Source organism: Loxodonta africana, chromosome 4 (genome assembly GCF_030014295.1).
Source record: "Loxodonta africana isolate mLoxAfr1 chromosome 4, mLoxAfr1.hap2, whole genome shotgun sequence".
Taxonomy (NCBI): Eukaryota; Metazoa; Chordata; class Mammalia; order Proboscidea; family Elephantidae; genus Loxodonta; species Loxodonta africana.
The window spans coordinates 131,158,305-131,219,602 of NC_087345.1; the positions used below are offsets into that span (position 1 = coordinate 131,158,305).

General features: G+C 41.9%; 2 protein-coding genes across 6 annotated transcripts; one reads left to right on the top strand and one right to left on the bottom strand.

The window, feature by feature from the left end:
• Positions 1-1,418: 1,418 nt before the first annotated feature.
• Positions 1,419-11,402, top strand: M6PR (mannose-6-phosphate receptor, cation dependent). Its single transcript, XM_003410679.4, has 7 exons — positions 1,419-1,640; positions 5,666-5,845; positions 6,638-6,804; positions 7,911-8,020; positions 8,293-8,423; positions 8,974-9,100; positions 9,848-11,402. Exons 2-7 carry the CDS (start codon positions 5,667-5,669, stop codon positions 9,968-9,970), a joined length of 837 nt encoding a protein of 278 aa, XP_003410727.1. The 5' UTR covers positions 1,419-1,640; position 5,666; the 3' UTR covers positions 9,971-11,402.
• PHC1 (polyhomeotic homolog 1) lies at positions 10,846-34,933 on the bottom strand. Of its 5 annotated transcripts, none has more exons than XM_064284649.1 (15): positions 34,770-34,933; positions 31,769-31,926; positions 30,624-30,734; positions 29,732-29,812; positions 29,062-29,211; positions 28,314-28,445; positions 19,259-19,754; positions 17,540-18,351; positions 16,848-16,995; positions 16,395-16,606; positions 15,703-15,817; positions 14,722-14,830; positions 14,118-14,268; positions 13,420-13,651; positions 10,846-12,476 (listed from the first exon to the last, which is right to left on the bottom strand). In XM_064284649.1, the coding sequence occupies exons 2-15, from the start codon at positions 31,880-31,882 to the stop codon at positions 12,322-12,324; spliced, it is 3,018 nt and encodes a 1,005-aa protein (XP_064140719.1). In that variant the 5' UTR covers positions 31,883-31,926; positions 34,770-34,933; the 3' UTR covers positions 10,846-12,321. The 5 variants fall into 5 exon arrangements, with proteins under 5 accessions (XP_064140719.1, XP_064140718.1, XP_064140721.1 ...); XM_064284648.1 differs by having other exon boundaries at positions 28,314-28,469; XM_064284651.1 differs by lacking the exon at positions 29,062-29,211.
• Positions 34,934-61,298: the final 26,365 nt, after the last annotated feature.

Below are 61,298 nucleotides of genomic sequence, written 5' to 3' on the forward strand. Positions count from 1 at the left end.
TATTTATATTTACCATAATTTAGGAAAACGAGTTCACCAACCAATGAACATCAATTCTAGAAGTTCACTGTAACAAAGACAGTTGTCTTTGTTCTCTCCTGTATTCCCAACACTTAGAAGAGTGCTTGGAACATAGCAGTTGCTCAGTAAATACTTGTTGAATGAATTGATAAAAGACAGACATCAGAAATAACCTAAATGTCCAACATTAGCGACTCTGGAGACAATATGCCTGAGTTTTGAATACTGGTTCCATAACTTAATAGCTGTGTGACCCAGAGCAAGTTACTTAACCTCTTTCTACTTTAGCTTCCTCACTTATAAAGTTGGTATAAGCTACTTCCTTAAAAAGCTGGTATGAAGATTAAGCGAATTGATGTTTGTTTAAAGCACTTAAAACACCAGTTAGCTGTTATTATTACTGGTGATGACAAGAGCTGTTACTTTATAGCTCGGATGAGAAATGAATTATCAATTTAAATGCAGTCCCTATCCGCAAAAGAAACAACGCACACATAAAAGCCACGTACAAGTCAAAGCAGAATGAAATCAGGCTAACGCCAGGTACAAGCAACAAGCCGGCATTCAGAGGATGAAATATTGTGAAGAGAGTGAACCCAAGAGCAGTAGTATCTGAAGTAAGTTCTAAGAACCAAGAGGTGGGTACTAAGAAAGGCGTGAGGAAAACCGCAAAGGATCTTAGCAAAAGCACAAAGGCTGAAAAATTGTGTTGCTGCTTTCCCAGGACGCCAAAAGTGCCCAACGTGATGGAGTAAACAGGCGATGCAGAAGAGACTTCTGACGAACGGAGGAGGTTGCAGATTGTTAATCAGGCAAAATGACACTAGACGGGAGAGAAATGATAACGGTAACGACAGTAACAATACGCCCCAGGTTTCTACTAAACTGTAGAAAGGAAACAAACAACAAAGGTGTCGTTAAGACAGTCTGTACGACCACGACCCATCCGCTCCACGATCGCCTAAGAGACAAAACTCTGAGACAGCAGACTGCAGAACTGCGGCTCTTGAAAACGATATACAGGCAGCGGGAAGTACCGGAAGGAGGAGACCTGGCGTGAGAACAACCCACACCGGGGCCCCGGGGGGCGGGCCGATTCCCATAACTTCCGCTTCCGCCGCCCGCCCTCTTCTGCCTGCTTCAACCGGCCCTAGAGCGGAACGTACCTAGCGCGTGACCCCACGTGGTGGGAGCGCCTGAACCGAGGCCCTGGGAGGGACCCCATTGGTAGGAAACGATTCGAAAAGGTGGAACTTAACTTGAAAAACTCGATAGTGATTGGAGTTGATGGGACAAGGGCGGAGTTAAACTCCCTTCGGTACTGCCCAATCAACGTTTAGTATTAGCATAGATACCGGGAAGGGGAAAGGGGTGAAATGGCTCTGTGGTCACATGCCGCGGGGTCTAGTGGGAGGAGCAGTTGCCCAGCGGCCGCTTGGAGTTTCCTGTTTCCGGTTCCAGGAGTGGGACACAGCGAGGCGCCTAGGGGAACGCTGGCCTCTGACACAAGTTCTGGGACCGGGGTCCGCGGCTGGCCCCTCGCTGGCCTCGTTTCCCAACCCCAGACAGGAATTCACCGGGACATTCTGAGCGGTGGCTACTCCCTTTGCCCGTGGCACGTGAGTATGAGGGGGCGTGGAGGAGTAGGAGGGTGACGGGGGAGCGCTCACACCTCGGCGTCTGTGACAGGCTCCGGGATCGGCAGTCTGCCTTGGCCATGGTTCTGATCCGGCTAAGAAGCCGTAGGGCAGTATGGAGGCGGAAACGTGAGGGCGGGGAGTCGGAGCCCCGAAGAGACCTCCAAGACCAAGGAGGGTATTTACATATATTCGGAAGTCAGGGAAAGGAAGGTCCCCAGTTATGTAGTGCGTGTGAGGTGTCACTGGATACTTTACGGGGAAGTTTCGCCGGCATCCTGGAAAGAGGTTAAAGTGGCATCGTTCTAAGTAGTTGGAAAGCCAGGAAGTAGAGGGAGATTTTTTAGAACCCCAGGAGGAGGTTTGAGGGGAATGCGTGTATGGTGTGGAGAAGAGCACTAATAGAGGGAGTGTCATGCGTTCCTCTTTCTGGGAAGGTTCTGTTCTTGGGATATAGAACTACTAGTCTGAGGCGCTTTGCCTCTGGAGCTCTTTCAGCATTGGGCCTTTTAGCTAGTTGGCCCTGCTCTCTTTTCTGAAATAAATAGGCTGCTGGAGGCAGGGGAAAGGAGTAAAAGGCAGCTACATCAGAAATGACCGAGCGAGAATAAGGATATGCCATTCAAAATGGAAAATGGCCATGGCTAATCTTGAGTGTTGGCAAAGCAAGTGGTACACATAGCTCAATTGCTAGAGTAATCATCAGCCATCCCAATAAAGGAGAATTTTTTGCATTATCAAATAGATCTGTGATTGTAGAAAAAGAAAATTGAAGATTTTTCAAGATCGTAAAATTCTACCTTTTGTTCCCAAAGCATCTAGACAAACTCTGTGCCTTGAGCATCTAATATAGCACATTTAAAAATGGAGTACTCAGCCTTTACATTGTTGCACCCCTATATTTGTTGTCAGAAGTTTTCCAGCAAATATCTTTATGCCATGAATACTCCAAGCTGCCCCACTTAATGCTTGTGTGGATTAGGGCAGGTCATAGCCTCTGTAAGCCTCAGTTTTCTCATCTGTAAAATGGGGGGAAAAATACCTTTCTGATTGTTTTGAGGATTAGCTAACATAATTTAGGTAAAGCGCTTAGAGCATATGCAACTGAATCAGAGTATTGTGTGTGTGAGTCTGTGTATATATTCATGCATGTATATATGTGTGTGTGTATGTATGTGCAGCCAAACCTTAAGCTGGAAAGAAAGAAAAATAAGTGTAACTGCTTTGCCATTCACATCCTACCTTTTTGAACCAATAAGCAAATGAAAGATATTTCAGCTTAACTAATGCTGACTGCAGGGTATTTAACCCTTCATCACTTCCCAGTTCTATGAGTTTCTTTGTTCTATTTTGGGGGGAAAAAATCATCGACTTAACAGATAAGGAACTAACATTGAGGCCAAAGAACACAGCCTTCTGCATGATCATCCTTCCAGAACACTGCTGGAGTAAAAAAAAAAATCTTGAAAGGCAAGAATATTGAAATTTAAAATTAGATCCTGAGAGAATATAAGGAAATTGGCATTCCCCATATCTCCAAGGAGGGGAGGCTCCTCTTTCCTTTTAGTGAATCAGCTGGTCAAGTTATATGTTCAGCAGCAGGATACCTTAGGAAGGTGGGAGTTGGAAATGTGAGTTCTTTATTCTGACTCCTGGTCAACTGTGTGAGGAATCACTTCCCCTCTACCTCTTGTGTCAAAAAGAAAACATAACAACTGGACTAAACCAAAAACAAAGAAGTTTCCTGAATAAACTGGATGCTTTGAAGACCAGCATAGCAGGGGCAGGGGGTTGGGGACCATGGTTTCAGGGGACATCTGAGTCAATTGGCATAATAAAATCGATTAAGAAAACATTCTGCATTCCACTTTGGAGAGTGGTGTCTGGGGTCTTAAATGCTAGCAAGCGGCCATCTAAGATGCATCATTTGGTCTCAACCCACCTGGAGCAAAGGAAAATGGAGTACACCAAAGACAAGGTAATTATGAGTCCAAGGGACAGAAAGGGCCACATCAACCAGAGACTACATCAGCCTGAGACCAGAAGAACTAGATGGTGCCTGGCTACAACAGATGACTATCCTGACAGGGAACAGAACAGAGAACCCCTGAGGGAGCAGGAGAGCAGTGGGATACAGATCTCAGATTCTTGTAAAAAGACCAGACTTAATGGTCTGACTGAGACTAGAAGGACCCCAGAGGTCTTGGTCCCCAGACCTTCTGTTAGCCCAAGACAGGAACCATTCCCAAAGCCAACTCTTCAGGGATTGGTCTGGACTATGGGATAGAAAATGATTCTGGAGAAGAGATGAGAGGGCAGAGGGGGTCAGAGGCTGGCCAAATAGATTCGAAAATAGTGGAGGGAAGGAGTGTGCTGTCTCATTACAGGGAGAGCAACTCGGAGTATATAGAAAAGTGTATATAAGTTTTTGTATGAGAGACTGACTTGGTTTGTAAACTTTCTCTTAAAGCACTTTAAAGAAAAAAAAAAACATAGCTTTGGCTGCTTACTCTGATTCACAAGAAATTAGTCTGAAAGGGAAAATACATTCGTATATTTTTAAGCTTGTTGGTACTGATGAAGTTCTGCCTATTTCAGGTTTTATATTCAAAAACCACAGTTGTGTCAGTGGGAAAAGAGTTATAGGACTTTAAAGTATATTCAAACCAAAGTTCAGGTGTGGAGTCTGGGAACATTTATTATAAGTGAGAAATCTTTGGAAGAACTTTATCTTTGTGATCAGGAAGATTAATGATACTTTTAAGAAATTTTAGGTCCCTGGGTGGTGCAAGCAGCTTGCAATCAGCTACTAACCTAAAGATTGACAGGTTGAACCCACCCAGCAGTGCTGTGGAAGAAAGGCCTGGTGATCTACTTGTGTAGAGATTACAGCCAGGAAAATGGAGCAGTTCTACCCTGTAGCACATGGGGTTGCCATGAGTTGGAATTGGTTCAGCCACACAGGTTTAGTTTTTTTTAACAGTGGCCTGAAGGATCACTAATGGATACCAGAGTGAAGTCTTGTGTGAGGGTAGATCAATGTCTTGTGGGTATGAAGATGGACTAGAGAAAAGAAAATGAGTTTAAGAAATAGCTTTGTGTTTCCATTCCTAGAATAATAGAAACCAACAAGGGTATTAGATTTGCTGAATGGTAAGATGGCTTGGTGATTCCCAAGAGTTGTGAGCAATTTGGAGCATAGAAAGACAACTAAATGGATGGAAATCTAGGTGTGACTTACAGAGCCTAAGAAGGTGAGTTTTGGCAGACTTCTTCAAACCACTCATTCTGACCTAGTGAGTGGTGGTCTCTCCCTATCAGTCATATGGTGAAATAATTTTTAGAGAAGGTAAGACATTGAAGTAGATAAATGTCAAGTTGCAGGTACTGTGTTTATCTCTATTTAGCAGTCTTAGGATTTTTATACAAAGAGTCTTGGATGCTCCTGAATATCAGTGTACAAAGTTAGGAGCCAAAGTATTCAAGTTCTTTCTGTTTTACATCTTTCTTAATAACTTCCAACTTAAGCTTAAAAAAAATAAAAAACCCAGTCGTAATCTGAGTATTTTCTTAGGAGCAGCGACTGGTTTGAGCTGTATCTATGAACTAGTATTAGATAAACTTTGAATAAGACCCAATATTTTGCCAGACAGTCATGGGGCAAGGATGTCTCCACTCAGGCTATCATAATTAACTCTTTTGTTCTTTCTCTTCCCCCTTTCTTTCTTCTCACTCCCATAGTTTGTTCTGAAGGACTCACCTGTGAATTAGACTGAAAGTTATATGAGTTCCCTGATATAAGTTGTTCTTGGCACAGAAGTATTAAAGTGTACTACCTGTAAGAAAAGAAAAAAATTCAGTGTACTACTTGTTGTGTATGCCAAAGAATCCTATACTTTCTGCAGAATTAAAATACCATTCATTCATTACACATTCCTATGTTTTCTTTCTTTCCTTTCTCCCCTGACCCCTCCTTTTCCCCCCACACACACTCTCTCTCCCAAAAGGATGCTCCCCTTCCACGGCTGCTGGAGGACCGGACTGCTGTTGCTGTTACTCCAGGCTGTGGCAGTGAAAGAGTCCTGGCAGACAGAAGAAAAAACCTGCGACCTGGTAGGAGAAAAGGGCAAAGAGTCAGAGAGGGAGTTGGCTGTACTGAAGAGGCTGAAACCACTTTTTAACAAAAGGTAAAATGAGAAGAACCTTAAAGGGGCTTGAAATAAGGAGTTTTTTCCCTCTTCTTACTGATTTTACTTTAGTATTCCTGTGGAGGGAGTATAGGTATAATAACCTCCTGTGAGAGACAGTTCTAATCTGAACTTCAGCGATATCGGTCTTATTTGGCCATGGTTCTTTGCACTGTTTTATGATAAAGAGCAGACTCTCAGAAGTTTTTAGTAGTTGTGTGCAATTCTTTTACCTTATGCGGAAGAGTAACAGCTTCTAAGACTGGATCCGAGAGGTCAGTCTGCTTGTAGGAATTCAAACGTGTTTGATTATCTAAATAGAAGAGGACTTTAGAAGTATCAGGTAAACTATGTTTGGGCCTACATAAAATTGTAACTGTTGCGAATCTTCAGATACATTAATCTGAAAACCAGTTACCATTAAATTGACCCTGACTCTTGGCGGCCCCACGTGCATCAGAATAGAGCTGTGCTCCATTGGGTTTTCAGTGGCTGATTTTTCAGACACCTCTGGGGAAGGTGATCATTAAGGAATGAGGAAATATTCCATGAATACAGACCCTTATTCATAGGAAAATAGTATCTAATACTTAGCCTAGGTTATCAGGTATCCTAGGAATACATAGACTATCTGTCTTGGTGGTATGTTTTAATCAGTCATCATTAGCAATCGTGATGGTCTGTCGTGGTCATGGATATCTTACGATTCAACAAATATTGTTCATTGTTACATATAGCCATGGTGCCATGTAAATAAATCAATCACTCCTATCTTCTCACTTCTCCTTACAGCTTTGAGAGCACTGTGGGCCAGGGCCCAGACACGTACATCTACATGTTCAGGGTGTGCCGGGAAGCTAGTAACCACACGTCTGGAGCAGGCTTGGTGCAGATCAACAAAAGTAACGGGAAGGAGACAGTGGTAGGGAGACTCAATGAGACTCACATCTTCAATGGAAGTAAGACTCTCCCTATTGATTGATTGATCGATCGAGCCCAAGTCAGTCCCTCTGGCAATCTTGTATGTCTCTACTGTTGCCAGTCCCTTTAACATGTCATGGTATGTGTGGCTCAGCACACCTGAGATGCTCAACCACAGGATGTTTATTTCCATAGCTGTTCTGGCCCAAGGCTCGTGATATTTATGTGTTTGTTTTAAAGTTAGTGAGAAACTTACGCAAAAAGAAAAATCTGGTGAAAGACTTACCAAATACTTAACTTTCATGCTAGGCATAAAAATATCCGACCACTAATGTTTCTCGTTAAATTAATCCAACTTTGCCAGTTAAATTTTGAGTCCAACCTTTTTGGTAAGCTGGTCAGTCTACAAAAATTTCCCCACCACTGGCTTGATTTGTAAACTTCCACTTAAAGCAGAATAAAAATTTTAAAAATGTCCCCACCAACTTGTGCTATAGTGGTGATAGTTCTCAAAAGTCATAAAGTCATACTGCTCACAAGGACTATGTTGAGTACCTATATTGTAATTCCCTACCTTAAGCAGACAAATAACTAAATTGTCTGGTACAGATGATTTGTTATTTAGTATATAATGTAGAGAGTTTAGGGCGAAGGGTCAGAAGACCGAGCTGATCATATTTATTAGATCTGTGACCTTGAAAAATTATATCACAGTTTTGATCTTATTTTCTCATATTCAAAATTGGAAGGTGAATTCTTACCTTATTCACCTCACATGATTGTTGAGAGCATCAAATGAGATGTTTTGCAAAAGAACTTTGAACACAGAAAATAGTGAAGAGGAAATGTAGTTCAGTCTTAAGAATTACCCACTTTGAATTTATCTGTCAGTTGCCTATCTTTAATCTTAAAATTAATTAAGATTATTTTTGTAGGAGTACCTGATTCTTAGTTGTCTTAAACAAGGGAACCTAAAGCCGTTCTAAGGAAGCAAGTTTTAACGTGGCATTTCTGATATACAGAGGTTGCTCAGGAAGTTTGTTCTAATCAACACCAGTCTCACTGAACTCCTCAGTTCCAGTCTGCTGTATAACCAGATCTGAGTCTGCTTTCCCCATAGCTCCATTTTTCTTGTCCCTCTCAGGTAATTGGATCATGCTGATCTATAAAGGAGGTGATGAGTATGACAACCACTGTGGCAAGGAGCAGCGTCGTGCGGTGGTGATGATCTCTTGCAATCGACACACCCTAGCGGTGAGGCATCATGGGGCATATAAGCCTAGGGAGGTGATAGGACCGACCTGAGGTGGGAGAGAGTCTCCAGAGTGGGCAGGATGCATCGGATGCACATTAGAAAACTGGGAGTGCAGTTTTTCCCTATGATGTAAACGTCCCATTTCCCGTCATACATGGAAGATGTTACCAAACCAGGAGGAGCAAATGTTTTTGGGTTTTGTGTGTTTACATAGGAATCAAAAGAAAACACTTCACCTCATAATTGTTGGATTTTGTCCTGTCATCATTAGGACAACTTTAACCCTGTATCTGAGGAGCGAGGCAAAGTCCAAGATTGTTTCTACCTCTTTGAGATGGATAGCAGCCTGGCCTGTTCCCCAGAAGTCTCCCACCTCAGTGTGGGTTCTATCTTACTTGTCACGTGAGTACCCTGTTTCTCTCATCACTCCTAGCCTTTTTTTTTTTTAAGTCAAGAATAGCTATTTGGTAGTACATGGGTATGAATTGTGTGCGTTCTTTATACTGTAATTGAGGGGGAAGAACTGTAAAAATCTTCTTAAAACTCTTGACTATGCAAGTTAATAAAATGAGTAGGTTTAATGTTTTGTCCCAGTAAATGTTTGTGTCTTGGGGTGCTTTTTCTTTTTCCTGTAGAGTGCTGGACAGTTTTTAATACTGTCCTATTAGATTGTTAGAACTACTAGAGAAATGGAATCTTGTATGTAACAGTGAGTCAGAAACACACACACTGTGTCTCATTTTTTCTGAGCATTTTACTTTTCTTAGACTGACAACTTTAATTGGTTACCTAAGAAAGCTACTAGCCGCCTTTTTCATTCAGCGTTATTACCCTTTTTTACAGAACACAGCTTAGGGAACAGTTAGTAAGGAATATAGAGGTTATTCCTTAGTATCTGAGTTTTACCATTTCTCAGTTTTTAAGTATAGCTGTCTGTCTGCTTCCTCTACAGGTTTGCATCACTGGTGGCTGTTTATATCATTGGGGGATTTTTATACCAGCGACTGGTGGTGGGAGCCAAGGGAATGGAGCAATTTCCGCACTTAGCCTTCTGGCAGGATCTTGGCAACCTAGTAGCTGTAAGTAACAGGGCAGCTGGCTGAGTCTATAGCCTGCTTACAAGGTTGGTGACCAACTTACCTGTGTTGCCCAGGACTGGGAACTTCCTGGGACACAGCTTTTGGTGCTGAAACTGGAAAAGTCCCAGGCAGACCAAGAAAATCAGTTGTCCTTAAGTACAGAGTAGTAAGTGGTATATAACATCTTAGTTTCTGGCTTCACTCATACTTTGCTAGACGATTGACACTGTCAGAAGGTGGTATCTTCTCCCAAGTCCTGTTTAGCTATGAAGGGGGTCTAAATTTTAAATGGAGGAATGGAGCCCTGGTGGCACAATGGTTAAGTACTCAGCTGCTAACCAAAAGGTTGGTAGTTCAATTCTGACTCATGGCGGTCCTGTGGGACAGTAGAACTGCCCCAGAGGGTTTCCTAGGCTGCAGAGGGTTTCCTAGGCTGCAGTCATTATGGGAGCAGATTGCCAGATCTTTTCTCCCGAGGAGCTGCCTGTGAGTTCGAATCACCAGCCTTTCCGTTAGCATCTGAGAGCTTAATCGTTGCACCACCTGCACTCCTTCCTGTAAAGGTTATAGCCTAGGAAACTCTATACGGTCTTACAGGGTTCCATGAGTTGGGATCAACTTGACAGCACCTAATAAGTTGGAGAGGAGAGGCTCACCCCCTAGCTTCTTTTTCCCCAAATCAAATTAGGCTGATTCCCCCTAAGTTGGATGTTCTGAACTATTTCCGTCCTTGTTTTTTCCCTACAGGATGGTTGCGACTTCGTGTGCCGTTCCAAACCCAGAAACGTGCCTGCTGCATACCGTGGTGTTGGGGACGATCAGCTCGGGGAGGAGTCAGAAGAAAGGGATGATCATTTATTACCAATGTGATTGTACTTTAAATGTCCGTCCTCTTCAGTCCCCCAAACCAAAGCGTACCCAGCCAGATTTCTCAAGTGTCTCTACTCGTCTCATCAAACCCTCGATAATCGCTCTTGCTTTTCACTTTGCTTTTTGTCTTCTCACTGGAACTCCCTTCTTTTGCTGCCTGTTTTGTTTTTTAAGAGGTACAGTTGTTGCAGAGATAATGGGGCCAGTGACAACAGAGGCTGCGGGACTATCGCTTTCAGAAGGTACAAATAGCATAGTGATAGTGGGCAAAAGGGGTGTGGCAGGCCCCCTGGCCCTTTTTTTTTTTTTTTTCACAAGTTTTTGAGACACTGGATTTCTTTTTTTAAAAAAAAAAAAAAATACAAGTTTTAGTTGTTTTCAAGCTGTTACTCTACCATAGGCTCCGTGAGGATCTGGGTGGAATTTCTTGCTGCTTGGAACTAGTCTGCAGTGATTACTTGGTTGCGATCCAAGCTGTAAAGCACTGCTATTACGTCTGAACCTGGAGAGGTCCTAGCCTCACTTCTCCCACCTGTGATTAGGACGGGAGAGGGGAGAGAGGGGGGAAAGGAGAAATGTTATCAATGACAGGATTATGAGGTATCATTCCTTGGCATTGGGGTGACTTTTTATAGCTTCAACTGGTTCCCAGATTGTGGTCTCGTCAGTTTATGTATAGCCAAAATGCCTACTACAGAAACCCAGTCAGTTGGAAAGGGAAATGAAACTGATCTCCTATGCTACAGGTGTTCCAGAAAAGGGAAGTCAGTTTGCCTTGTAGTGGGATCTCCTTGGTTTTCTCTGCCCGTTTGTAGTAAAAACTGGCAAAGCTTTTATTCCTAAGGGGTTTCCCTCTACCAGTATTTCTGAACATGTTGCACTTTCTTTCCAGGCATGTCCTTTTTTTTTTTTTCCAATTCTCTGGAAAGGGAATGAAGTAGAAGTGAGACATCTAGGACTCTGCTGTCCTCTGCTCTGGGTGTGGGCCGCTGCCACACCTGTCCTTTCCGCCGGCTCAGGGAGGTGTCTTCTTGCCCGCAACATTTCTGTGGTACAGGGTTTTTTCATCTTCTAATGCTTCCACTTTTGTTTTGGCCATGTGCTTGGAAATGTGGGCTGATCTTTCTGTAACAGTGAACGCCTGGGCCACTGAAGAGTACGGTGACTCCAGTGGACAAAAAACGAGGGCTGAGTAGGTGAGGGGCCTTTTGTATAGGCTTGAGAAGAAAAATGAAGTTAGTCATCTTTAGATTTTCCATACTATAGGAATGATTTTTTTTTTTCCTTTTTAAACAGGGAAAATAATGTTATAAAAGCAACATCTTTTTTATTTTTTGTTTGCACCCCTTCCCCACACCCTGGTGTTTTAAAATGCAAAAAAAATACACTTTTTGTACGAAAACACTTAAAGATTAAAACAAAACAAAAAGACCATGTTGGTTTAATCATTTGTCTGAAAAAGGGGGGTAGAAATACTGCAATTGAGTAAGACAACTGAGACCAATTTTCATCCTTTTACTGAGGAAGAAAAAAATATTTAATATTTTTGTTGTACAAGGAATAGCGCCTAAGGCAGGTACTTATACTCCTGACCTTAGCCCCACTTACTCCTGTTTTATAAAGCTATAGGACAGAGCAGAGTTGGAACTGAAAAGAAAGACAACAGATAGATTGGAGGGGAGCGAGGGATGCAGAAAGAAGGACAATAGCCGTACACGTGCCAGTCAAACACTTTTAGTCCCTGCAGCAAATCAGAAAGATGCCAACCAAGTCACTGGCTGGTGACCCTGCCACAGATGCAGGTGAAAAGGTTCAATACTAAGGGAGTGACGACAAAGAGAAAACTCCAGGCCACAGCTACAGTGAGACAATCCAGAAGGAATAGGGGGAGTACCAGATTTTTCTACTTGTGCCACACAAGCTAGAAAATCCTACCTCTCCCCTTGGGGGCGCAAACCTACACCCCACCCATTTCCTTGCCTTACCATATTGTATATTCCTCTTGGAGCAGAGAGACCCTGGCTAGATGCTCCACTCCAGGATAAGGCTGAGCAGTCCTAGTTCTCTAGACTGCCACTTTATTATAAAGACAGGATTGGGGTCAGTGGGAATGGTGAGCACTGTAAAGATTTTTAAAAATAAAGTAGAACCCAGAGAAAATGTCAAGAGCTGCTGCCATGTAGCACCAGCAGCCAGTTCTTGCACTCTTCTTCCCTGTCTCAGTAATCCCCTCTACAGAAGATTGACATAATTGGAACAGCTCTTTCTTCCCTACAGTCTGCTGGTACCAGGTTATATAACCTGGACAGTAGGGAGTGTCTGTCTTAGGCTGGTTTGTGCAAAAGGACACGTTAGGTCTCCTTGAGGACATTTATCTTGGCGCAGATCTTGAGAGCAGGACCCAGCTTTATGTTCATGGCACTCATAAGATGTTCTTCTTTAAGTAATAAAAGGGCCTGTCCATCAATCTCCTGGGAACGAAACTCCTCTGCAATCTCTTGGCAGCCTAAGAGAAAACGGTGGAAACACGTCTGAGAAACTGCATGATAACATCAGAGGATAAGGGGGAAAACTAAAGATGAATAAACGGGCTTAGCAATGGTTAATCCCAAAGTAAAGCTCACTTTTCCTAAAGTCACTAACAGGCCTGAGATGGCAAGCAAAATGAAATTAGGGCAACTGGCTATCAAAAAGGAAAAAAAAGCCAAGGTCAAGAAAGAACTAAGTGCATAGATGTAACTTTCTCCAAGTGGTTTGGGGGGGAAAGGGGCAAAAATATATGCATGTTTCCTAAAATTTTATCTTGGCAAAATATCAAAGTTAAGAGCCTCTTTGACATTTTTAAGGGCCCAAAATTTAGACAATAGCAAGACATGATTGCGCTTTTCAAGAGAAAACTATCCTTTTGTCAAGAATAGAAAGTCCTGTCTTGAAGGGAGTAGGGCAGCATGGTCCCTTAGTTTTTAATCACCCTCTTCACCGAAAAAAGTTAAAAGTCTTTTATCTGTGTTGGGTATCACACATAAAAATATTCTTTTGCCAAAAGCTTTTGGTAAGAAACATAGCTGAATAATAGATGAGAAACTGCAAAACTGCTGGCATGGTAGAAGACAATGTCAAGCCAGAAAGAAGAATAAATTATAAAGAGTAACGAATAAATATTAAGATGGCGTAGTGGTTAAGAGCTACAGCTGCTAACCAAAAGGTTTGAATCCACCAGGCGCTCCCTGGAAACCCTGTGGGGCAGTTCTACTCCGTCCTTTAGGGTCGCTATGAAAGTCAAAATTGACTCAATGGCAACGGGTTTTTGTTTTTTTTAAATCAAGCCTTACTGCTTAAAAATTAGCTATGTTTCCTGACAATGGCCCACGTAGGATGGCATAAGAAAGCCATGTAGAAAAACTAAGCGTATACATATGCTGGATTCTGTTGGCGAGGCCCCTCAGTACCTTGTAGAGAAGCAATAAACTCATACACCTCCTCTACACTCCAACGGCTAGGGTTACTGGACAGGAACACAGGGTTGATGCCATGTAATTCTGGTGTTGGAGGAGCTGTGTTGGGGTTCCCCAGGTCACGTTCTCCATGCCCAGCTCTCACTGATAAAGGCCCAGGAGATGTTGGTGAGAGTGCTTCATCATAACTGGAATTATCTGAACCCCGACTAGAGTCCTCTTGACCCTATAGAGGAAACAGCAAAACAGTGAGGTCATGAATAACTTAGTGCCATAAGTCCCACCTTCCCCAATCACCCTGGGCTGGAAGGTAATACTGGGCACAGAGGTAAAACTAAGCTTACCATGCAAGAGAATTTGCACTTCATCTGCAAATGCCCAAAGACACTAGTATACTCTTAAGTGCCTTTCAAGTATAAACTATATCACTTTCTTGATACATATATTACTAACAATTGATCTAGATTATCTCTACTCAAGTACAGTATAAGGATTAATGCACACATGAACCAGCAGTCAGGTGTGAGGAGATAAAGGAGGTCAGGATATCTTGAAATTTGGAGTAACGCAATCCACGCGACACCAGAGTTCTGGTCTCACACCCCTTACCTGGGCAAAGGTATTGCCCTCTAGGGGAGGAGGAAGACAAAAGGTCCATTATAAAGGTAGCTGGCTCTGCAACAGAAGCTCACCCGGTGGCGCTTGCCCTGGATCTTGGCACGGGCAATGTCAGAGGAGCTGCGGCGGGGCCCACGCCGGCGAACGCGGGCATAGTTCGCTTCTTGAAACTCTTTCATTTTTTTCCTCTTCAGTCGGAACTGGTGGCTACAGCTCACATTGTACCTGTAGATCAGAGCATATATAAGGTGCTATAAAAAGTGCCAATGGTACTATAAACTACCTCTGCTCAAACCAAAAAACCAAACCCACTGCCATGGAGTCTATTCTGACTCACTGCTACCCGGTAGGACAAAGTAGAACTGCCCCATCAGATTTCCAAGGCTGTAAATCTTTACAGAAGCAGACTACCACATCTTTCTCCTGAGGAGCGGCTGGTGGGTTCCAAACCACTGACCTTTCTGTTAGCAGCCAAGCACTTAACCACTGCACCACCAGGGCTCCCAATTACCCTGCTTTCTAGACCTAATAGATATGAATTGATATTTTAAGAGCTGATCTAGGGGAGGGAATGAAAACAACTGAGACATAAAATATCAGCTGTGAAATGACCCCAGGGAAGGGGTGTGACATTAGATGTAGGAACCATGCTGAGGTGAAGTGTGGTGCCTGTAGTACCTCTTAGCGCAAGTCATGGAACAGAACCTCTTGGAGCCACGAAACTGCTCCGCAGGGGCGTACTTCCCACAGTACTCACACTTCAGGAGATTTGCCTTCTTATCTAGTTCTGAAAAAAAAAAAAAACAGGCATACCTGGAGACTCACCTTCAGCTTCTGCTGCCCCTCGGGCCCTCATTAGGCCTAGGGCTGGATTGTAATCACTCAAGGATATACGCAGACAATTATTTTCCCCAAAGATCTATACAACCTGATGAGGAATACCTAAAACACCAAATTCAAAATCCATAATCTAGGAAGGGAGGAGAAGGTGGGGATTACAGAGGAAACGAGACTGACCAAGAGTTGATCACTTGCTAAAAGCAGGGTGATTGGAACATGGAAGTTCACGATACTATTCCCTTTTTTGTATCCAAAAGTTTCATAATAAGTTAAAAGTTCAAAATCCAAAAACACAACGTCCTTCGAGATCATAAAATCTTAACTTTAAGCCAGACTGATTTCCCTTCTAAATGTCTCTTACTAATTTTATCTGAATTCATACTCTTAAGATTCCAGACATACTCCATTTTTTAATGGGCAACAGGAACCAATTTACTGAAGACTAGAAAGATAAAAGATCCCTCTCCCACAAAGACTCCCAAAAGCAGGGAAGGAGATGTAAATAAGAGTCCTTAACATGGATTATAGAATCTAGAATAAGGAAAACTGGAAATTAAGGATATAAATATCCTATTTTAGACCATCTTTTGAAAAATAAAGCCTTATAGTAAAGACAAATTTAACAGGTTACCTTAGAGCTTGATAAAATTCCCCTAGTAACTTTTGTATAATTCTGTATACTCTGATATATAAATATGGTTTCTGTGTGTAGATAAACTTCATACATTTCCCATTTAAATGAAATGCTGCTATTTTACACCAAGTCCTCAAATACATCTCTGTGAGCCTTATACCCCAGATGGGTTTCTCAATACTCACCAGCAGATGGGCTGTTCCCTCCCAAGGGGCCACCTGGCTGATTCTCATTCAGCCCTGTCGGGAGACCAGTCTGTAGTGCCTTCTCAGACTCTTTCAGTAACTGAGAACAACCCACCTGTCCCAGAAAAAGTTTACAGTGAAGTTAGTCTGCTTCCTTTCGGTCTCTCTCCAACATTCCTCCTCATCATGCCTTTCTTTGCCTGTATCTGAGTTAATGATCAAGTCTGGTTCAGAGAGAATCACTCTTCAACAGGGCAATCAAGAGTCTAATTGCCTTTTATCAGATAAGCCATTGGAGAACAGGTTCCTGTCCTTTTCCTTGCTAATGTGCACAGAATATGCCTTAGGAGTCAAGATACGGGGTTCTTGCCTTGGTTCTAAAGTCTCAGGAAGTTCCTTAACTTCTCTACTGCAATCTTCTCCACTATAAAACAACCTCTTTTATCTAACCAACTACTGTAGCTTTAAAGATCACTTTCTTTTCTTCTCCTCTCTTTCCTACATTTTCATTTTCTGATCCACATACTCTCCTTTTCCCTTCCTTTCCTTCTGTATAACTAACCAAATAACAGCACAATAGAGCGAATCTCTAATAATTAAATAGCTCTGTGCCTTTTGCTCTTAGTGGCGTTCAAAAAGACAATCAGACCAAGTCCCCACTTTAAAGTCCCACCTTATGGCCCCACCCTCACCGGGAAAGGCTCTGCTCCTTCCTGGATAACAAAGCCTTCAATGATGTGAGTGAGAATCTGGGGCTTCACGATGGCCTGTGGGGGTTTTGAGTCACTCATTTGTCTGGACACCATGGCTAGCGTAGGAGGTGGTGCTGATGGGGCAGGGGTCAAGGTTACTAGTTCACTGCTTGGGGTATTAGCATTCACAGCGGCCACTGGTTCAGCTTTCTCTGGAAAACAAACACAGATTAAGGAGCAGACGGGGAATGACATAATTGTTCCAGGCAGATATTCCACAATACATCTTCACCCTTGATCATTCACTCTGAATTCCCTATTTTTAGGAATTACGCATTAGTCCACCAAATTCAGGCCCATTTTCTACTGAACGAGATTCATCTTTTGACTCATTCAGAATTTTCTTTCTCTGTGCCCTCCCACAGCATTTTATTTAAGAAGTTAGTTGCTCACCTCCAAGACTGCTCTTCTCCTCCATGGCCTTTGGGCTCTCTGCTACTGGAGATGCCTTGGCAGGAAGCATTGAACCTAGTGCAGAGACATCTTCTCTCTCTTCTTCAGACTCAGCCTTGCGTTTGACAGCCAACGTCTGGGGTTTGCCCTATATAATGAACACACAAGGTGGAAGACGAAAGAAACCAAGATTTCTGAGTGCGGGACAATGAGGAACCACAATGACTCCCATACTTTCAGAGAACATTTCTCCTTAGTTCTAGATTCCCCAGTTTGTATACTTCCCATGGTACACCAAAATTCCCAGCCATTCCCAGAAGATGTAAATTTTGCATTACAACAAAAGAAAATACAACATTATTTGGTCCTAACTTAGACCTCAAGAACCTGTTTTCATTACAGACCAATCAAGATCTGTCTTTTCTTTGGATTGACTTGGTCAAGGCTATCTTGATCTAACTCAGTATAGGTTCAAAAACCTAAAATGATTTCAGTAGCAAATTTACCTACGAGTATGAAGTTCAAATATATACATTAATATGTGTGTCTCTCTTCTCTCAAAAAAGGAGCACATAAATACCAGTATCTTAACCTCCTCAACACTTTCATCCCCCATCAAATTTAACTTTATTTCCACTAAGTCCCAAGTCTGCTCTCAAGGTGATACTTTAAAACCATTAGACATCACTCACCGGCAGGTGCACAGACTGCATGTAGAAGGCAGCAGGGACCTGAGCTACAACAGGTGAGGAGGTGGTTGCCCCACCCTTTACTACATGTGCTGTCCCCTGCACAGGGGCAAGGGTCATCCCAGGGGCCAACGTGGGAGAGCACTCCTGAAGTGTACCAGGAGCCTGGGATGAAGGTGGTGAGGCGGCCAAATGGGCCTGACCCGCTGGCTGTGCTGTACCCGGCAACCCCCGAGAAGTAGGTGCAGCAGCTGCCAGCTGTGCCAACCCCAGAGCCTGTGCCTGGGCTGTACCTGGCTGTCTGGTGCCTACCACTTGCACAGGGATGTGAGGTGGTGGTTGCTGGGTAGCTGACATCTTAGCAGCCCCTAACTGAGGAGGCTTAAGAGGCGCTACAGGTGGTTTGGATTGGATGGGGATGGGTGGCTTGGGGGTTGGGTCAGGCGGGAGGGACAGGGGAGAAGACTGAAGCATGGGTTGAACAACCAGGGTTTGGGCTTGCTGCTGGGACTGGGAAGGTGGGACCTGCTGAGTAGGTGGGACCTGTGGTGGCTGAGGGGCAGTGAGGGTCGTGGTTTGCTGCTGCTGCTGCTGCTGCTGTTGCTGTTGCTGCTGCTGCTGCTGCTGCTGCTGCTGCTGTTGCTGCTGGGCCAACTGGAGGTGGGTGGCTGTGTGGAGGAGCTGAGATTGGCGGTGCTGGAACTGCTGCTGGTGGTGGATGGCGATCTGCTGCTGGATCACCACCTGTTTCTGCTGTAGGTGGATCTGTTGTTGCTGCTGAATCAGTGAATGGGGTTGAATCTGTGTATAGGTGGCTACAGACACATGCCCACAATGGAACAAAGAGAGAGAGGAGCAGAAAATAATAATCACTGAAAAACAGAAGTAATATCATTTTTCCACGTCGTGACTACTTTTAGATTCACATAGTTAACAGAAATCTAGGCTGAAAGGTACTCAGAAATCACCACATCCATACTCTCCTCTCTGAATTAGACATGACCATCTCTGGTCTTCAAGACCTTAAGGAAAAGAACTTTTCTTTTAAAGAGCAGTTTAAAAGGGGAGAAGTTTTAGTGCTCTTGTAGCCAGCCCACCTTAAACCTGTACTACAAGCTTTTTACAACATACAAAATACAGCAGTAACTACGCGGATCACACTCCCTTTCTTCATTAGTAAATACACATGATAATAAATCTGTTATTAACAGCGGGACCAAACAGTGTATAAAGCAAAAACATTTAAATAGGTTGCTCCACCATTTAACGATCCTTAAAAATCTCTTGTGTTTACCTAACTTTATTTTCTGTTATACTTAAAACATAAAATCCTTTTCCTCTGCATTCAGCAAAAGAGAACAGCTCCATGAGGACAGGCAGTTTGTTTCTCAAAGCTTTACGTGCACCACCTGCTAGAACACAGCAGGCAGTTCAGTAAGAACTGGGTGAATGAATGGGTAGGGTGAGTAAACTAAAGAACTCAGATGTAAGGAAGAGAGGACAAAGCAACTTGTAAGGTGACTGCTGCCTGGTGCAAACAGACAAGATCCATCTCTACTACCTGTCTTCCTATCTCCCTAAACTACTATGTCCAAGGCTGATATGATTTTCCTTCTAAAACTCCAGGGCCAAGAGAAGCAGGAAAGAAAGGCAAAGAATGTACTCTTCAGATTTCAAAGAAGTTCTGAGAGAATAATGACATTCTGAGAGGGGACAACTCACCTGAGCTAATAAGGGTCTGACTGGGAGCAGGTGTTGCTGTCCGCGTCAGGTTCATGCCCACATTCTGCTGACCACTCCCCTCGGCTTCTGCTTTCTTGGCCGCTGCACTTTCTGCCTCTGTCTGGCTGCCCTGGCTCACAGTCACTGCTTGGGCTGCAGGCAAGGGCTGCACCACTCCTGTGCCTTTCCTGGGACAGCTCCCACCACCACCCATTCCTGAGGAAGGCAACTGACCCAAGCCCCCAGGTGCCTGGCCACCTCCACCTGGACCCATGGACCCTGGGATGCTATTCCCACTGCCTCCACCAGCTTGGCTAAGGTTGAGGGACTGGCCTGTAGCCCCAGAAGAAGCCTGAGCCACAGCAAGGGCCTGGCTAGAGGCCTGAGAAAGGCTAGAGGTAGGGGTGGCTCCAGGAGGAATGGCCTTCTGAGTTGAGCCTTGCATTTGGGGTCCTTGGGCTGAGGCCTGTTGGTTCCTCACTGCCAAGTTCTGCACCTGAAAGACAAGAAAAACAGACAGATTGGAAAAAAGGGAACAGGAGGCACTAAGGTCAAAGATTTCTGTGACTGATTCACAGGCAGTGAAGACAGCTATACAGTGTCATATTCCACAGTCCACCTCAACTCATACCCCGACCTTTACAGTAATATACATTAAAGGCCTTCTAGTCGCCCAGGAAAGAACTCTGGAATCACCTCTAACTTTTTAGTCTCCTTCACTTACTATCAAGTCTGTCATTAAATTTGGTCATTTGTTCCTTCAAAATAATCCCTTAGATTTTCCCTTTCGTCTCCATTCATTCATTCAACATTTACCAAATGCTTTCTATGCTTCAGGTACTATGCTGAATACCAGGAATGCAGGAATGAAAGACACAGTCCCTGCTCTTAATGAGTACATTCTATTAGAGAAGAAAGGCAAAAAAAAAAAAAAAAAAAATCACTAATCACAATATAATACTATGCACAGGTATGTACAAGGTGCTACGGGAATACAGGAGGAAGACCAATTCAGCATAGGGAGATCAGCGAAGACTTCCTAGAACAGGTGATGTTTGATCTGAGATGCAGCAGGTAATAAATAGTGAAGGTGGGGGTTTGAAGACCTAGGTAACAGCATTTGCAAGGCCATAGTGCCAAGAAAGGACACAGCACTTTTGGAAATTGTAAATAGCTCACTATATTTGGGGCAAATTTCAAGGAGTGGCACGAAATAAAGCTAGAAAGGTAGGTTGAGGCTAGGGAGACAGAAAGGTACCACATCATTAAGGGTCTGGTGTGTTAAAGTAAGGGGAGGCTGAACTGTAATTTGGAAACAGGAAGTTTATCTGTCTGATTCACTGCTATATTCCCACCACCTAGCACACTGCCTGGCACATAAAAACTGCTCCCAAATATGGACACAGAGAAGAAATGATGATCACTTAATTGATTAAAGGAAGCCACTACAGAATATTAATCAGAATAAACATGATCAAATCTACAGTTGAAATATCTCCTATGCACCGCTGATGAAGTGTAAATCAGCACAGCCACTTTGGAAAACGACTGACATTATCCTAAATTTCCTGGACATTCACACACCCTATAACCCAGGAGGGAAACCCTGGTGGCGTAGTGGTTAAGTGCTACGGCTGCTGGCTGCTAACCAAAGGGTCGGCAGTTCAAATCCACCAGGCGCTCCTTGGAAACTCTATGGGGGCAGTTATAACCCAGGAATCTACAAGAGAAATTCTTGCCCCTGTACAACTGGAGGCACATGTAAGAACATTCACAGGAGCACTATCTACAGTAATAAAAGCCTAGGAACACCCAAATGCCCATCAACACAAGACACGATGAATCAACAGTAGAATACACACACAACGGACTATTACATAGACGTCAACATGGATAAACTATAATATGCAACATACAGATGGATCTTGACAATGTTAAGAAAGCATTCCCAAAAAGATTACATACAGCATAAGAAGCTTATAAATTTAAATGCATATATATATATACACACATATATATGGAAACCCTGGTGGCATAGTGGTTAAGTGCTACGGCTACTCACCAAGAGGTCAGCAGTTCGAGTCCACTAGGCACTCCTTGGAAACTCTATCGTGCAGTTCTACTCTGTCCTATAGGGTCGCTATGAGTTGGAATTGGCTCAATGGCAATGGGGTTTTTTTTTTTTTTTTGGTGTATATATATATATATATATATATATATATATATATATACATGAAATATGTCGTCTAGCATTTGCTTCAAAATCAGCCACTGGCAGAGAGGAGCATGGATAGATGGGCCATGTGCTGAAGCAGGATGGTAGGTACATAGGGATTCTTTACATTTTCCTATTTTTGTATGTCTGAAATTTCTCATATTAAAAAGTGCTTTTTACCAACGATGTAAATGCAGTAAGACTACATTAAAAGGAACACAAGAAAAGCATGAACCTAAGAATCAGAACGATCATTACCATGGATAGGGGCAGGCAGGGGACAGAATCGGGGACTGCTTATTACGTTATAAAAAATTACTGAATAAAAGTGGGCCATAATTAGACCAATTATGGCAGTGTGTCATAAACCAACGATTATGATTTAGCAAATTCTGTGTACTAGAGGCACAACTTAAAACAATATTAGTGACAACATATATTTAAAAAACAAACAACTAATTTATCCTGGTAATAATGCAGAAAAAAATTAGAAGCAGAAAGAACTGAACTCAAGGAGACTAGTCCAGAGACCAGATGCCACAATCAATTCTGACTCATGGTGACCCCATGTGTGTCAGAGAAGAACTGTACTCCACAGGGTTTTCAATGGCTCATATTTCAGAAGTAGACCGCCAGGCCTTTCTTCCAAGGTGTCTCTGGGTGAACCTGAACCTCTAACCTTTTGGTTAGCAACCAAGCACATTGTTTTCACCACCCAGGGACTTCAAAGTCAAGCAGACTTGTTAGAAAACTAGTACAGTAATCCAGGTGAAAAAATAAGAAGAACCTGAATTCAGGCAGTACCAGTAAAGAGGAGGAGGTGACAGTTTTTGAGAGACGTTTACAAGAATCATCAGGTTTGGGCGCACACAATATTATCTGGCAATTGCATAGTTTTTCAAACCATCTTCCTTACTATATGGCTATTTCAAACTTTCCTACTCTCCGTATACCTCAAGAACTACCTCTCTCTTTGCTTCTCACTCTCAGCTGTTAACCTGACTCCTGCAGAGAAAATAAAAACCATTGTGTGAGCATTACTTCATTGGTTCCATCACCAAATGTATACATTTACCTGCATAAGCACTCATCATTTCGTCCTTCTCTCCTTCCTACCAAAGACCAATCCTTCTTTTTGCTCTGGATCCCACCCCTTGCCACCTTCAAGAAGCTTAGAATATTAATTCTCTCCTGTCTCTTCAACCTCTCCTCTACTGACTCCCCTTCATAACCATGTTAACATCCCCCAGCTTCACCCTCCTTCCTCATTTCTGCTAATTCTTAGTAACTGTTTACGGTCACTGTATCCATTTACTCAACTACTACTCTCTACTCATACTACTTCAACCCCCACCACTCCACTGAAACAGTTCTACCTCCATGTTATTAAATCCATCTTTCTTGCCCTCTCTACTGCATTCAACAGAAATGAGGGGTTCCCACCCTGTGCTACATACGCACATACCTTGTAACATTCTGTTCCCTGGTCTTCATCATACCACACAATTCAGATTTTCCTGACTGCTCCTTCCCACTCTCCTTTGCCTGCCCATCTCCCTTGAACTGCTCAATTTTCTAAGGGTTCATCCTAAACCCTCAGGGCTCCATTTTAAAAGACTCGTCTTTTCTCAGCCCACACCATCTAAGTAATTTTAAAAATTCCCTTGGCTTCAATTATTATCTATATGCCTCGTACTCTCAAATGTTTTATCTCCAACCAGATCTCTTCACTTAGCTTAAGAACCATATACATATACAGAATGGCTGACTCAACATATCCTTGTGGACAGCTCACGGGCACTTCTAAATTGACATGTCCTACAGCGAATTCACCCTAAATCCATTTCTTCTCTCACTGTTCATCTCATAAATTGCACCACTAGTCACTCCACTGCTCAGGTCAGTTCTCATCTCTGCCATCTCCCTTGGCACAATGGTTAAGAGCTGGGCTGCTAACCAAAAGGTCAGCAGTTCGAATCTACCAGCTATTCCTTGGAAATATGGGGGCAGTACTACTTGAATCAGAACTGACTCAACGGCACCTAACACTGCTCATGTAAGCTCTGTGGCATCTGCCCCAACATCCCCATCCACTTAATCAGTGTTCACCTTCTTCAATGATTTGTCTTTCTAAATTTTCTCAAATCTAGTCATTTCTCTCCAACTCCATTGCTACCTGCCTAATCCAAATCACCATCTTTACCCTAAACTGTTCCAACACTCTTATTCCCCCTATACTCACTCACAACCTTTCCATTTATTCTCCATAGAGAAGCCAACATGGTCTCTAAAAACACAGACCCTAGGGGCCTTCAAAATGAGATTCCTCCTAACTCTCCAATACCATCCCCAGCCCCCTCTGCCAAACTCTAGGAACACAGGCCTTCTTTCAATCCCTCCAACATATCAAGCTCTCCCTGGGGCCTTTGGACAAACCATTCCTCTGCCTTTAACAACTTCAGAGTCCTGGGTGGTCCTCACCTTACTAACTTCTAGAGGCCCCAACTTAAATGTCACCTCCTTGGGGAGGTCCTTCTTGACTTCTGTGTCCCTCCCCGGGCTAAATTAGGTCCCTTTCTATGTTCTTAAAGCACTCTGTACTTTCCAATGAAGCAATTATTACACCATTCAGGTGACTGTTTAATGCCAGTGCTTCAATGGTCCAGAATTTCCGTCAGTGTAGTGATCACGACTTTCCTGGGCATCCAAGGCTAAGGAATGTCTGATACATAATAATAGCTGACATTATGTACAGGGACTGTTCGAAGCACTTACACATACTAACTCATTTAGTCCTCACAACACACCCTGAGGTAGGTATATTATAATACCCACTTTATAGATGAAGAAACTATGGAAGAAAGATGTTAGATCGTTTGTCCCAGGTCACACAGTAAGTCCTAGAGCTCGAATCTAACTTCAATATCAAGACTTACATTTTTAACCAGTACCCTCTGTCCCTCCACATACTGACACTCAAATATGTAGAATGACTAGATGGATAAATGAATGAACCGGATGTGGAAGCAATCCCAACCTTCTTCTCCGTTTCCACTATTACCATAATCTAAAATAAAGGTCGTACCTTATAACTACATGAACCCAGGAGTCTTTTAGCAGGTTTCCTGATTTCTATCACGATCTTATCGAGCATATGTTCTGTATTAATCATCTAGTACTGCTATAACAGAAATACCACAAGTGGATGGCTTTAACAAAGAGAAACTTATTCTCTCACAGTCTAGTAGGTTACAAGTCCAAATTCAGGGTGTCAGCTCCAGGGGAAGGCTTTCTCTCTTTGCCGGCTCTGGAGGAACGTCCTTGTCCTCAATCTTCCCCTGGTCAAGGAGCTTCTCAGGTGCAGGGACCCCAGGTCTAAAGGAAGCGCTCTGCACCTGGTGCTGCTTTCTTGGTGGTATGAGCTCCCCAACTGTCTGCTTGCTTCCCTTTCATCTCTTGAGAGATAAAAGGTGGTGCAGGCCACACCCCAGGGAAACTCCCTTTACCTTGGATCAGAGAGGTGACCTGAGTAAGGGTGGTGTTACAACCCCACCCTAATCCTCCCAACATAAAATTACAATCACAAAATGGAGGATAACCACGGACACTGGGAATCATGGCCTACCCAAGATGATACATATTTTTGGAGGGACACAATACAATCCATGACATTCCACCCTTTGGCCCCCCAAAAATCACATCCTTGTAACATGTGAAACGTATTCACCCCAGCATATCATAGCAAGAGTCTTAACTCCAAGGCCAAAATCGAAAAATTCCTTTTCATCTGTGAAATCTAGAATACAAGTTATCTGTTTCTAATGGTATAATGGCAGAACAGGCACAAGCTGGACATTTCCATTAAAAATGGGAAAAGCTGGGAGGAAAAGGCATAACAGGCACTAAGCAAGTCAACAGAACACACTACATTAGCCCTCAAAGCTTTGAAAATAATTCTGTTCTCTGAGTCTCTCCAGACTCTAAGTATTGGCCACACTCTCCGGTTTCTGAGTGAAGGCCCCTTAGCCCTGGGCTTCACCTCCGCCTTCCAGGCCCACTGAGACAGCAACTCTGCTCCCTGGGCTTTAAGGCGTACCATTCTCCCTAGTCCATCTGAGTGGCAACTCCACCCTTAGAAACACCAGAGGCCATGGCTCCACCCTTTGAAACTCCTGAGGTTAAGGAAATACCTTTTGAGACTGAGGCAGCTCAGCTTCTTATGTTTTTTGTCTCTTCAGCTCCTGCTTCCTGGTTTCTTGGCCTCCTGACTCCTAGGGCCTCACGCCAGCATCTGCCCTGCTGGGGCAAGTGTTCCAAAGCTCTGTAGCTCTAAGGATAAGTGCCTGGAGGCACCCCACTCCTCACTCTGCCAGGAAGCCTCTTGCACACAGGCACTCAGCTCTTTCACTCCAGTGGGTCAGCTCCAGCACCTCTCATGCTTGTCTCCTGGTTCTGCTGCAGCTGGTTCTCTGCTGTTGCCACTTCTCTGCGGCTGCAGGTACTCTGCCGCACTGGTCCTCTGCTGTTGTCGCAACTCTATTCATTCACAGCTTCAAAACTGCTTCAACATTTTGAGTATCTGTTATAGCAGCACCCCAATCCTTGTACCAAATTCTGTCTTGTCATCTAGTACTGCTATAACAGAAATACCTCAAGTGGATGGCTTTAACATAGAGAAATTTATTCTCTCACAGTCTAGTAGGTTACAAGTCTAAAATCAGGGTGTCAGCTCCAGGGGAAGGCTTTCTTTCTGTGTCGGCTCTGGAGGAAGGTCCTTGTCCTCAATCTTCCCATGGTCGAGGAGCTTCTCAGGTGCAGAGACCCCAGGTCCAAAGGACTGTGCTCTACTCCTGGCACTGCTTTCTTGGTGGTATGAGCTCCCCAACTATCTGCTTGCTTCCCTTTCCTTTTATCTCTTGAGAGATAAAAGGTGGTGCAGGCCACACCCCAGGGAAACTCCCTTTACCTTGGATCAGGGAGGTGACCTGAGTAAGGGTGGTCTCACAACCCTACCCTAACCCTCTCAACACAAAATTACAATCATAAAATAGAGGACAACCACACAATACTGGGAATCACGGCCTAACCAGGCTGACACGTATTTTGGGGGGGACACAATACAATCCATGACATGTTCCTAGACGATTCATTCTAAAGTACTTTCCTTATCCTGTGAATCTGCTGCTCAATAACCAGCAACAGCCCCTGCTACCTATACCTCCTTTATTTAGTTTCAGGTTCCTCCCTAACAACAGCCTCTTATACCATCATGCCTGTCATCTCCACCTTGTCTACCTCACCCCCAACTCCCACTACACACACTCATGTTTACATATACGATTTATCCCTTTACACTTGGGGATTCATCTTCTCACTCCAAATCAAATCCTATGCATCATTCAAGACTCTGCTCAAGTGTCCCACAAAGTCATTGCAAAGTGATGCACCCAAATCTTCTACAAAGTCATATGCTACTCAGTAACATAGTTTAGCATTCACTGTCCTCCACGCTCTTTGAAAATAAGACTCCTATTTCTTTTTAATCCTCCAAAGTTTCTAGCACGTATCTGAGCACTTCAAGAGAAAGAGTCCAATATTTACTTCTTAAATGATAAACTACAATGATAAAAATTAGCTCCCAGTTTGTAACCTATCCATAAGAAACTAAAGATTCAGGCCCAAATGTATATACATACATATTTTCGGAGCAAGCATGGTAAGTAATTCATAGTGAGGAAGACCTTTACTGAGAACAAAGGTGAGCAGGAACAGGAAACTGCTGCCAGCTGAGAACTTTAGTAACTCCTAAGTAGAAAGAATCAAACATTTGTCCAGCAACTCAGCCAGGTCTATTTCACATCTATCTAACAGTAGAACTCCTTCAACCATCCCTTATCTTCAGGAGACAGTACTGTAAGGAGAGAGAATAAGACTTCCTGAATATAAGTTATAGGGAGCTAGAAGGATGGTCCAGAAATCTGCCCTATACTGAGAGTCAGTTTCCAGATGTACAGGGCTGTTTTCAGTTCAGTCTACTTCCCTGAGTCAGGAAAAGGAGCAGGAAATAGAATATGTGCCTAATTGCTTCCATGAACAGATGCCTCCTTTGTCATAAGACCAGAAGAACTTCACGGTGCCTGGCTACCATCGCTGAACATTTTGATCAAAAATTCTAAAGAAAAATCCTGACCAAAAGGGAAAAAAGTACAGAACAGAATGTACAAACTCTCATGGAATACAGATATTCTGGAGCCACTGAGGCCGGATGAATCCCCGAAACTGTTACCCTGAGATATCTTTAAACCTTAAACCAAAAATATCCCCTGTAGTCTTTAAACCAAATACACTTATTTAGTAAAGAATGTTTGCCTTGAACATCGTGCTTTTTTGAAGAACTATGTATATGGAATCAAACTGACAACAGTACCTTGAAAGGTCAGATAGGAAGCTTAGGGGGCAGTGAGTTAATGTTAATAGGGGAGGAATAATTTGGAAAAGGAGGGCAAGAATGGTTGTACAACTTGAAGAATGTAATCAATGTCACTGAATTGTACATGTAGAAATTTTTGAACCGGTGTATGCTTTGTTGTGTATACTTTCAACAACAATATAAAAATATATATATATATAGTAAATGACGTAATAAAGGATAAAAAATCTGCTTCCCTTCCTAACTCAAAAAGTTGTAAGGGATTCAAATTCTATCGTAATTCACTAAAGAAAGGAAAAAAAACTAGAATTCTGAAAAATGGCAATGGACTAGAAGGGTGGGCCCTGGTCCATGGACGTTCCCTTCGTCTTCCCCAGCGCCTATCAGCAGGTAAAGTGGTTGCCACTGACCTGATCTGCATCTGCATGAACTCCAGGAGACTGAGCAGATGGCACCTCCTGCTGGACTGCAGCCACAGCCCCGTTGGGCATTAGGATGAGTTGGGAGGCTAGAGGCACATTCCTGCCCAGGGTCCGGTTTACCTGCAACAGGTTTCCCAGCTGTGGCTGGCAAGGACAGCAGGAAGAGGAAGAGCAGAGGAAAAGAGGACAAGAGGAAAAGAAGACAGAAGAAATGGAAGGAAAGGACCACAAGACAATATAAACAGAAAATATTAAACAGCTAAGTCCTGCCCCTCTCCACACCAACCCAGGAGCCTCTCATTCTCCATATGCGATGGCTCATCCAGAAGAAAACCTAGAATGTATAGAAAACTATAGATTGACAGCATAGAGTCAAACATCAAAGAAGTTGAGACAAGGAGGATTTTAGAACACATACTTATACATAGTAAGTAGATAAGCTAAGAGATAACACATAGGATTTGTGTACTTGAGCCACAGGTTTAAAGTTGGACTATACTTGACCTAATTTAGCCAAATATTAAGGCTAACATCTTCTAGCTTAGGAACTTGATGTAATCTACAGGCTACCTGCGAATACTGAGCATCATGTCTAGGGGTACATATGCACGGAAAGTGTATCACCTTATCTCAAAACATCTGGGTAACCAGGGCCAAATAAAATGGCCTTCGCTCAAGTCCTTGTCAGGGACAAAACTATGCCCTGGGGACATTGGTGGCTGTGTCTGTGGCTTACCCGTAGATACATCTGGGCCTGGGACTGGTTGAGGGGTGGGGAGGTGGTGTTCCCCAGAAGCACAGATTGGGTCAAGGTGGTGGCACTAGGAGAGCTCACACTCTGGGATCGGCTGATGAGCTGGGCGGCCGACGTGGTGGCCAGATTAATCTGTGTGGTACAGAAAGGAACCATGACTGACTTGGGAGAAAAAGGAAATGTACTCATTCCCTTCCTGACAAATTCGGAGTGGCACAGTCGAAAGTCAAGAACAGGATACCTCACTTTCATGGAGTCACGGGTAAATGATTACTAACTTCCTATTCATATCTGTCATCCTAGCTGCTTTGAAGAATTACCAAAGTAGAAAAATCAGTCCGTAACCACTAGCACAACAGTTGAAAGGCAAAGGAATGAAATGGCTCGAAGAGACTTTGCTTTTTAATGAAGAGTCCAGAGATTAGTCCCTTACCTTTGTTATCTCCCTTATTCCTCAGGATCTCCTTCCTCCATTCTTAGACCCTCTTATTAAGACTAAAGTTGGCTACTTTCTCTCTTCTATTCTCCGCATAAGAGCACTAAATATTCATTGATGGCCCAATAAACACTCTCAGATCAGTTGCATGAAGTAGTTTAACCCAGGGACGAAGACGCAGAAAGAAGCCTCTCAGTGGGTAGAGGCAGTACTCACTGAGGCCTGGGTGGTGGTAGACTGCTGCTGTGTAGTGCTGGTGTTTGGGGAGCTGGCCTGCCGACTAGCAGCAATGGTAGCCTGTTTGGGGCGGCGGGGGGACAACAATAAAGAGCAGAGATTTACTACTTCCAGTAATAAATCACAGGCAAAAAGCAAAGATTTCAGGGAACAACAGAGACTCTACTCAGGAATAATGAAAAGTCTACTCACTATCTGAAAGACCCTCACATTATCACATATACTAACCTAACAGCCCCTACATAGCCCTCCGGGGGCAGGCTGGCAACCTGTCCTCCTGCTCCCACTTTGTTTTAAGTGGGAGAAGAACCTTTGGTTGCGTCACATCATGAGTCACTGTAAGTCTAGCCCAGAGCTAGCCAACGGAAATATAATGCAAGCCACATAATTTGCTAATATGCACTCTAAAAAAGTAAAAGAAACAGGTGACATTAACTGTAATAGTTTATTTTATTAAACCCAATATATCTAAAATAATATTTCAACATGTAATCAACAGAAATTACTAATGAGAAATTTTACTTTTTTTTTTCGTATTAAGTCTTTGAAATCTAAAATCTTACAGCACATCTCAACTTGGACAAACCACAACTCAAGCACTCAATAGCTGCCATGTGGCTAGTGGCTACCTTACTGGACAAGTGCAGGTCCAGAACACAGCATTCTATTTCTAAAAGGTAGTTTTCCCATGGTTCTTACCACAACCCCCGAAGCTAAGTTTCATCCATCCTCCTACAGGAGGACAGGAGGCAGAGGAGACTCTGACCCCAGCTTGGCTTAGTGCAGGATGCAGTATCCCCCAAAAGTCTCCCCTACCCACCTGTAGTGCCTGTCCCCTCCCTCTCAGTCCAGCCGGCTGCTGACCTCTCACCTGCTGGACGGCAGCCAGACTATGCAGCTGGGCATTGCTGAGCTGCTGCTGGAGCATGAACTGGTGAAAATACTGAGCCGCGTTGGGCTGCCGCTGCAGCGCCTGCAGAGCCTAGGAGGAAAAAGACAGGTTGAGGCCACTTAGGATAGATCGCTCCTGATTCCCCTTCTAGGTGAATCACTGTGATGTCCTGTAAAAAGGGAGCCGTGGGAAGGAGAGAAACCAAGGGATATGGGAGACTGGGCTACATCACCAACACCTGATTTGTCTGTTTTTGAATTAGAACCAGTTAGTTCATAGACTGTTCTAAAAACTGGGGAAGCAATCAGCTCTGCTAGTCTATTCTGGTATGCAGAGAAAACTAAAGCAGTGCAACTCACAGAAACCCTTACTTTCCAAAATGGGACCTAGAAGTACATGATATAGTAAGGAAAAGAATTCGGACTAGACAGATTGAAAATAAGTAGGATGTTGATTAGTGTAAAGAGAAGAAGAAAATGAAACCATTCTAGGGCTACAGTAATGAGCTGGAAGTAATGAAAAACAGAATAGAAAATCATTCTTCTATCAAGTAAAATTCTCAAGTATCTACAGCATCAAGTTAATCGATGTTTAAAAAGATGATACTGGTAGTTCAGTTTTAGTGTTAACCGATTTTATTGTATTCTTCTTCTTTAATAATTAGAACCGTTCTTATGATTGGCATGGTTATCCTAGTTACTAAAATATTTTGTTAAATAAAAAGCCCCGTTCCCAAATAGGAAAAAAAACCTAGAATTTACTATTTGTCTAAAAATATGGAAAGAGGTGCATGATACTTCGTTACTCAGGGTGATTTATAAGAAAGGACAGAGATTAAAAGCCTGACACAATCCATGAAGAGCAATAGTTAAGAGTTTCAACCTAGTTAGTTGGTCTCAATGGTATAGGAAACCCTACCTGAAAGGTAGAACCTCATTCTATTTGTTTGCCCAAACCTCTGTAAACTCAGATTCTTAGAGCTGGAAGGAACCTTAGTGATCACCTAATCCAACTTCCCACCCACCCTATTTTGCTGAAAAGGAAACTATGGACAATTATCTTTCAGCATCCCTGTTTATCCCAAGCCAATACTTAGATCATAGCCCCTCAGAGTTCAGCCTCACCTGCACTGCTTGTCGTTCGTACAGTGACATTTGAGCTATCTGGGGCCTTGAGCTGCCCCCTGAGCTGGAACTCCCATTGGTGGAGCTGGAGTTCTGCTCACTCTCAGTCTCCATGATAGTGGTCCAGGATCCCCAAGGTTGGTGTTCTGACTCAAGACCTGACGTAAAGAAGCAGTAAAGGGTTAAAATTTATACCTTGATCCCAAACTGATATATCACATCGTTATTCAAGACCACAACAAGTCTATAATTTATCTAAGAATCCTCCTCTTAAGTCTCATGATTTTCCTGGTTTTAGAACTCCCAAACCTGCAGAACATTCTTAGAACCATACTTCACTCACACCATCTTTTGAAGGTATGCAATGTCTAAAGGCAACAGCCTTTACCTATCCCCTCATGGTTATCATTAAATAAAATCGCCATAAAGTAAGATAGTACTTCACAGTACTTAAGGCCACCTTACATTCCCACAGAACTTTTTAACAAGTTAAAACCTTCCTCCTTAATATTTGTTACTATCACATTTTTTTCTCCATCTGTATCATTATCAGATCATCTTAACAATGGTCACCACTTACTGAGAAGCTGTTAGGTGCCTGTCACTGGGCTAGGCTGTTCACCTGCATTCTCTCTCACAATGCTGTGAGGTAAATTATTACCCCCAGTTTACCACTGTGGCAACTGAGGTTTTCTGAGGTTAAAGAAATTGTCCATGGCCATACATCTAATAAATATCACAGCCTTTACACTAGCATATGCTTCTTCCATAAACCAAAAAAAAAAAAAAAAAATCTGTGATTAAGGCAGTGTCAATCAGTGTGACTACTTACTATTGTCATTTTATGAAAGGCGACCTTAAGATACAGATGTATTAAATCGGTCATGGAAGGTCATAAAACTAGGAGGTAAAAGAGCTAGCCTACAACTCATATAGCCTAAATAGCCACCTGGTTCCAGGTCAGTGTACTAGTTAACGCCTCAGGCATGTCACTTCCCCTCCTTATACCTCAGTTTCCCCATTCACAAGAACTTCACAGTTGATATAATCATATCAGTTAAATGTTATATCACTTTAATAAATAACTCCCAGGCATAAAATAAACATTAAATACACAGCAAAAAGTATCTTAAAAAAAGTAGGTCAACTTTTTAGTTTACTGAAGTGGTCAGAATTTGCCTTTCGGAGACTATGCTAAAATTTGCAAAAAGACATATGAAAACTTTGCTAAGAACCAGGCAGAGATAGGAGAAAGAAGAAATACACCTCCAAAGCAGCACTAGATGACAGTATTTTTGCTCTTTTTTTCCTCTTTTGTTAAACCTAGAAACTATATTCTTCACTGGGCACTGGGCCACTAAAAACATCAGGTCAGCAAAGCATTATTTGGTTTAGAAATGTAAACATCAAACGAGAATTTCTGCTAAAGGCTGTCAACAGTTTTATTAGTGTGAATGGATGTCTCACAGGATTGCATCTAAAACAAAGTAAATAAAATCAAACCACTTAGCCTCAGCAATAAAGCTGAGATCTCTTATTTCATTCCCAGTATCATCTGATCACATCACTATCCCCCAAGAATTCTACCCATCTCTTCAGTTTCATTTAGGAATAATAAATGTCGCTGTAAACATGGCTATAACCTAAGATGTACTTAGGAGGTATTGTATCAGCTTCAATTCTAGCCTTAATCTTCTCCCACATCTTTTTGCCAAAATATCAAAGCACTAAACAGATACAGACCCATGAATCCTCATTATCAGCATGTGAAGAAAAAAAGTGGGTAAGGATTAGAGGCAGCATGGCATAGTTGTAAAGATCACTGGACTTTGGTAGTTTGCTGGACTCAGAGATGCAGGACTCCTTTACTTGTATCCATTTACTAGCTATAGTGGGACAATAATTCCTACATTCATATATGAAATACCCAAAAACTATATGACTCCTTATCTCCCCAAAAAAGGAAGTTTTGTTTTAATAATTATTTTTCAGATTGTGACATGAGAATAAACTGGAAAGGAACCAGCTTAAAGTCTCTCAGTAAAGTCAGGGGAATTGTCATCAAAACCAGGATTCCTGGATCTTAGGCACATAAAATCTATTCATTTGTGACCAATGCTTAGACTGTAAAATTAAATACAGAAAATGAAGACAACAAAAAGTTTGGGAGACAGTGAATTTAAATTTTCGGAATTAAACTGGAAGAGAGTGAGAAGCTGATGCACAGAGCCCCCTGGGGTGGCTAAGCCATCGGTGTGTATAGATTGGATTGGGTAGGAACACAGACCTACTGAAGGGAGCGAGAAAAGGTTATTGAAGAGGGCCTGGTACCGGGCCTATTGAGGTGTTATCAAACTGAGCTTTTATCAAACTGTCTTTTTAGAAGGGATGAGGAATTGGGTGTTGGGGGGAGGAGTCCGCAGGAGAGACTGTGCCAAAGAAATGGAAGTAATCTGAAAAACGGGGGCACTAAACACCTAGGGGTCCTTGTTCTATACTGAAACCTCGATGAATGAGCTCCTAAAGAGAAATCAAATATACTGGGGGAAAGGGCAGATACAGTGGTGTGCCGGGAGTGAAGTGACCCAAGTGAGCAGAGAAATGTGCATACTGATGGCAGGGAGACAAGCGGGAGGGAGACAGACAGAAGTCAAGGAATAAGAGATTGAGAACCCGGCGGACCATGAAAAGCAGGGAGATAACTAGACAGCATGCTCGTACGGGAGAACCAAAGTCTGAGAAGGAAAAATGAATGAGGAAATGGGCAGTCAGAGGCAACTAGGGTGACAGACAGACAGCAATAAGCACAGCGAAACGAACAGCAAAAGGACTTGGACAGGCAGAGCCGAAGGACCGCAGAGCTCAGCGCTAGAGGTAGGCAGGGAAACAAACTGGGGGAGGTACCTGGGCGTTACACAGACGGAGGTGGCTGAAGAAACATCCCCGCGCAGCCAAACCCCCAGAGGTCCTGCCTCTCCCCAGCCCGCGGTCGCCCGGTTACCTTCGCGCTCGGCTCTGCACCCAAGTCCTCCCGGGGGGCGTCTACTTCATGTGCCGGGGGTCCCCAGTCGCTAGGCTGGGCGGGGGGCTCGCTCGGCCTCCGCGGCGGGCTCCCCTCACCTCCTCCCCTTCCTGGAGGGGCGGGGGCGCCGAGGGCGGGGTAGGAGGTGCCCGGCGCGGCCGCGGCTCCCCGCCCCTCCCGCCGCTCCGGGTGCGGGCCCGGCCGCGGCTCTGCCAGGTCTCCGGGGCTCGCTTCGGGCCTGTCACTTCCTGTAGGGCCGGGAGGGTGGGGGCTGCAGGCCGGGGGCTGCGGGCCGGGCTGGAGGAGGGGGCTGGCGGGGAGGTGCTTCCGGGGCAGCCGGACCCCTCCCCCGTCCTTCTCCCTCCCCTCGGCGCTCTCCTCCTCCTCCCTCCCGCGCGTCCCTCGTTTCCTGCCGGCGCCCGTTGCCATGGCGACGCCGCTCCCGGGCCTCTGCGCTCTAGGCCCCGGGGTTTTTTTTTTCCTTCTCTCGCTCTCTCTTTCTCCTCTTTTTTTCCCTTCTTTCTCTCCAGGTTCGGCTTGTCGGTAGCAGGGACGAAGCTGAGATAGTGCTGGCCTCTAGTGGGGAACTCACCTCCTCCAGAGAAGGAGAGGGAGATGGGAGAAGGGAGGGAAGTGACGTGAAAAGGGGAAAAAGATATTTTCTGGAGCTTCTGGGAATAAGAGATAGAAAGAAAGGATCAAAAGGACCTACGGGCAGAGAGGGAGAAAGAGCAAAGCAATGACCCTGCGGAAACGACAGACTGGGAAAGAAAAAAAAGTAGAGGAAAGGCGAGAAAACGAAAAAGCTCGGGAGAGAACAACAACGATTGAGGAAAAGGAGGGAGAGTATTGTTTGATATATATCTTTTCTTCTTTCACATCCACTCCAAGAAGGCGGGAAAGAATGTTGCACAGAAACAGAATCCATCAAGACATGACAGTCGTTTAAAAGCAGCAACGTAATCTAACTTGCTTTGAATAACACTATATAAGTCTGTGATATCAGGGCTGTTTGCACGTTCTTAAATATGTATGTAAAAGAGGACGACAAAAACAAGGGAAGAGGCAGGGGTTTAAAGAGATGTAGGACAACGAGGCTGTGTTTGAGAACATTGAACAATTGATGAGGGAGTAGCTCTTGTTATATATAAATCTTATCAGTTTTTAATCATTCTTTTAGTCATTCAACATTCAGCACATCTTTATAGAGTGCCTATTATGTGCCAGGAGCCCTGGTGGTGCAGTGTTTAAGAGCTCAGGCAGCTAACTGAAAAGGTCGGCTGTTCGAATCTACCAGCCGCTCATTGGAAACCCTATGGGGCAGTTCTACCCCGTCCTATAGTTGTCTCTACGAGTAAGGATCCGCTCTATGACAATGGTATTTTTTTGTTTGTTTTGCTTTTTGTTTACTCTGTGCCAGACACTGAGGAGCTTGGGTTGCATCAGTACACAAAACAAAGATAACTGCTCTCATTAACTTTTGCAGAACGGGGTGGGGATGCTTCCTGGATTAATCACTAGGGTTGGTGGTTTTTCTGCATAGCAACCCTACAGGACACAGTAGAACTGCCCCTGGCTTGTGGATTCCAACTACTGACCTTTTGGTTAACAGCCAAATGCAGAACCACTGAGCCACCAGGGCCCCTTATCATAGTGCAGTAACTATTTTTACTTCATGTCTTTCCCCAACTTCTATTCTTGCTAGGTATGTTCTCTTTGAAACCACTCTCCAGTCTCTCCTTTAAAAGCCAATGCATGATTTGTTTTTAGAGAAAAATAGAAGTATTCTCTCTCTTTATAATTTAGATCTGTCCAGATTTACATTGAGCCCAGGCTCTTAATCTGTGGTAGCCAGATTTACCTCAGATAAAAATCTTTGCCAGGCTTCTAGGAACCAGTCTGACAAGTATGTGAGGGAAGAAACAGGAGGGCAGCCAAAGAACTTGAAAGAGCCAAAACAGGAGTGCAGGGAGGTGAAAGGTTATGTTGCTAGGCCATGGATGACAGATTTTGGCTGAGGATGAATTGAAAAGATTCTGGCAGGGAGAACTGATGGTAAAAACTAGGTAAAGCATTAGAGCGACTGTGTGTGTGTGTGTTGTGTGTGTCGTGTGCCATTGAGTCGATTCCAACTCATAGCAACCCTGTATGACAGGGCAGAACTGTCGGGTAGGGTTTCCTAGGCAGAATTATCTTTATGGGAGCAAATCGCCAGGTGTTTTCTCCCACAAAGCCACTGGTGAGTTCAAACTGCAAACCTTTTGGTTAGCAGCCAAGCGCTTAACCGTTGTGCCACCAGGGCTCCTTAAAACAGTAGTTCAGTGCAAATCTATATTTTTGTTATGTCAAAGAAGTTTAAAGCTTTCTTGGGTAGGCTTAGAAAAGGATCTATTACACCTAAGCTGAATAGCCTAGTACCAGTAAAAAGTATGTACAGATAATTTTCAGATTATATGACACTCAGGCCAAGAAGCATTACTTGTGTGCTTCCATAGGAGAATTATCTAAATGTCTAAAGAAGGCCTGTATCCCAAGGACAAAGAATCCAGATTATCAGAGGGTATGCACTCATTTTCCAATAGCTATGAAACCTGAGTACCTGCAGGGTACATGGCCATATCAGCCCCATTAGAGGTGGAACAGATTCCCTACAGTTATATGTAGTCTTACACATTCCTCTTTTAAAGATTTCTTGCACTTCTGGGCCACTGGCCCCAACACTAAAACTTACACATCTAGATGATGTTAGGGAATAAAATAGCGGTGTTGTATGATTTTGTTGAATAACTGATACAAATTAGCCTGGGAATAACCTATCGCTGGAAAAACAGTTCATAGAGCATGCCATATTGCTTATGAAACAGTGGTTTAATTTTCATATGTAAGGGAATTCTTTTCAAGTTGCATTTCTCTCCAAAAGAGACGTGTCCTTCAGGATCATAGGTCTAAGCAGTTTCCCAAAGAAAAATTCAGCATAAAAAGGAAAAGTACCCCAAGAAAAAAGAAAAGGACATGTATCAACAGATAAGTGAAGTATTAGGAAAACGTCCACCCATAAAAAATTAATTTTCATAGACTAAATCCACTTATAAACAGGCATTGAAGCGTTTATCTCAGTCTAAATAGAACAAAACAATGTGTAATCCCTAGAGAATCCTCAACTGACTTTTCTTTTACTGAATTTTTTGCTAACCTTTCTCATTTCCATTTAATGATTCAGCTGGAATTAGTCTTTTCTTTTACAAACCAAACAGTTCTTCTGAATGGAAGCTAGATAACTTCTTTGTTCTGCATAACACTAAAGGCCATTAGCCTAAATATGTGAAAAGGAAATGCATTCAGCGTAGTACAGACAAATCAAGCCTTCCCAGCTCCAAGCTTATCTAAATAAGGAAAGATCAGGATTTGAAAGAAAGTCAACTGGATGGCAGTAATTAAAGCAAATACAATGTAAAAAAAAAAAAAAAATACAGGGTTTTTAAAAAAATTTTGCAAATCAATTGAACATTGAATAAGCATTCTTCAAGCTTCTCTAAGCCCAGCATTGTGGGAATGAATTGTGAAGCAAAAGATGGCCCTTATCCTGGAGGTGTTAATAACACTGGAATGGATCTATCTATAAGTAATCAAATAAGTTAGCACGTGTGATCATGTTTTTATGCAAACGTGGACAAAATGAATTAGGGGAAAGAGGAAAGCATAACCTTGCCACTTTCAGGTCTAGTTGGGAGAAAATGAAATGGAGATTCAGAGGATTTATACAGTCTTTGATTTTTAAAATGAGAAGAGAACTTTAAAATTATTCAAGCTCCTCAATATGCAGTAGAGAAAATGGAAGCCTAAAGGATAAATGGCAAAGAGGGACATTTCATAATCCCTGCTAAATAGAAAATATTCAACAAATATTAGTTAACTGAATTAATTTCCTAGATGCTTGCTCTTCTCTCAAGTGAAATATATATGTATATATGGAATTAGAAGGTGTAAGGATACTTCTCATTCATCATCACTAATGCCCACTCATCGTCCCTTTCTTCAAAAATGGAAGGCTAAAATTAATCATATGGATTGTTTCAGCTCAGCATTTTATCCATCATCACCCTCAAAAGATATACAGACATACCCCACAGCCTTGAGTTGCATACGGTTGATGACAACAGGCTTCACCAGTTTTGACAGTTACCGTGCGATTGAAGGCAAATCATGCACTTTCTCTCAGCTTTGATTTTCTTTCTGTAAAATAGGGATACCATCTATCACAGAGTAGTGTTGGAAATAAAAGGAGGATAGCATCTGTCACAGAGTAGTAGTTCTAAATAAACGAGCTGTTTGTAAAGTACTTCATACAGTAACTGACACGTAGCATGAGATATTATTAGTTTCCTTTAATAACCTGATGCAGTTTTGCCATCACCAAATGTATCTAAACCACTATTTTTTTATTTAGAGTATTTTTCTCTTTGTTTACCAAATTTACCTCTTTCAGGCTTCAAGTGTCTACTAGTCTAAAAACCTCTTGCCTTTGAGTCGATTCCAACTCATAGCAGCCCTATAGAACAGAGTAGAACTGTCCCATAGGGTTTCTAAGGAGTGGCTAGTGGATTCTAACTGCAGACCTTTTGCTTAGCAGTCGAGCTCTTAACCACTGTGCCACCAGGGCTCCGTCTGCTAGTCTGCTATTCCAGAATTTGGGGTACAATTCCGGGCTGGGACTAAGCAGAAAGGAAGACTAAATTTATACCTTCTGGGCTTATGCGCCCAAGGCCAAGAGAGCCAAGCCCGAGGAAAGGCCTAAAGGGGAGAAGGATTCAGCATGTACTGAGAGTCTCTACCGGCTTCACACATATTACTGTGTTCAACACTTTCAGTAACCTTTTCTGCTAGTTATTATTAAGGCCCCTAGGTGGCGCAAACGGTTTGCACTCAATTACTGACCTAAAGGTTGGTGGTTTGAACCCACCCAGCAACACTGAAGAAGAAAAGTCTGGCTATCGGTTCTGTAAAAAAAAAAAAAAAAGACCCTATGGAGCAGTTCTACTCTGTAACACACAGGGTCACCATGAGTCGGAATTCACTCAACCACAACAGGGGGAAGAAAAAGAGAGTTACTATTAATCCTTAAAGATTAAGTAAACTGCTTAAGGATCACGGGGGTAGTAAGTAATAGAGTCAGAATTTGAATCCAGGTCTCTCTAACTCCAAAGCTCATGATTATATTGTATCTTTCACAGTGTGAAAATAGAGCAGTGTAGAAGATCCATCAAAATTCTTAAATATATGTACAAAGAAGCATGGTATTTGGTATTATAAATAAATACCTGCCATGGAAGTCCATTCTGCCTTTGTTAGCCAGGGAAATAGCTCTGGCTATCAGTCCAGAAAGATACTGTAGAAATACATCAGCAAAAAATAAAGAAGATACATGTATAAATGATTTCCCTAAATTCTGTTTTCTCCCTTCCAGCTTGTGTATGTAGCAGGCAGAATAATGGCCCACACAGATGTTTTCATCCTAACCCCCAGAACCTATGAATATATCTTTTATGGCAAAGGGAGGAAACCTGCTGGCGTAGTGGCTAAGCACTATGTCTGCTAACCAAAGGCCTGGCAGTTTGAATCTGCCAGATGCTCCTTGGAAACTCAATGGGGCAGTTCTACTCTGTTCTATAGGGTCGCCATGAGTCAGAATCGACTCGACGGCACTGGGTTTGGTTTTTTGTTTTTTGGTTTCATGGCAAAGGGAAATTAAGAAGGTAGACAGAATTAAAGTTGCTAATCAGTTGACCTTAATTAGGGAGATTATCCTGGATTATCCAGGTGAGCTCCATGTAATCACAAGGTCCTTAAAAACGGAAGCTGGAGGCAGAAGAGACAGGTTGAGTGACACCATGTGAGAGGGACTCAACCTGCCATTGCTGGCTTTGAAAATGGAAATGGACCAGGAGACAAGGAATGCAGGCAGCCTGTAGAAACTAGAAAAAAACAAGGAAATGAATTCTCACCTACAGCCTCCAGAAGGAACCCTGCCCCTTTTAGCCCAGTGAGATGCATGTCAGACTTCTCACTAGAAAACTGTAAAAAAATAAATGTGTTGTTTTAAGCCACTAACTTTGTAGTAAATTGTTACAGCAGCAATAGAAAAGTAATAGATAAACTAACCACTATTACAAAAAGCAGCAGCTAACTTAGGCCTTCTCTGCTGCCTAAAGTCCAACCAATTGCTAACTTCATTCTTTGTTTGCCAGCAACAGGGGATCTTGTAGCAATGCTTGTACTGACCGAATAAGTAGGTGTTCAGGGACCATTTAAGTGGTAGCTTTTCCATTCTGCGAAAATACTTAAAAAAAAAAAAGAACGATTTTCAAAAAGGTAGAGTAACTCTTATCACAATGATCAAAAATTCTCTCTCAATATCCTTGATCCAAAGGAGGAAATGGGAAAGGGGATTTTAAAAAATTGAGGTACCTGATAAGATCTGAAGTAACTATTTTGAAGGTTGGGTGTGGTTCCTTGGTTGATAGTTCCATTTTCACCCTAGCGGAAGCCATTTTCCATGCTGTTTCTAAGAGAGGAATGTCCAGTAATGACAACTATACTACGATGACGATGATGCTCCCCTAGTCACCCGTTAGAAAAAAAAAAACCTATTGCCATTGAGTTGATTCCGACTCACAGCTACCCTATAGGACAGAGTAGAACTGCCCCATAGGGTTTCCAAGGAACAGCTGGTGGATTTGAACTGCTGATGTTTTGGTTAGCAGCCAAGTTCTTAACCACTGGGACACCAGGGCTCTCCTCTCCCTGTCACATACCCTTGTAATTACCACACTGTAACCAATCTAACAAAGATACATATATCCTTTTAAGCCAATCCCCTTGTGAGCTTCCTTATAATGATCTACTGCCAATCAACTAATGTCTTTCGATGATCTAAACCTGTAATTACCAATCAAGTAATGTGTTTTGATGATCTACATTTGTAAATACCAATCAAGTAATGTGCTTCATATCCTTTGTTCCCTCCTTATAAAACATCCATGATGAGTCACCCTGTTGGATCCCACAGCATGGAATTGTCTATCCCCAGCTTGAGCTGATTCTATATTTTCAATTAATCTTTCAATATGGCATTCATCAGAGTACAGATGGTTACTCTACTACAACAGACATAAAATGAACACTTGGCAAAAATTTTGTACAACTCATTAATTAATGAAGGAACCAGTATCGGTTCAAAATGCATTTAAGAGGCTAAGTGTTTATAGATATTTTAGTAAAGAAATATTAGGGTGAGATTGTTACATTAGATACAAAATTGATTAATGTCCTATAGAACTAGGAACCATAACCTTCAGGATTCTTTTTTTTTTTTTTTACCATCAATGGAACAAAAACTATTTGCATCTGTGAATTAATCTCTACCCCTACAGAGTTGTAAAACAACCTAGTCAATAAGAAGTCAAAGGTACAAGCCCAGTATGGAACAGAAAGGATACCTACTGACCTCTTTTGTCTGTTTCCAACTTTCAGATCATTTTTCTGGCAACTGTAAATCTGACCAAGGAAATGGTTAGTATTGCCAACTCAGGGAGAAAAAAATCTCCTAATCAGAACACTCTGCATGAATTCTCTTTTTTGAATGCTCCCTGGAGATGTGGATGACAGATCATCAAAAACTGCAGTAAAACTCCTCCTCCCTCAGTTTTCCACCTCTTAGAAAATGGCAATTCCAGTTGCTTTGACCAAAAACCTTTGAGTTGTCATTGACTCCTCTCTTTAGATCATACCCTATCAGTTTACCGTTTGCTATTGAATTGACATCGACTGAAGGTGATCCCATCTGTGTCAGAGTAGAACTATGCTCCACAGGGTTTTCAATGGATGATTTTCAGAAGTAGATCACCAGGCCTTTCTTCTGAGGCAGCTCTGGGTGGACTCGAAACTCCAACCTTTCGGTTAATAGCCAAGAATGTTAACTGTTTGCACCACCCAGGGATGCCAGATTATTCCATATTGTTGTTGTGTGCCGTCAACTTGATTTCTACTCATAGCAACCCTATAGGACAGAGTAGAACTACCCCGTAACTTTTCCTAGGCTCTAATCTTTACAAGAGCAGATTGTTAGGTCTCTTCTCCCATGGAGCCACTGGTAGGTTTGAACTGCTGGCCTTTCGGTTAACAGCCAAGCACTTAACCATTGAGCCACCAGAGTTACTTTGATCATACCCTACATCTATCTAATTCATCCATTTATTCAATATTTTGGAGTCCCTATGTGGTGCAAATGGTTAAGCACTCAACATCAGCCGGAAGTTTGGCGGTTTGAACCCACCCAGAGGTACCTTAGAAGACAGGCCCGGTGATTTACTTCTGAAAGATCACAGCCTTGAAAACCCTATGGAGCAGATCTACTTTGCACACATGAGGTCACCATGAGTTGGAATCTACTAAGGCAACTAACAACAACAACTCAATGTTCAACAAAAATACGTTGCGACCTACTATAACACAGGCACTATTTGGTATCATGGGTAGAGCTGTGGACAAAAACAGCAAAAATTCTACCCTCACGCACACAAAAAAATTCTTACCTTCACAGAGCTTGCATCCTAATAGGGGAAAAGAACAATTAAAAAAAAAAGAGAGAGAGAGAAAATATGTAGAATGTGAGATGGTGACAGGTTGATGGAGAAAGATTATAAAATGGAATGGGGTTGGGAGAGTTGAGGAACAGATGTTCAGGGAAGGCCCCGCAGAGAGGTTAGCATTTAAGAGACCTGAAGGGAGTGAGAGAGGGAGCCCTATGTGGATCTGAGGAAGGACAGTTCCAGCAGAGGGATCATGTACCCAGTGTTAAAGGAACAGCAAGCATAGCGTGGCCAGAGCAGAGTGAGTCAAGAGAGCTGGAGATGAGGTCAGAGTTTAAGCAAGCCCGGAGAGGTAGGGGAGGGTGAGTGCAAATGGCAGTTGTAAAAACCAACTTTGGCTTTTACTCTAAGAACTATTGGAAGGATTTGAGCAGAGAGTAATGTCATTTGACTTATATCTTACAGGATCAATCTGACTGCTATGTTAAGAATAGGCATGTGGCACAACAGAAGCAGGTAGACTAGTTAGGAGCCTATTGCAATCGATCCAGAGTGGTTAACAGTGGAAGTAGTAAGAAGTGGTCAGATACTGGATACATTCTGAAGTAGATTCAAACAAGATTTGCTGACATAATGGATGCGGGATGTGAGAAAAAGAGAGAAAACACAAGTGCCTCCAAGGCCTTTGGCCTAACAATAGACCTTACAGATTATTCCATAAAAGGATATCTAGAGCTGCCTTATTTTTTAACAACTGCAAAGATATAATCAACAACTGTTTAGATATAATTAACTCTTCTCCATTGATGGACATTTCTGTTGTTTGCAATATTTTACAATCATAAACAATATCCTTAAACTTGTATCGGTACCTGTAGGTGCAAGCATAACTGTAGAATAAGTTCCATGAAGTATAATTGTCAGGACACAGAGTATGTATGTTTTATATTTTATATAACTATTGCAAAATTGCTATCCATAGAGCTTGTACCCCTATGTGGTGGGAGAATTAATGTTGACGCTCAGAATTTAAACATCATCCTGAACTCCCTCTATGGAGATGAGTCAGAGTAGGAATGCATGTGAAAATATCATTTCTCAAACGTGCTGTGGCAGCAAAATGGTTAAGAACCTCTGTATCTGATGACTTCTTGTCTAAGCCTTGCAATTTCATAGTTGTTCTTTTTCTATCTTTTGATTTTTTTTCTTCTGCCCAGCCTTTCTAATTCTCTATGAACACACTCACCAATACACTCACCTCCACACATACGTGCAGAAAACATGTCTCCTATGGAAACTTGTGAACTAAAGATATGCTGTACTTCCCATAGAATGATGATATATTATCAATAGAATACACATTTCTGGTTTTGTTTGTAATGATGGTAAATGTGTGCTGAGTTTTGTCCTGTTTTGTTTTTCTTGGACCAACATCATGTGTTGACAAGGTGTTGGTTAGAGTTCCAAAAAACCAAAACCAAACCCAGTGCCATCGAGTTGATTCCAACTCATAGTGACCCTATAGGACAGTGTAGAACTGCCCCATAGAGTTTCCAAGGAGCCCCTGGTGGATTTGAACTGGTTAGGGTTAGGGTTAGAAGTACATTATTTGATCATGAATGAGTTTTCTGTGCATAAACCTAGATTGCTAAATGAAAAAGCAAGCCCCAAAGAATGCTGACATCAAGAGGACTAGTGGGAAATTTGGGAGTGTTGTCAGTATTGTCCCAGAATCTATCTACGCTTATAGTAGATTTCACCATTTTCCCAATAAATTCCCACTTGACAATAGATGAAGAGCAGTTCAGATTTTTGAAGCCATAAACTGTAACGTCACATAAACGGCTAGTGCGTCTCTTTTTTTGTACTGAGAACAAGTTATGGTGATAGACTCAAGGAAAGAAAGCAACAACATAGATCTTTTGTAGGGCATGGTTTCTGTATCCTAACGGCTTGGTAGTCCTGCTCTGAGTGACTATTTTTCTGTCCAAATGTCTCAAATGTAGTCTGATAACCTTGAACGTGTCACTCATAAAACCTGAATTCTTATGCCTAAATCTGGAATTGTTTACACAAACATGACACCCTACAGAGAATTAATAAATACTTCCCATGATTTGGAAACCCTGGTGGTATAGTGGTTAAGTGCTATGCTGCTAACCAAAAGGTCAGCAGTTCAAATTCACCAGGTGCTTCTTGGAAACCCTATGGGGCAGTTCTACTCTGTCATTTAGGGTCACTATGAGTCGGAATCGACTCGATGGCAACAGGTTTGGTTTTTTTGTTTAATCATAGTAGGACTGCCCCATAGCGTTTCCTAGGAGCAGCTGATGGATTTGAACTGCTGACCTTTTGGTTAACCGCTGAGCTCTTAACCACTGCACTACTAGGGCTCCATAAGAAATACTAAGATGAACAAAAATGTTCATTTTCCTCAAAGAACTTAAAATATAAATAGGAAACAAAGACATGCATATGTATTGTTTAAATCTGGTGCTGTGGTTTAGAGTGGTTCAGAGTATGAAATTTAAGATCTGGATTTGGATCCTGGCTCTGCTGCTTATGAACTCCGCCACTTATGTGGTCTTAGACATGTAACAACCTCTGTGAGTCTCATTGTCCTTATCTGCGAAATGAGGGCAATGACACCTACCTTTCAGGGTTGCTATGAGAATTAAAGGAATAATATATAGAATTCACTTAACCCATTGATGGTCTTTGGTAAGCATTCAATAAATATTGACTGGTATTGTTGTTATTAGTAAGCAATTAGAATATAAGGCAGATTGTAATAAGGACTCTATAAAAAGATTATACATACTTAAGGATGTCAGTGTTCCCCATCTAGACTCCAAAAGAATTGCCCTTCCTACAAAAAAGAGCAAAAAGAATGTTTTGAGTAAAGTATGGTCAGAATATGAAGAAAAAGAGGGAGTAACTTTAAGAATATTGTCTCTTGATCAAACTGGCCAAATGACAACCTCAGCTGTGCTAGATATTTTTTAATCATCTGTGCTAGATATTATATTCATTAACTGTGCTAGATATTTTTTAAGGAGCACTGATGGTGCAGTGGTTAAGCACTAGGCTGCTAACCAAAAGACGCTCTGCAGGAGAAAGACGCGGCAGCCTGCTTCTGCTGTTACCTAACCCAGGAAGGCGGATCCTTGTCAGGAGTGCTCAAACTTGCCGATTATCTGGACACCAGTCTTTGAGAAAGAGGAAGGAACTTTATTGCAATGCACAGAGCAAGGAGCCGGGAGGAAGTTCTTCAAATCCGACTCACCAAGCTACGGAGCAGCAAGATGGTGGCCACACAGGTGTACTGGGGAGGGAAAAGTCTAGAAGGCGACCAGGAAACAGAAGGGGATGTGGTTCTTGTTAGACCTCTCGCTTCGGAATGGATCCGGATGATGATTTTCCTTCTGATTCCTTCCTCCTATTGCTGTGTCCTCTGTCGAGGTCAATCAGTGGTCACAGCTAGCCCTTCTTTGCATGCAAGACTGGCCAAATGTGGGTTGGGCTAGTTTAAGAACTAATGGCAATTTGCTGGCATTTGTAGGGTCAGGTTACACTCTAAAGATTTACAGCTTTGGAAACCCTACAGGGCAATTCTACTCTGTCCTATAGGGTCACTATGGGTCAGAATTGACTTAATGGAATAGGGAAAAAAAAAGGTTTTTACTCGTTATCCATTTAATTGGAGCCCTGGTGGTGCAGTGGTTAAGAGCTTGGCTGCTAACCAAAAAAAGGTCAGCAGTTCGAATCCACCAGCCGTTCCCTGGAAACCCTATGGAGCAGTTCTATGGCCCCCTGGGAAACCCTATGGGGCCCTCCTTCACCCTTGGCATCCATGGCGGAAATCATGTCAGTGGTTTCTTGGGTTATAAGCTCTAAGGTTGCTTGTGCCAAAAACTTGAACAGCACCTGCCATGTGAACTACTGAGTGAACTAATGAAACCTCTGATTTCTGTTAACTGTAATATCTGCTTTATGTTGTCATGATATTAGAAGTATAAAATAAAATAATCAACTGGAAAAGGATTTAAAATAAATGTTACAAGTTCTAGGAGAGGAAATTGAAATTTGTTGAAAGCTTCAGATGAGGGTTGACTCAGTCCCTTAGAAGATACTTTTCAGAAGATAATATTTTTGAGCACACATTATGTTTTCAACATGGTGATTGGCAATGTAAAGGATATAGAAGAACTATAAAATATTGCTTCTGTTAGCAAAAGCTTGTAGTATAGAGAAGAAAGTTACCAATGTACATTGCATCGGCCAACTAACACATACAAATTATTCTTTCTGAAAACACTAAAAGCACCCGATGTATTATCTCTGAGCAGTGAATGGAAGAAAACACTGGCTCAGTGCTTTCATATGTGATATCTTATTTAATCTCCTCAAGCATTCTTTGAGTGAAGGATTATTTTCTCCATTTTTATAGACGAGGCTGTGCTGAATGAATTGTCCATGGTAACATAGATATTAGAACCAGGACTGTTGTTGTGCCGTGCCATCGAGTCGATTCTGACTCATAGTGACCCTAAATGACAGAGTAGAACTGCCTCATAGGATTTCCAAGGCGTGGATGGTGAATTTAAACTGCTGACCTCCTGGTTAGCAGCCCAGCTCTTAACCACTTTGCCACCATGGCTCCAATATTCTGTAGGCAATAAAAAAAAAACCTGTTGCTGTTAATTCCATCTCATAGCAATTCTCCATAGGACAGAGCAGAACCACCACATAGGATTTCCAAGGCTGCAATCTTTATGGGAGCAGGCTGCTACATCTTTCTCCCATGGAGTGGCTGGTGGATTCAAACCACCGACAGCCTAGCACTTAACCACTGTACCACCAGGGCGTCTGGCAACAAGCAAGCTACAAAACCTGCTCAGCTATCCAATGACCTCTTCGGAAGTGGCCAAGGAGGACAAGGGCAAAGGAAGGCCTCTCAGAGTGGGGAGCCATGGCCACAAAGAACATGGACTGGAAAAAAATTGGAGCCTAATTAAGGAAATTTCTCACTCTCAGGGCAGGAGAACCTCTGAATATTTGTCCAGAATTTCAGAATTTGCTACGGTTCCATGATACTTCATGTTTCCTTTCCTAGTGGGAGGTTCTCCTGTCCCCATTTCACCGTTTTGTGTTGGGTGTGATGGGGGGAGGAGTGTGCAGATAGCTCGTCTTTTTGATCTCCAGATCCAGAGCAGCCACATCTGGGCCTGAGGGAAATGCTACTGAGCATCACTTCCTAATGTAGGGGCTGTCACACACTACCCAGAGATTCCGGACCTTGAGCTTGCTTCTACCAATGAATAGGATTGGAGATTGTCTTTCTTGTGGGGAAGGCTGTATTTTACCTATAGGAAGGTGAGGGAACCTAATATTTAGTGATCGAAAGGGTGGATTTTTGTTCTTATTAGGGCTGTTCACAAACATTCTACCATCTCTCCTGGGTACTAGTAAATTGTACTTCCCCACCTATTTGAAGTTAAGTGTAGCCATTTGACTCATTTTAACCAATGGAAAGTGTTGTTTCTGAGTAGAAGGTTTGAGAACTAGTATGTCATTCACCGCATTCACTCTTTTCCTCTATCATGACCAACAATGTTTCAGATAGTGGCTGTTTCTTCTATCTGAGTCAGGGATGGAAGACCACATGGAACAGAGCCTCCAGCCAACTCTTGATAGGAAAGTAACATGAGTGAGAAACAAAACTCTTTTAGAGCCATACAGCAAGAAACAAATCTTTTTGTTTTTTTCATCTTTAAACCAAGGTACACTTGAAGAAAGAGAACAAAGTGAGAGGCCTTGCTCTAACAGGTATTAAGACAATATAAAGCTACAATAATTATGAGTATGGTATTTGCACAAGGATACACAAAAATACCACATGAACAGAAAGAGAGTTCAAAAACAGACATATAAACACCCACACACTTGACTTATGACAAATACATCACTATGAAACAGTAAAGTATGGTATTTATAAAATGTGCTAGGGTAATGCAATATTCATATGGAAAATAAATTAATTTCTAGTGGATTGCAGATCTATCTTCATGACCTTGGTGTAAGGAAAGAATTCCTAAACAGGTTATCAAATGCACTAACAACAAAGGAAAAGACTGGTATAGTATGGACATGAAGAAACTACTAAAAGACACCTTTAAAAGGTAAGCAACAAACACAAATCAAAACCACAATAAGATACGACTTCACAGCCACTAGGATGGCTATTATCAAGAAGACAGACAATAACAAGCGTTAATGAGCAAGTGGATAAATCAGAAACTTCATACATTATTGATAAGAACGTGAAATGGTACCTTTTTTGGAAAACAATATGGTGTTTCCTTAGAAAGCTAGAAATAGAAATACCATATGATCCAGCTAATCCCCCTCCTAGGAATATACCCTAAAGAAATAAAAGTCATCACACAAATAGACATATGCACACCCATGTTCGTTGCAGCATTGTTCACAATAGCAAAAAGATGGAAACAACCTAGATGCCCATCAACAGATGAATGGATTAACAAACTGTGATCATACACACAATCAAGTATTAAACATTGAGAAAGAACAACGAAGAATCTGTGAGGCATCTCATAACATGGATGAATCTGGAGGGCATTATGCTGAGTAAAAAGTCAATCACAAAAGGACAAATATTGTATGAAACCGCTACTGTAAAAACTCATGAAAAGGTTTACATACAAAAAAAAAACAATCTTTGATGGTTAAGAGGGAGGGGAGGGGTGGGGATGGAAAAACAATTGACAATAGATAAGCAGTAACTTTGGTGAAAGGTAAGAGGGTACACGATACTGGGGAAGCCAGGACAACCTGTAAAAGGCAAGGTCATAATAGCTCCATAGACACACCCAAACTCCCTGAGGGACCAAATTGCAGTGGTGAGGGCTATGGGGACCATGGTCCCAGGGAACATCTAGCTCAATTGGCATAACAGAGTTTATAAAGAATATGTTCTACATTCTACTTTGGTGAGTAGCGTCTGGGGTCTTAAAAGCCCACGAGTGGCCATCTAGGATACTCCACTGGTCTCACCCCTCTGGGAGCAAGGAATAATGAAGACAACTAAAGACATGAGGGAAAGATTAGTCCAAAGGACCAATGGACCACATCTACCACGGCCTCCACCAGACTGAGTCCAGGACAACTAGATGGTGCCTGGCTACCACCTCTGACTGGTCTGACAGGGATCACAATAGAGGGTCTCGGAAAGAGCTGGAGAAAAATGTAGAACAAAATTCTAACTCAAAAAGAAAGAACAGACTTGCTGACCCAACAAAGACTAGAGAAACCCTGAGAATATAGGCCTCAGACACCCTTTCAGCTCAGTAATGAGGCCACTCCTGAGGTTCAGCCTTCAGCCAAAGATTGAACAGGCCCATGGAACAAAGCAAGACTAAAGGGGTGCACCAGTCCTGGGGCAGGGACTGGAAGGTAGGAGGGAACAGGAAAGCTGGTAATAGGGAACCCAGGATTGAAAAGGGAGAATGTTGACATGTCATGAGGTTGTTAACTAATGTCATACAACAATGTGTACAATAACTGTTTGATGAGAAACTAGGTTGTTCTGTAAACCTTCATCTAAAGTTCAATTAAAAAAAAAAAAGAATATGAAATGGTGCAGCTGCTGAGGAAAACAATTTCAGTTCCTCAAAAAATTATACGCATGATTCAGCAATTCCACTCCTAGGTATAAAAAACCCAAAACCAAACCCATTGCCGTCGAGTCGATTCCAACTCACAGCGACCCTATAGGACAGAGTAGAACTGCCCCATAGAGTTTCCAAGGAGTACCTGGTGGATTCAAACTGCTGACTTTTTGGTTAGCAGTCGTAGCACTTAACCACTATGCCACCAGGGTTTCCCTCCTAGGTATATACCCAAGATAATTCAAAACATGTGCCCACACAAAAACTTGTACAGAAAAGTTTATAGAAATATTGTTTATAATAGCCAAAATGTAGAAACAACCCAAATGCCCATCCACTAATGAATGGATAAACAAAATGTGGTGTAACCATAAAATGGAATATTTATTGTTCAACAATAAAAAGGAATGAAGTCCGATACATGCTACATCATGGATGAGCTTTGAAAACATTATGCTAAGTGAAAGAAGCCAGATATAAAGGACCACATATATGATTGCATTGATATGAAATTCAGAATAGGCAAATCCATAGAGGCAGAAAGTAGACAAGTGGCTGCCCGGAGCTGCAGGGGAGGAGGAAATAAGGAGTGACCGTTAACATGTACAGGCCTTATTTTAGGGGTAATGAAAATGCTTTGGAATTAGATAGAGGTAACGGTTACAGACTCTTGGTAACTCCATGTGCTTCAGAGTAGAACTGCTCCATAGAATTTTCTTGGCTGTAATCTTTACAGAAGCAGATCTCCAGACCATTCTTCTGTGGTGCTGCTGGGGGTGTTTGATCTGCCAACCTTTCGGTTAGTACAAACTCAAATCGTTTTCAATACATGGGCACTGGGATCACCATGAGTTGGAATCAACTTGATGACAACAGGTTAATGATTTTAGAAGTGTGTGAATATACTAAAGTCAACTTAACTGTACACTTAGAATTTTTTAAAATAAACTTAAAAATCAAGTCACAAAATGGGAGAAGATATTTGTATATGTACATATAGCCCAAAGGACCTCATATCCAGAATATATAAAGAACTAGAAATCAAAAAGAAAAAATAGATCAGAAATCAAAAAGAAAAATGGGCAAAGGACTTGAAAAGGCACATCACAAAACAAGATATAATCAAAAATATACAAAAGGTTGCTCAACCTCATTAGTAATGACACTAAAAATTTAAGTAAAAACTTTGATGAGATACTGTCTTAGTTATCTACTGCTGCTGTAACAAAAATACCAAAAGTAGATGGCTTTAACAAAGAGAAATTTATTCTCTCACAGTCTAGGAGGCTAGAAGTCCGAATTCAGGGTGTCAGCTCCAGGGGAAGGCTTTTTCTTTGTCAGTTCTGGGGAAAGGTGCTTGTCATCAATCTTCCCCTGGTCTAGGACCTTCCAAAGGATGGGCTTTGCTCCCAGCACTTCTTTCTTGGTGGCACTCCTCTGCTCTCTGCTCACTTCTGTCCTCTATATCTCAAAAGAGATTGACTCAAAATACAACCTAATCCTGTAGATTGGGTCCTGCCTCATTAATATCATAGAGGTTAGGATTTACAACACATTGGATAATCACAGCAGATCACAAAATGGTGGACAACCACACAATACTGGGAATCATGGCCTAGGGGGCTTGATACGCATTTTTGGGGGACACAATACAATCCTTCCATAACAGGTACCATTGCACATCCACCAAATTAGCTAAAATTTTAAAATCTGATAATACGAAGTCTTGGCAGGGAGTGGAACATGACTCTCTTACTCTGATCTGATGGTGGAAGTATAAAGTGTTAAACGTTTGGGAGAAACAGTTTGGCATTACTTAGAAAAATTAATGATTCAAATATTTGTGACCCCGCCATCCCACTCTTACAAATGTGTACATATGTGCATCCAGAGTCACGTACAAGGATGTTCACAACAGCAAATATTCATCAGCAATATTGTTGTTACGTGCCATCAAGTTGGTTCCGACTCATAGCGACCGTATGTACAACAGAGCAAACACAGCCAGGTCCTGCACCATCCTCACAATTGTTCCCATGCCGGAGCCCACCCTTGCAGCCACTGTATCAATTCATCTTGCCGAGGATCCTCCTCCTCCTCACTGACCCTCCTCTTTACCAAGCATGATGTCCTTCTTCAGGGACTGGTTCCCTCCTGATAACATGTCCAAAGTACATTAGACAAAGTCTCACCATCCTCACTTCTAAGAAGCACTCTGGCTGTGCCTCTTCCAAGACAGATTTGTTCATTCTTCTTTCTGACAGTCCAAAGCATAGTCAATATTCTTCGCCAACACCACACTTCAAAGGAATCAATTCTTCTTTGATCTTCCCCACTCAGTGTCCAGCCTTTGCGTGCATATGAGGGGATTGAAAATACCATGGCTTGGGTCAGGTGCACCTTAGTTCTCAAAGTGACATCTTTGCTTTTTAACACTTTGAGGAGATCTTTTGCAGCAGATTTGCCCAAGGCAACATATCATTTGATTTCTTAACTGCTGCTTCTGTGGGCATAGATTGTGGATCCAAGTAAAACAAAATCCTTGACAGCTTCAATACTTTCTCCATTGATCATGATGTTGCTTATTGGTCTAGCTGTGAGGATTTTTGTTTTCTTTATGTTGAGGTATAATCCATACATAAGGTTGTATTCTCTGATCCTCATCAGCAAATGCTCCAAGTCCTCCTCGCCTTCAGCAAGCAAGGTTATACCACCTGCATATTGCAGGCTGTCAATGAGGCTTCTTCCTGTCTGCATGCCACTCATCCTCATACAGCCCTGGCTCCCGGACCATTCACTCAGCTTACAGACTGAACAAGTTATGGCGAAAACATACAACCCTGATGCACGCCCCTCCTGACTGTAAATCATGCAGTATCCCCTTGTTCCATTTGAACAACTGCCCTTTGGTCATTAGTAACAGAATGGATAAATAAATTGTAGTCTTTTCATACAGTGGAATAAAATACCACAATGACAATCAATGAGTTATAGTTATATGCAGCAACATGGATGAATCTTAAAAATCTAATCTTAAGTAAAAGAAGCCTAACCCCAAAAGAATATGTATTGTCTGATTCCATTTATATCATGTTCAAACTCAGGCAGAACGAAACTGCAATGTTTAGAAATGCGTGTTGGGGTGTACCTATAAAGCAAAGCAAGAAAGTGATTGCTGGTACCATCAAGACAGTGGTTACCTCCAGGGGCTTGGACGGGGCTGTGACGGGGAAGAGGCACACAGGGACTTCTGAGTTGCTGGCAGTGATCTATTTCTAGATCAAGAGAATAGTTTTGTGGATATTCCCTTTATGTTAACCTACATTAATGTTTAGGCACCCTTCGTTTTATAAAAGTTTTTTTTTTTAAACCACGGTTGTGAATGAGTGATGAGTCTGCTGCTCAACACAACATTTGTGGTATAGGTTTCTTGTCTGTTCTTGACATTTTTTGTGGTCACAGTGAGAGAAGAAAAGTCAGAACTGAGTAAATAGTCGTCCACTTCAATGGCACCTGTATGTTTTAAGATGAAGTTTTGTGGTTTGTAATGTATTTCCCCTAAAGGAAATAAAAATTTTAAGAATTAAACACGAGAATTCAGAGAATTGCCATATGCAAAATTATCTTTTTTAATCTTACAGTAACATATGCATCAAAATAAAAAATTGTGTGTTTCTGTGTATATTTTTAAGTTGACGTCTAAAATTTGTCATCATAAATTTAAATAATTGCAGGGCATGTAAATTCATGGCAAATTGTAAATATTGACATTTTAAATTAAACTTCTACATCCTTTTTAAAATATATCCAGTAGAATATATTTAAAAGGCACGGGACATCACCTAATGAAAAAAAGACACAAAAAGATCTTTTTTTTAATGGAAATGTCTTTAACATTGGAATTTTATATCACTTTTCCTCCTTGATCTTACATTTTTTTCTTGGTCTTATATTTATACTCCATTTCTTCCACAGAATTTCATCTTAATGTATTTCATGCTTATATTGATCACCTTATCATACCCCTCTAAACCAAAAATATGTACATAAAATCTAATTTTTTTTTAAAAACCACTATCCCCATAAGGGTCTCGGTGGTTTGAAAGCACATTCTAGACTGAGTTATTAGTAGTATATAATAAAGCAAAACAACAACATTGCAAATTTTGATAAATCATTATTAAACAAAAAAGGAAATGCATTTCTTAAATAAGTGGTGGGACTCTCTTTTTTTTCTTTAATTTTGTTTTTCCTTTTCTTTTTTTTAATTAGCTCATATATCCAAGGTTAAATAGTACTTATTGCCTGGATGGAACAGGATTCAGCATCAATTATATTCCTATTTTTTATATATAGATATAAGTGGCTCACAGAAATAAGTAGACAGGGATGGAAAGCATTGTGTTATATATATACATGTATATATATTCTCTGAATTTTTAAAACTACATCCTTGTTATATGTCAAAAGTTACATAGTGTTCTACCATTAAAATTTATTATAGTGATCTATCAGGCCTTGGTGGTTCAATGGTAGAATTCTCACCTTCCTTGCGGGATACCCAAATTGAACCCAAATTGGCCCCCAGTGTACCTCTTGCACAGCCCCACCTTATCTGTTAGTGGAGGCTTGCATGTTGCTATGATGCTGAACAGTTCTCAGCATAGCTTCCAGTCTAAAATGGATTAGGAAAAAAGACCTGCAGATCTACTCCCTAAAATAAGTCAGTGAAAACCTTATGAAATAACAGATTGGCACACAAAATAAAGGGTATTACCCGTGAGTACAGCACTCCTTTATAAAGCCATCTATATGAGACCAAAAGGTCGACAATTAGTATAAAGCATAGATGAGAAGAAGGAAGGGAAATCAGAGGACTGGAAACGGAACAACTGAACATAATTAAAGAGAACATTGACACATTGTAAAAAATGTAATAATGTCACTTAATAATTTGTGTAGATATTGACAAATGGGAACCTAATTTGCTATGTAAAACTTCACCGAAAACACAATAACATATTATTTATAAAAAAGAAAGAAAGAAAATCTTATGAATCACTACGATCTGATCTACTGCCGATGATGAAGATGGCACAGAACCAGGCAATTCCTTTGTGCATGGGTCACCGTGAGTAGGGCTGACTGGATGTGACAGTGGAAGCAGGGAGGGATTTAAAGATGCTCGGTTGCTGCTGCCTTTGAAGATGGAGGAAGGGGCCCTGAGCCAAGAAATGCAAAGAATGCAGCTCTAGAAGCTGGAAAAAGAAGGAAACCAGATTCTCCCCTAAAACATCCTGAGGGAACTTGGCTCTGCCAACACCTTGGTTTCAGCCCAGAGAAACCCATTTCAGATTTTTGACCTCCAGAACTGGAAGATAATAAATGTGTTGTTTTTGGTCCCTGAGTTTGTGATCATCTGTTGCAGCTGCAGTAGGAAACTAATACACCCAGGTAGGTACCCCATGGCCTTTTTGTACCCCAAGGGTTATACATATCTGTTAATATAGACAATGTGGAAGCCACCGTCATGTTTGTAGAACAGCAGTTTCTGGTTTAAAAAAAAAACAAACCTAGGATACCTTATCTTTTATTTCAAATCATCTCCACTTCCCACACATCCCAGAAGGCTAATTGCTGGGGAAAGATAACAACATGTCAGATTCTCTGAGATTATAACCTGTTAAATGTTTCTTTAGTTCTCCCGGCTCCTGTGCTGATTGTGGAGAATATTATAATGAATTCTGTTCTTTGGGTCTCAGTTTTCGCATTTTTCCGTTAAAGGTAGACTAGATGATTTCTAAAAACCCTTTCAATTCTTAAAATTTATAATTCTGTGGTCTGCCAATGGTAGGCAATTTCGAACATTATCCAGGACTCAGAAGGTAATCTTCCTTGTGTCTCCTGAGAACTAAATAAAAAAAGACAGGGTGGTCACTCCCTAGGACCACTAACATGAGAGGCTTGCACTGAGGAACTTTCGTCACAGGATGGATTCTTATGTATTCAGGCTGGTGACTTTCAAACTTGTTACTGCAATTTCACGAGTTGGAGCCGCCTGCCACAAATGGCCAATTCTTGAGACAGGGGTGAGGTGAGTAGCAAGAACTTTATTGTTTATCGATACACAGGAGACAGAGGGAAATTATCTCTTCCAAAGCCTGTCTCCCCCACCTGGGGACTGGCTGGAAGCTTTATAGGGCGAAATCATGGGTTTCAGGAACTTGTGGAATGTCATTCTCTCCTGGGGTGGTTTCGGTGATCATGGTCCCAAGGTATTATCTTATCTGCCCAGGGGGTGACTGGTCTCCTGGGGTGGTTTCGGTGGTCATAATAGTTTCTTAGATCATATCATTTTTTTTTTCCACAGCCTGAAAAGGGACATTAGTCATTAGTAAAAATTTAACAAGGAAAAAGAGCAGTCAAGAAGAAGTTTAGAAGAGAGAAAAATGGCATAGATCCTGTTCATGTCATGGCCCAGCAGTCTGTTCCAAACTCAGAAATTCTATGCGTTCTTATTCAAAATATTTAGAAAGGAGGCCACGAGATGTATAGAACAAATGCCTAGAAACCGAAAATCAGAAAATGGAGAAAAATTACACCAGTTCTAGAGAAGGCATAAGCTATTTCCTCTGCCTGCAATATTCCTCCTGTACCTCTTCTCTCTTCATCTGTATCATTTCTGCTTATTCTTCAGCTTTCAATTCAAGCCTCACTTCTGAGAATTCTTACTTCAGCTCTAAAACTAGATTAGGTCTCTTTTCTGTATTCCCATAGCTCCCATACTTTGTTACATTCATCCCACTCATACGTTAAATGTTACACTCATCCCACTCATACCTTAAATGTTTAGCTTCCTCACTAAACTTGTGTGGTTATGGTCATCCTGTGCCTAGTGCAGTAGGTGCCTAACATACACATTTTATGAAGCTTCCCTCCTCCTTGTTGCTTTCAGATTTCAGTGTTCAAGGATTATTTCTCACCCGTGACCACACAGCCCTGCGACTGTGCTCTATGAAGGAAGAGAGGAAACCAGAATAAAAGAAAATGTGCCCCACATGTTTTACAAAAACCATACTTGTGATATGAATCACTGAGGGGGAAGCTGCTACCGGAATACTTCACATAGTAATTCCATTCAACACAAAAGTTTAAAATATATGCATACTCTGAAAAAACACACCGCATAGGACCACAGAAAAAATGCTATTGAATAGCCATATGTAAGGAATATCTCATACTCAGTTTCTGGGTTTCTGCAACAAGAGTTAAGGGGTAAAAGATCACAATTTCTTAAATTTGTATGTGTTCATTTAAATATGCACAGAATATTTCTGAAAAAATATACAAGAAACTGAGAGCCATCTATACCCACACGGCTTACTGTCTACACTAACTTGACTTTACTATCGTACTGAAGTAGAGAAAATACATTTCTGTAGTGTTTTAGTATTAAAATAAGAGAGAATATATTTTCTAGTTTAAGCTGTATAAGCTGTGGTTAAAATCTTTAGTCTTTAAAAATGTCAATTATTTGCTCTGGAATCTGTCTCACGATTGTTCCATTGTAGAAAAACAAATTCCATTGTATAAAAACAAGGTAATCAAGGTTTTTGATGAGGTGACAAAAACAATGGGCGATACCATCAGCACCCGAGATAATTGAGCAAAACCTGGACTCATCCAGTGACCGAAACCAGGTTGACGTAAAGAGGCCTGCAAGACATCAACAATAAGTCACTTCGTCATTACCTCCCCCTCAAAGAAGAATCAACATTCCTGGGAATTTCTAAACCCTGACCCTCTCCCTATAAAACCCTTTTGTAGCCCTCTTGGGGCAGACAGAATCTGGGGGAATCTTTGCCCCCTCTGTCTCTTGAACACGGTGTTCAATAAAGCCCCCTTGCTGCTTACCTCCTCCTGTCTCACTATTGGCTTGCGGCAGCCTGCTCGAGTCTGCAATTTGCCGTAACACTACTGTCTTTATCAATATGACTTTAGTATCCCAGGAAACTCTTGCCTAGAAAGACAAAAATTGCCAATAACTTTATTGTTCATTTTAGGAACATCTGGTAAAACCATTTTAAACTGCTCAACTTTCCAAGAGACAAGTTATTAAAAGAATATTTTCTAGGATTCTTCAAAACCCTCACCATGTTGTGTTCACAATTCTATTGTTCCATGATCCTTACCCAATCATAATCAAACAGCTGCACAGAAAAAAAAAAAAAAACAGACCCTCCAAACCTCATAAATATATCACTTAGCCATCCCCCTCCCAATCGCTGCTAAGACTCCATCAGGGTAATGGGTTCTTCATCGCAGTATCAATAAACACAACTTGCCTTATCAACGGGGTGTTTGGATGGTATTTCCAGGGAGCTAGCATTTGACAAAAAAAGCCCTGGTAGAGGCTAAGCACTCGGCCGCTAACCGGAAGGTCTGCAGTTGGAACCCACCAGCCCCTCCAGGGAGAAAGATGTGGCAGTCTGCTTGCTTGAAAATTTAAACTAAAAACCAAACCCGTTGCGTCAGTTTCGACTCACAGCATCCCTGTAGGACAGAGTAGAACTGCCTCATAGAGTTTCCAAAGAGCACCTGGTGGATTTGAACTGCTGACCTTTTAGTTAGCAGCCATAGCTCTTAACCGCTACACCACCACGGCTTCCCTGCATAAAGATTAAAAAAAAAAAAAAGATTACAGCCTTGAAAATGCTACTCTGTCCTATGACTATGAGTGCTTCGAGCGGACAAAACTAATAGCAGAATTTTACTTCTGAGGTGGGAACTGAGAGAAGAGACGTAAAAGGTGAGTTACTTTTCATGTTATACCTCTTTGTACACTTGAATATTTTTAAATGGGTATGTCTTATCTATTACAAAATAAATGTTTTAAAAAATCCTTTAAAAATGCAGAAGACATCATTATCCTCCTTTCAGACCAGGAGGAGTCGCTGCCTTGCCTAGGTACAATTAGGGCAGGGCAAAGACAAAGGGTTGAGATGAGAGGAACCTCCTAGTTATGTTTTAGGGCTCCTAACAGAAATAGAAATTTTCACTCCAGCAAAGAAAGGGCTAGGTTCTCTCTTCACAGTAGTAGCTGGTATTTATTGAATACATACTACGTGCCAAATAAAAGCTTTTAAACAAATTTCTTAAGGTGAAATTAACGTACAACTAACTGTACGTATTTAAAGTGTACAATTTGATGAATTTTGACATACGTATGCAACTATGAAACTATCACCACGATTAAGATAATGAACATATGCATCACCCCCAAAATGTTCCTCGTGCTAATTTATAATTCATCTCTCCCTATAGGTAAGATTTTAAGTACATTACATGGATAATTTTATTTCCTTCTCATCACAAGTGTGAGGTAAGTACTCTTACTCCCATTTTACAAAAGAGGAAACTGCCACATAGCTAGCCTGACTCATTTGCCCAAACTCACCTAGCTAGCAAATTGTAGAGCCGTTATTTGAACAGGGGCAGATTTGACACCAGATATACTAAATCAGCAATTTTCAAACTGGGGGTACATGTATTTCTAGGGAAATACAGAGACTTTCTAAAAGGTTGTTAGGTGATGTGGAGTCGATTTTGACTCATAGTCATCCCATGTGACAGAGTAGAACTGTCCCCTAGGGTTTTTTAGGCTGTAATCTTTTTTTAATCTTTAGGTGAGAAGGAGCCTTGGTGGCACAGTGGTTAAAGCGCTGGGCTCCTAAACAAAAGACCAACCCACCAGCTGCTCCAAGGGGGAAAGATACGGCAGTCTGCATCCTTAAAGATTTACAACCTCGGAAATCCTATGGGACAGTTCTACTTTGTCCTACAGGGTCACTATGAGTTGGAATCCACTCAGTGGTGTGGGTTTGGCTTGGTTTGGAATCTTCCGAGGAGCAGATCAACAGGTGTTTCTCCCTTGGAGCTCTGGGTAGGTTTGAACCACCAACCTTTCTGTTAACAGCCAAGTGCTTAATCATTGTGCTACCAGGGCTCCTTTTCTAGAAGGTATAAGAGCTACATTTCCAGATCTTCGACTTCCACACATGCTCTCCATCACTGAGACTGAGACTACATAAGTCAAAGTTTCGTGATCATTCTTTTTTCCTATCTTTCTTTTCACTTTATAAAAGGTGCAACTCATTCACTCTGTGGTGCATTGTCCTAGCAAAACCATAATCCTTGAGCACCAAAGACAACTTGAAATATGGTTAATT

Excerpts from the sequence above, each read along its gene's own strand:
- M6PR (XM_003410679.4), top strand. The coding sequence starts at position 5,667 with ATGCTCCCCTTCCACGGCTGCTGGAGGACCGGACTGCTGTTGCTGTTA. Across the intron at positions 5,846-6,637 it reads AAACCACTTTTTAACAAAAG|CTTTGAGAGCACTGTGGGCC; the intron begins GTAAAATGAGAA and ends TTCTCCTTACAG. Across the intron at positions 8,424-8,973 it reads GGTTCTATCTTACTTGTCAC|GTTTGCATCACTGGTGGCTG; the intron begins GTGAGTACCCTG and ends CTTCCTCTACAG.
- PHC1 (XM_064284648.1), bottom strand. The coding sequence starts at position 31,882 with ATGGAGACTGAGAGTGAGCAGAACTCCAGCTCCACCAATGGGAGTTCC. Across the intron at positions 28,470-29,061 it reads AGGCCCAGATGTATCTACGG|CCACAGCTGGGAAACCTGTT; the intron begins GTAAGCCACAGA and ends TGTCCTTGCCAG. Across the intron at positions 18,352-19,258 it reads TCAGACCCTTATTAGCTCAG|CCACCTATACACAGATTCAA; the intron begins GTGAGTTGTCCC and ends ATGTGTCTGTAG.